Below are 72089 nucleotides of genomic sequence, written 5' to 3'. Positions count from 1 at the left end.
CTCAGAGAATGCTGAAAATCTATTAAGGGAAACCTGAAGTTTCAAGAGCCACTTTGGATCATGGAATTCAATAGCCTGTTTGACTGCAGTGTTCCTTGTACCTAACATTCCTGAAAGATGTCAATTCTTGCCTTGAGTTTCTCCATAGACAGAGATGTATAGACCAGCTTCTTACACCAGCCCTCTCTAGGCATTCAAAAGAGTGCACAAGGGCAAGAAGTGTGCAGGGGCAGTGGGCATATGTGCCTTCACACACACACCGCCCTGCCCCCAATATCCCTGTGTATGCTGGATGCAGCCACTCTACTCCCAAGCTGCACTGAGTGAGCAAGTTGGAAGGGGTGTCTAGGTGCACTCAGCCCTTTCCACTCAATATGGAAAGATCAGGGGTGGATTGAGTCGGGATGGGTATTGTAGGAGCTGGGATGGTGCACCTTTGCCCACTTTCCCTATGTACTTTATGCCCTCATGCATTTTTGAATGAAGGATAGGGCAATTCTATGTTCCCCATTTACTCTTTGATGGCAACATCAAGTGACAATTGGCACGTGTGAATGTTCCATCACAGCATCACCTAATAGCAACTCCAACACTGTGGGCTGAATGTTGTTGCAGTTAATTAAATTTGTATAATGCCCTATACCCATAGGTCTCAGGGCGGATCACACCACAGTGTTCAGGACCTATACTGATAAGAGTTCAAGTGATATATGTAAATCCATGTGTGAATCAACTCACAGACTGTATGTTGAGCTGCTCATTCAGTTTGAAATTTTCCTCTTTGAATCTTTAATTCAAAGATGCTTTCATGTAGTGTAAAAGTCCTTGTTGTGGAGACACTGAGAACAATTGGAACTTTGCTGTGTGTGTTTCCTGAAACACCCTGAGTCTGAATTCTGAGATCCAGGGGCATCAGCTCCCAAGACCCCTCCCTATAGCTTCCTTGGTTTGGTCACTTGAGGAAAAGGACGTAGCTCACAGAGCTCATGGCTTCTGGGCTCCACTTTTTGGCAATTCCAGGTAGGACTGGGGAGCCACTGCAAGTCACTGGAGTCAGTACTGAGCTAGAGGGACCAAGGGTCTGACTCAGTATACAGCAGATTCCTAGGTTCTCAGGAAAGCAGGGAGCACTGGCTGCTCCGAGAACCAACTGCAGGCTGAAGCAGATTCATAGTGTATCAACCTGGACTTCCTAGGGGAAACATATCAGAAATTGATGAGGGCTTGAGTTCCAGAATCAGATGACCATATCTTTAGGCACCAGGCAAAAACTTTCCTCTATAACCAGGCCTTTGGCCGTTAACTATTTGTTGCATTTTAGAGGTGGGATCAGGATGTTTTTAATTTATTCCCTCCACCTTGGTTTTAATGTATCTAGTGGTGGGTGGGTCTGGGTGGCATTGTTTTGTTGGTTGTAAGTTGCTTTGTGTTGCCTTGGGCAAGATAAAGCAACTAGTAAATTTAATAGATAATACAGTATGTAATAAAATTAAAATATATACCTTTTTAGGTCCCTTTCCAGCTTATAACCACACACTGTTTGTTATGCACTTGTTTTTATATTATATACAAATGTTCTATATTTTTCTATGTCTTCTGGTCTCCCAGGTTCTTCTCCCCGCTGCTCTCCTCTTTCAGGGAAGGGCCCACAGCTCAGCTTCAAAGCACATGCCTTGCATGTGAATGTTGCAGAGTCCATCCCCAGCGCTTCCATTTGAAAGACTGCTTGCTGCAGGCTTTGGAAAGAGATCCTAGCATACTGCATTGTGTCAGGGGACAAGCTGGGCTAGATGGGCTTGTGCTCTGACCCAGCATGCAGCAACATGGTTTGTACTTTTTAGTATGGAGACTGGGGGAAAAAACAAAATATATCAAGTGTGGTGTATCCATTGCCATTCCAAACCTTTCTCCCAAATATCAGTAAACTAAAAGCAACACACTGCCGTAAGCGCCTTTCTTTCTTTCTTTAGCCAAAAGGATTAGATTTGTCTCTTAGACAGGTCTGACATAAAGTATAGATTTCCAATGGGTTGAGTTTAGCCAGTCATATCTGTGATTTTGTGAGTGGTGGAACTGATGTCTGAAGACAAAGCCTGTCCCCTACTGGGGAAGAAGATATTTAAAAGATAAAAAAAAGGCAAGAGGGCAACATTTATAGGGCCATTTGTTGGTGGTGGAAGAGGAAAGGAATGTTTCAATTGATTATTCAACACCAAGAAATATTTTCCACAGTTGTTAATGGATTTATTCAGCAAAATCAGCATGCGTGGTACATGCAAGAAACAGAAGAACTGATGCTTGTGTGACTCCTGAACCAAGGAGATAAGTAACTATACAACCTAGAAGACATCTGAAGTGTTTGGGGGCACTTCAGGATTTGAACCAGAGCCCTTAAAGTCTCTACAGTATGCACCATCATACTGGTGCTAGGAAACCAAACTTCAGTCCTCCCAAGCCAACAGGGAGAAACCCCTCTGTAGAGTATTTCTGGCCAGGGAGTTAGCAGCACAGGAACAACCAATCTCTTCTCATTTCTTCTTAGTGTTGCTGCTCTTCAGATATGAAAATGAAGAGCAGGTTGCAGAATGAAGGGACTTATACTGATGTAGGGTAAACAGCAAGCAGCCTTTCCAGGGTATCTTTTCTACAGGATATATCTCCCCCACTTTTTCCGAGCTATGGTCTTACTGAGAAGAAGGAGATGTAGTAAACCTGTGCCTCAGGACTTGTTCCATCCCTAGTAAGCCCAGATCTGAGCAGTTTTGGGTTTGCCCCACCACTTTCCGCAGAAAAACCCATGCAGATCAAATGTCAATCTGTGGAAACCTCTATTGACATCTGCTCTGATTCAGCAGTGAAGATCATGTTTTCGTGGGGGAAAGTGGCAGGAAAATGTTTTTGTTGTTTTTGTCTGTGTATGCATGGGAACATTCAGTTATTTGAGCTTCACCTGCCATCTACAACAGTATAGTCCTGGTTATATGCTCCATTATAGGCCTGTTCCATCTCATCTTTTGCAGATTAAAATAAAAATTCACATGTAAATTTATGGATTTTGTACACATCTTATATACATTTTATGCCCATTCCCCCAAATACACATTTTAATATGTTTTGCAATGGAGTGCCCCTGAAATGTGCATTTTGGTACATCTTTTTGAACCAAAACTGCCTTGTAAAATCCAGAGGTGTGCATAATCTGGTAGCTGGATTCTGATCTGTCAGGGACTTTATTCATTATTCCAGTAAGTGTCTCTACCCTTTCACTGCCTTGACCTCTGACCTGCTAGCCTTTCACTATAGAGGTGTAAAAAATACTGAATTTTTGTCCACCTAATCAGATAAAACATCTAATATAATCTTGCTTAGAAGATGAAAACAAGAAAAGGACTGGAGACTAAAATTTCTCAAGTCAAGACTGAGACTTTGATAAAATTGAGAAAAGCTAAGATCTCATGTACAAATGCAACATTAAGTAGTATAAAGTGTGGTGTATCCATTGCCATTCCAAACCTTTCTCCCAAATATCAGTAAATAGAGAGAGATTGTGTTACAGAACTTCTTCACTCTTTGATAACAGCATTGGTAAGTATCAAGATGTATCCTAATTGTTCTTCTAAATATTCTCTGTGTGTTTTGTTCTGACTGTCTCTTTAGGAAAGTGTTAGGTTATCTGATTACTGTATATAATTGCATGCTATGCTTCTCGTGTAATATGTACTCCTCTGGAAGTAAAAGTAGTGTTTAAAAATATTTTCTTTCTAGAGACAACTTATTCAATGTTTATAATGCTAGCATAGTCCTTGGAGCCCACAGAAAACAGGATCACTTCTCTTACCACAACCTGGTAAACACATGAAACGTATGGTTTGCTTAAGCGTTAGGATATGAAAACTTACCTTACAGGGATCCATGCAGAGGATCTGCAGCTAAGTCCAGTTCTGGTCACCTCACCTCAAAATGCATATAGCAGAGCTGGAAAGGTTCAGACAAGGGCAACCAAAATGGTCAAGCGATGGAACAACTTTCCTATCAGGACTTAATTTAGAGAACAAGTGTGTAAGAGGCAGCATGACAAAAGTTTACAAAATTATCCCTGGCATAGAAAAGGTGGATAGAGAAAAGTCCCAACCCCCTTCATAACACCAGAACGCAGTGACATCCAGTGAAGCTGACTTGTGAAAGCTTCAGGACTGATAAAAGAAAGTACTTTTTACACAGCATACCCTCCAACATTTCCCCAATGAAAATAGGTATGTCCTAAGGAAAAGCAGGATGTTCTGGCATCAGATCAGAAACCAGGGGGATTCTTTAAATCTGGGGTCATCCCTGAAAAACAGAGACACTTGGAGGGTGACACAGCACCTAGTTAAACTATGGAACTCACTCCCACTGGAGGTAGTGATGGTCACCAGCTTAGATGACTTTAAAAGAGGAGCAGACAAATGAATGGAGAAGGTGTCAAGAAAGGCATGAGACTCTGCCTCCATGGTTGAAGGCAGTAGAGCTTCTGAACACTAGCTGCTGGAAATTCTTCATATGTCCCTATGTTCAGTGCCCAAAGTGAGGAGGAATGGGGTAGGGTGCCATCCCACATCTTTGCAGGCAGCTCTATAAATATCCAACTTCTTTTCAGAAGGCCAGAACTGATTCTGGCCCAAGTCTCCCATCCCCGCCCCCCAGTTAGATATGGGAGGTGCCCTTTATAGTCAATTTTCTCCTTGCAGGCCTCTTTTACACCTGTGCTTTGGAAGGACTTACCTCAGATTGCAAGAGATGTATTCTAGAAAGACTGAGTTGTTTACCTATGTGAAAGTTTGTATTGGCCTTTTTTGGAGGGGAAGGCGACAACTTTTTGCTGTATGTAAAACCAATTCCAGTCATTTTAACAAGTCTGGAAGGGAATAACATGAAGAGGAATTTAAAGCAGAAAATGTACAAACCTAGTACATACCTCTTCCTTAAGCTCCCTTGGAAGACTTGTTGTGTGTGGTTGCAGAGGAAAGAAATGTCTTTCCTCCAACTAGTGTAACTCTTCTGGGAGAATTCAAAACCCTTTTCTGTGCTAAGAAATGAACAATGGTGATGTCATCACCAAAGATGATATCCTAATCTAACAAAACTGAAAAGAAATGCACCAGGAATGCCAAGGATCAAGATGAAAAAATGAGGGTGTATTTCAAATCCTGTGGCCTTGGAGCAGAGGTTGAGTTTGGCAAAGAGGAGGTCGGCTCCTGGAGAACTCTTAAAAGGAGTTGTCAGAGGAATGGACCGAATCAATAAATCCCCTCAAGAGGGAAACAAAAGAAACGTCTATTAAACTGGGTAACGTTAACAAAACAGTGGATACAGCTCTATAATGGGGGACGAGACACTGTGTCGGGATCAAGGTCTGCAGGAAAATTACACTAGAGCTCCAGTTCTGCATGTTAGACTAGGAGGATAGAAACTGTCTCTGAATTCTGAGGATCCCAAGGTGTGTGTGTTCCTGAATCTTCAGGGAGCCAGGACTTACCCTGCCTTCCTGGTGAAGTGGCTTAAGGATATGTTCCTGGAAGAGACACACTGAGCACTTGCACCAGACCCTCCACAAGGCCCACGTCACAGGGGAAAATATTCTCTAGATAGCCTGTAAAAGAAGCAGCTATGCAAAGAGCAAGAGCATCACTGAATGAGGGAAAGTCTATTCCCGTTTTTCAGCACCACACTTACAGCAACCACACACCCAGAAGCATGCAAGCCCTTGACAAGCCTGGATTCACAACTGGTAGGGAGAATACAGCTACAGATGAATCCAGCATCAATGGAGGGAGAAATCAACCTGATGACCTGTGTGATTAGAGACAGTCTCTCCATCTTCAGCACGGGGAGAACTCAGTTGAAAAGCACAGTGAAATGTTCAGTACTTGAATATAATGGCTCTGCAACATTATGGGTTGAAATTACATATATCCAGGGTTAAGACAGCTACTGTTCATCCTAGCTCTGTCTTGAGTCTAGGCTGCAAGTGGAGCTGTCCTCTGCATACAGTAAAAAAAAAAATAGTGGTAAGGAAAGCAAGAAGTTATATGTTATAGGGGAGCAGGCATGCCAGGTTCTGCCCCACATTGTGGGTGCCTGAAATACTCAGGTACTTTATAGCTCTTGGTTCATCTTGTCATGAATTCTGCTCAATATTGAACCAGAGCAGACTCCAATGTATAGTTAGCAGAGTAAAAACATAAACACGTTGCAGGATTTCCAAAAAATAGAGGCAATTAGATTCATCTAGACTAGGACTTGCCAATCAGAAGGTCGGCGGTTCGAATCCCCGCAACGGGGTGAGCTCCCGTTGCTCAGTCCCTGCTCCTGCCAACCTAGCAGTTCAAAGTGCAAGAAGATAAATAGGTACCGCTCTGGCGGGAAGGTAAACGGCGTTTCCGTGTGCTGCTCTGGTTCGCCAGAAGCGGCTTAGTCATGCTGGCCACATGACCCGGAAGCTGTACTCCGGCTCCCTCAGCCAATAAAGTGAGATGAGCACCACAACCCCAGAGTCGGTCACGACTGGACCTAATGGTCAGGGGTCCCTTTACCTTTACCTAGCAGAGCTTTAGTACTACTGAAGGCAAATGAGCATATCGGTCACAACTCCAATACATTTTCAGGATTGGCACAGTCCATAAGAAATCCAGTTGCAGCAGAGTTAACTTAAACTTACAGTAGGACTAAAACCTTAACACCTAAACATACTATGTACAGAACACCACACCAGATGAAGAGAGAGACAGAAAGTGAAGCCCAGGCTCCTTCTGGCCTATTATTATAGACAGCATGACCTTGACAGAAAGAGATAACAGAACCTGTTTGAACCACCTGTTCAGTTTCTCTGAAAGAATAACCCAAACACCAGGGACCTTCTGCTTGTTTCCAGGCATAATAGAAGCTTGCTTGTTAGCTAGAAACTTCTAGCTTGTATCACACAGAGAGAAGCTTCCAGAACACTCTTGAATCAAATAGAATAGGAAAGATCTCTACATTTTAGATCAGGAGTCCTCAAACTACAGCCTGTGGGCCAGATCTGGTCTGCCGGGGTCCTGAACCCGGCCCACCCGGCAATTGCAGAACCCGCTGCTGTCTAAGGCGAAAGGAAGTATGGCGTTGCATGCGCAAGTGTGACCTTAAGCCTTATTGCAAGCAATATCAGCAACGTGGGAGCAGTTGCGAAGCATGAAGCAGCGGAGGTGGTGGGAGAGTGCAGAACTGTTAATTGTGTGCCTCGCCGGGCTGTGCAAAGGTGGACCCGGGGGTCTCCGATGACCCGGCTCCAATCGCAAGTATGGCAAAGGCTCGGGAGCCAAAGCAATCAGCCCATGCGGTGGCAACGACCTGCCCCAGCCTGGGGCTACACCCGCTTGCGTTCAGCTGCCCGTGGGAATCCGCTACCACTGCCACCCCTGCCGTGGGCAACTCTAGGAGCAAGGAGCGCCATCCCACCCTGCGGGTGAGGGGGCGGGAGTTTGTGGTGGTGGCAGCAGATTCCCTCCCAGCACCTATCTGTGGGCAGCTGCCCCCCCCCACCTAAATCAAGTAAATCAATCAAAATATTTAACTGAGGTCCTGCCCCCCCCCAACATGAAGCCTGCCCTCCCTTCCATAAATCCTGGCTATGCCCATGTAGCTATCCCTCCCTTGAAAAAACCATTTCCTCCTGTTCAGTCCATCCCTACAGCAATGATGTTCGTGATATAAAATATCATATGTGCAGTGTGCATAGGAATTCGTTCATATTTTTTTCAAACTATAGTCCGACCATCAACAGTGTCTGAGGGACTGTGAACTGGCCCCAAAAAATGCAACTGACACTTCTAAGGTGATAGGAGGCGGATAGTTCATTAAAGGAATAATTTGGGATGTCAGAATCACAAATGGTTCCTTGCATAGCTGAAACAAAGATGATTTCTTTCTTTTTCTTCTTTTTAATATGCAGTCCAGAGTCTGAAAGGTTTTGATGGGAGGATATGAACTGGGTCAGAGGCCCAAAGTTGAAGGACACATGACTGTGAAGGGTTAAGTTTGAGTGATATGCTACTAAAAGGAGAATTTGTTGATGCTTGGAAGGAAGCTAATCCAAAGGTGGGCTTTACATTTTTCTCCAGGATAACTATGTGCCAAGTTCTATTGTCTGGCTTGTAAATACTCATCCCTCATATATTGGTCTATTAAGGGTTCCATACCATGCCCCTGTCAATACAATACTAAAATTACAAAAGGCCTGATAAATTAATTACATGGAGATTAAACCCTATACTGTTACAAAGAATGTCCACAGTGGATAAAATTAAAGAGGAATCCCTAATTACTATTCCCGTCATGACTCAGATGAGCACTCCGAAGCCCTCACATGGGACACAGAGATGGCAGCAGTAAGGAGGGAGCTGGCAAAGTGTTATATGACGAGAAAGATAATGGTGGTTTGTCAGTACCAAATGTTAAAGTGCACTATATTGCTAGTTGTGTTAATTCTTTAACAGAAAGGATAGTAAAATATAATATGAAACAGATAGTTAAGAAACCATTACATAAGGTTCTTTGGTGGACCACAACTAATCAAACTAAGAATAATAAAGCTAAGAATAATTTTCTGGCATCTAATTGTTTACAAAAATAGGATTCTTATAAACTATTAGTAAGTCCAGAAGCCTCTCATCGTCATCTAGCCATAGATGAAATCCAGCAGGACTATGGTTTAAATATTGGGGGTGGGGGAGAGATTCATTCTGTTACAGAACTGATTAAAAATGGAACAATGATTCAATTTTCAGTGGTCAAAGAAGAATTGAGTAATGCTAAGATACATTGGTATGAATATTTACAAGTCCGAAATATAGTATTAAGGGAGAATGTGGTACTGATAGAACTAACAGAATTTGAAAACATACTCATGAAGAAAGATAAACACTAATTATTTCTGATCTATCACCTGTTGTTAAAGTATGATTGTGAACAGGAACAAATGAAAGATTATATGATAAGGTGGACTTGGGAAGAACATAAGCATGGAGGTGTGGGAGAAACTATGGAGAGAAGATCATAAATTTTCTCTGAATAAAAATGTAATAGAGAATTCTCTCAAGGTTATCTCTGAGAGGCTACTGAGGCAAGCAGAATTAGAAATACGCTGCACTAAATCAGAAATGCTTTGCATAAGAACATCCCATAACCTACAAGTCAACTAAAGCAAGGGCTAGGCTTCAAAACCTGCCCCAACTTCTTAAAGCATCTGGGAGTTATGGAACAGAAAAACTTTAAACTTTCAAAACTGCATTTTGGATGTCTACTTAAATCTCAAATAGGACCTACGAAACTGGACCAGATCCATTTGGCATGGCTTGGCACGATAGCAGCAGTAAAAACGTTGATTACTTCCAAATTCTCATTTTTATTTCAGGTGATGACTATGTAATTAAAGATTAAGTTAAAGATTAAAATCCTACAGAAATTGCAAAAAACCCACACCTTTTAAACAGCTATATCCACTGAGCAAACATCAAGGCTTAGAGCAGCCATCAAGAAGTGGTTCAAGGAGGGCTGGACCCAACTAACCTCAAGAGGTATCTTGATGCTCTGTGCTTGAAAAGCACATTGTTATTGATGCAGAATTCACCTCAAGGCCCCTGAGTATGGAATGTGATCCTTTTGAGAGAAGCAAGACACAAATCCTCTTTGACCCATCAAACCAAGGTGCTAGAGGGCCTTCTCGCAACCCATTTGCTCAAGCAAACCTGAGGGTAGGGAATGGCTCCCTGCTCCTGCTCCCTGCTGTTCGTGTTTCTGCACCACTCTTTTATTTTTATTTTTTTAAAGGACACATTGGATTTTGTAGTCTGGGAGCAGAAAGGTTGGTTTGTTTGTTTGTTTGTTTGTTTGTTTGTTTAGAGACTTGCATATAGGGGTTAAACCTATGATGGGGGTTCAGATAAACTGGGGACTGTTCTTCTTAATTAGCTACAACTTCATCAAGTAATAAATTTCACTTCAAATATGACAGGGAAGGGCCAGGCTGTCAGACCTTCCTGGTCCTAAGCATCACATATGCCTAAACAAACCAAAAACACAATCCTCTCAATGGTTTATAATCCTTTATACAAAGAAATGATGGGTAATTTGGAAGCACTGGGAAACTAATATTGGTTGTAAAATTAACCAGGAAGCATGGAAAAAGGTATGGATCAATTTGGGCTAAGATAAGGGAAAATAAAGATTCTTCATAGATGGTCTCTCACACCCCACATACGCCATAAAATTAATCTGCAAATAAGGTCCTAATGCTGGAGTGGGTGTGACCCAGGTGGTGCATTTTATCATATGTGGTGCGGTTCAGTGGTGTCCAAACTTTTTTCAAAGAGGGCCAGATTTGATGAAGTGAAGGGCCGTGAGGGCCAACCAAAGTTGACCTTTTTTTAGGATTTTACCCCAAAGTTGTTGAGCTTTCTTTAAAATTGAGGTTGTGGTTGTTGAGCTTTCTTTAGGATTAAACTTCCACAGGGGGGCTGGATTAAACCAACCAGCGGACCCCAAAACAGACTTGTGACATGCTTTTTTTGCATTTTTAGCATTCAATGGGGGGGGGGGGATAATCACAGAACAAACTGTTCCCTATAACCCTCAGCTGGCATTACAATATGTTCTAATTACTGAGTCCTTCTCCTTCAGTTAATGTTTTATTCAATAAATAAGGAACATAAATGGAATCCTCCAAAAACTCATAAAAATCTTGGGGGGCGGGGGAGATCCCTTGGGATAAGACGAGGCAGGGCAATCACTTTGAGTAGTGGGGATTTTATTCTTCTTTCTGTTTTGCTGGTACATTGAAGTTTACTTTGTATCCTCTGTTCCTTGTTTTCAAAGCTTAAATAAAACTGTTGTTGTTGTTGTTGTTGTTGTTGCCAGCCTTTCCAGAAGTAAATCAATGGCAAATTGTTTACATGAATGCAATTTGGGTAGATTTACATTTCAGTAACCTACAAACCAATTCAGAATTGCTTAAGCAAACAGCACTCTGCTGTTTCACTGTGTTTGAGCTTTTTCCATTTAATAAATATCACTTAGGAGAAAAATGCCATTCATGGATTATCATGTGAGTGACAAAGACATTAAACTGACAAGATCTGCTTGGGAGGCCCACAGTGAAATTGCATAACTCTTTTTGTTGTTGTTAGCTTTCTCACTCATAATTTTATGAAGCTTAGAGTAATTAACACAGTTCATGGGGTTTAGTTTGTTGTTTCTCTGTAAGAATGCAAATCTGAGACTGATATGTATCTCTACAGAAGACAGCACCAACTGTTCACTGAGTCTTAACTTGCACATTGCCTCCCTATTCTACAAAGAGGTGACAGACAAAGGGAATCTCTGATTTTATTAGGAGCTAAGCATATGCTTTGTAACCGTTTCATACAGTAAAACCTGATTTATAATTAAATTAACAAAAAGTAAAAAGTAAATTATAGAGCATACCAAACCCTAATCTGTGCTGCTAAGTGTGTGTGCGTGCATTTGGATGTGGTGGAGAACATATTGATGGTAGAAAAAAGTAAGTTGGTGAAGCCCCACTTCTCTCATTGAAGCTTTGGATATGAACAGTTCACAGAATCATAGAATTGTAGAGCTGAAAGGGTCTCAGAGGGTCATCTGGTCCAACCCCCTGCAATGCAGGAATCTCAACCAGATCTTCCATGACAGATGGCCATCCAACGTCTGCTTAAAAACCTCCAAGGAAGGAGAGTCCACCACCTTCCAAGGAAGTCTGTTCCACTGTTGAACAGCTCTTCCTGACAAAAAGTTTTTCCTGATGTTTAGTTAGAATCTCATCTCTTGTAACTTGAAGCCATTGGTTCAGGCCCTACCCTCCAGAGCAGGAGAAAACAAGCTTGCTCCAACTTCCATGTGACAGTCCTTTAGATATTTGAAACAGGCTATCATAACTCCTCTCAGTCTCCCATCATCCAGGCTAAACATACCCAACTCCCTTAACTGTTCCTCATAAGGCTTGTTTCCCAGACCCTTGATCATCTTGGTCACCCTCAGCTGCACACTTTCCTGCTTGTCAGAATCCTTCATAACTTGTGCATGCAGTGATACACTGAATATAAACTGGTTTTCAGGGAGTGAGCCTGAACCTGCTGCCGGTTGACTAACCTGTTGTGATGTCGCTGAAACTCAGAGGAGATGTGCAGGACTGGAACAAAGCTGTTGGGCAGATGACCTTTGTGATGCCTTCCAACTCTACAATTCTGTTATTCTGTGATTCTGTGAAAGGAAACTGTGGGGCTGAATGTCATTTTATGCTAGGGACCTGAGGGAAAATGGATAGAGAAGTTAGGGTTCAAAGATGGTTGGAGCATTCAGGGTCTTTAGAGGAAAGGGGTCTGGGGGCGAACAGGGTAAAAATCGTCATTGTCCCCCCTCAACACTGGGGCCCTGTTTCATACTATAGTTGTGTATAAAATTAATGTGGAGGAAAGGAATAGGATTGTGTCAGCAAATGTCTTCTTTAAACTCCGTATGTTCATTTGAAGGTATGCAAAGATTGAACCTTGGTTGTGCATGTGAGGGAGAATCTCTGTGCCACAGAGTCCATGGGAGTTCGAGCTCTGCTTTTTTAACCCAGTGTTATCTGAACAACCATTATGGTGTCATATAATGTGTCTGTGGGAAATTAAGAGCAGGGCCCGGACCCAGGAGAAGATGTGAGCTCTTGGGGAGTCAGTTGTGAAATACTAAGGAGGGCTGGATTTTATATGAATATTCTACAATAGAAAATTCTCTCCCATCACACTTTATATAACAATTGATTTTTCCTCTTTTCCTGATCTTTATTTGCTGTTTACTTTTTACTCTTAATCATTAATATTTAACTTTTAACTTTGATGGTTGATATTACTTCTGTAATAGACGCAGGACACGGGTGGCGCTGTGGGTAAAACCTCAGCGCCTAGGGCTTGCCGATCGCATGGTCGGCGGTTCAAATCCCCGCGGTGGGGTGAGCTCCCGTCTTTCGGTCCCAGCTCCTGCCCACCTAGCAGTTCGAAAGCACCCTTAAGTGCAAGTAGATAAATAGGTACCGCTTTATAGCGGGAAGGTAAACGGCGTCTCCGTGTGCTGCGCTGGTGCCGGCTCGCCAGAGCAGCTTCGTCACGCTGGCCACGTGACCCGGAAGTGTCTCCGAACAGCGCTGGCTCCCGGCCTCTTAAGTGAGATGGGCACACAACCCTAGAGTCGGACACGACTGGCCCGTATGGGCAGGGGTACCTTTACCTTTACCTATTACTTCTGTCTTTTATTTGGTTTTAGTTTTATTTTACTGTTTTTCTTATGTATTTTCATTCTTTTGTAAAACACTCTGAGGGTCTTGGGCTGGAGAGCAGCATAAACAGTAACAGTGACATAAGAGGAAGAACATAACAGCCCAGTGCTAGGGGTGATTAACTTATAAAGTGCCTGCAGGTTTTCCTTTTTTACAGATGTGTAGATGTGAAATTAAAATTTGCATCCTAGTCGAAAACACACTACAAAGCAGCATACAGATTACAAAATTAAATAACCACCAAAAGAAATTCAAAACACAATAAAAATCTTTTAAAATACCCAAACCTAAAAAAGAAAAACAAAAGGCCAGCATAAGGACATTTTGCAGTTTACATTCTAGATGAGCTTCTATTATTGTGGTTTTGAATAATTCCCAAGCATTCTGGAGAGATCTGACCCTCTTGACTTTGCATTTCAACTTCCTTTTTACCAGTCCCCTCATTATTGTGAAGCTTCCTCTTTTGAAGTCAAATGTGACTATGTTGGCAATTTCTTGGCAATTGCCCACTTACATATTTATGTTGAATTTGATAACACTATAATCAATGTAAGTGTTGTTCAACTGTTGGGGAACATCTCACAGCAGGCCCAGATGGCATCCATAGGAGAACTCAAATGGGAAATTGCTGATCTGCTCAGATTTCACACCTGAGAACTGGAAAGTGGCAACTGTAACACTAATATAATGTAATGTAATGTAATGTAATGTAATAATATAATATAATATAATATAATATAATATAATATAATAATTCCATGGAACATCCAGGAAATTACACAGCAGTTACCTTAATGTCTGTTCCTGGGAAACTGGCGGAAACCAAAGATGGGATTATCAAACATATGGAAGAACAAGACCTGCTGAAATAGAGCCAGCATGGCTTTGGCTCATTATCCTTTTACAGTTTCAACAAGCTTATGGGTGATCTAGTTAAAGCTATGTACTTGGATTTTCAAAAAGCATTTGGTAAAGTCCCTCACCAAAGATTCCTGAATAAGTGTAATCATGGATAAGAGTGGGTAAGTGTAGATCCATAACTGTTTGGGTTAGAGGATCTGCTTTGTTTATCTTTCTGGTGGCAGGCTAAGACTTTCCTACTGAGGCAGGATTTGAAAACCAGGTACAGTTTTTGTTGGCAACGGGGCTGCTCTCAGGGTATTTGGTATTTTAATGCTGACTCTACATTTATTGTATTTAAACTATTGTATTTAAATGGTTTTGTCAGGGAACTGCCATCAGTTCAGAGGCGAGAGGTGGAAGGGCAGTTGTGTTATAGGGAACCTCCGAAAATCTTGCGAAGCAGTTCCTCCTCCGGCGAGGAGGGAAGCCCCACCTCCAGTGGAAAGGAGGTGCAGGGACCAGGGGATGCTAGGGAGAACCTTGACACTGAGCCTGAGCAAACCAGAGAGGAGGGAAGTACCCCTTTGCCAGCGCCCATTCTGCGCAGTAGGTTTCGGCGCAGGGAGGGGAGGAGAAGGTTGGGAGTCAAGTGACTGTTATGCTGGGGGAGGTAGAAGGACCGACCACTCCCAGATTCTGCTAGTGATTGAGCCAGACATGAACTTACGACGCTCTTCACTGTAAATAGTTTGCACTAAGAAGAAAGCCTGGAAAAGACAGGTCGGAGTCTTGACTGTTTGCTCTCGAGCAACCACACCAGCACCTGACAGGTTTGGTTTTATTACTTTGTGTTTTATAATGATGTTCTCAAGATGCTGCAAGCTGCCTAGAATCCAAACTTGGGAGAAAGACAGGGTATTTATGCATATAATAATAATAATAATAATAATAATAATAATAATAATATTGGTGGTAGTAGCAGTGGTTGTACTATATCTCAGGTTTTGCACATTTGCTGATTCACTGCTGAAGGTGTAAGCTTCTCCTGTCAAAGTTGCATTTAAGGGGATTCTTCCATGATGTTTCATTCACACATGCAAGCACTAGTCAACAGGTGATTGACATGCGTCTTTGAACAAAGCTCTAATTCTTAATGTGCAATGCAAACATTGTGTTGCTTCTTGTGTATTGACCCCATGTACACCAAACTGGATAAAGCCATCCACTGAACTATGAGGATGATAATTCCTTGGAACTGCACTTTCATTTAGAATTATTTGTTCTGTCAATATCTGCAATTAAAAGATATCTCAGTTCTTCCTGGCCTTCCAAAATCTGCTCCTGAAGTGGCAGGCTGATAAATTTTCGTTTGCTCCATGCTTTCTGCTGCCTGTTGCCCCACTGAAAGGATGCTGCAAGTAAGCAGCATCTTAGATTTCTGAACCCTTTTAACTTGATGTCCTACTTCATCAGAACAAAAGTGTGTCTTCCTTTCTGGTTATATAAAGGAAGAATGCCAAAGCAGGTGCCTGGGTGGCTTGGGGGGGCTGCACAAAAAAGATGCTTTCCCCATTATTATAAATATTTGAGTGGTAGCCTTTTCCCACCAGATCTTTCCCACCCAGTCTGCATTTCCTTTGTTTCAAAGGTTGTTTGTTGAAATGTATTGCATTTGTTTTATTAAAGTGATGTTTGCACTGAGCAAATAATCTTTCTGATAAACATATCTGTGGCTCAGTTATACTTATGGGTAGCAATAGCATATCTCCTAATAAGAGTTGAGAGATTACATTGTCTCAGAAAATGCTGACATTGATTATGGTTATCATTTATTACTACAACTGTGACTACTATTGTCCACAACACAACACTTTATTATGGTTGTAGACCAGCATAAAGGAGGGAGGGGTACAATCTTTTAAAATCATTTAAAATCTAAAAACAACAACACTAAAAGGAGTTAAAACAGAATATATATATATATATATATATATATATCTCCATAAGAATCCAAAAGAAGCTAATAAAGCCTAAAAGAAGGGTTAGGAACATTAGACAAGAGTGAAAGCCTACTGTTATCCATTAACCTAAAGATTCTGGTTAGGTGAAATATAATATAGAGTTGTGTGTTAAACACGGCTGATCCACTTTTATAAGGGGGGAAAAACTGAGAAGTTCAATGGATAGAAATTGTTCCCAAATAAAGGCTTAGACTGTGTGAAGCTGCTATTTCTGTCACCCCTCCCTCCTAGCCCCTGCTCTTGCTTTTTCCTGGGTTAGTCAGTGAATGGGATGTTGCTGCAACACTTCCTAGCTAAATGAGGCTCTGTGGTCATATTGCTGAAAGTAATTAGGGCAATGCAAATGAATGTGAACATTTCCATATGGAATGCTAAGTCTGTCTGAAAATGGGAAGCATTTTTCTGCCTATTGAAAATACCCTGAAACAATCTAAATAGCTTCAGCTTAGCTATTCTCTAGGTTAATATGTAAAAATGACAGCATCACAAAAAAGTATATTGTGTACATGTAACTTTACTGATGTTTAATATGTGGGGACGGCTAAGATACACTGTGCGTGCCTCTTATTCTTGTAAGCAGCATGCACCCTTAATAAAGTATATTCTGGTCTGTTGCCCGTGAATGTAGCAGGAGGATTTCAAAGCAGGCTCTTGGGCTGGGGAGCAATGCGGCCTTGTCTTTTTGTATGATCTGAGGTGTGATGCCAGCATGAGATGTCCACACACAAATAAGATTCTCATTCTTCTTTGACAGTCTTTGGTTATCGTGTGCCAAACCTGAGACAATCCTGCTCAAAATGCTTGCAAATCTATGTTGGATAAAAGGAGCAGGGGAGTCTTTCCTCTGATGGCTAATTAAAAATGGAAGTCAGGGAAGAGCCAGCTGGGCCAGGGAGTTGATCAATGTCTCTTTACCAGACACAGCAGCCTTGGGGTGTGGTGAGATCACTTCTGAAGAAATCCTCTTTGGACCCAAAACAACATTCATTCAGTCATTCATTTATCTTGCCATGAGGTATCCCAATGCAATCTGCAAAGTGAAATAAAGTAACACATAAAAAACAATTGCTTATATATAAACAAAGTTAAAAAAGTCAAAACAGTCTAAAACAAGAACATCCAAGTACAGTGGTACCTCGGGTTAAGTACTTAATTCGTTCCGGAGGTCCGTACTTAACCTGAAACTGTTCTGAACCTGAAGCACCACTTTAGCTAATGGGGCCTCCTGCTGATGCCGCGCCGCCGGAGCACGATTTCTGTTCTCATCCTGAAGCAAAGTTCTTAACCTGAAGCACTCTTTCTGGGTTAGCGGAGTCTGTAACCTGAAGCGTCTGTAACCTGAGGTACCACTGTACATAAAATCAATTCAAATCCATGGCAGATACCAACTGGGATAATTTTTTTAAGAAGGCTTTTAGAAAGAGAAACATTTTTCACCTACACCAGAAAGACAGTCAAGAAGGTGCCTGTCTGGTATGCAATGGCAGCCAGTGCCAAAAGGTGAGGTGTCACCAGACTAAAGGCCCAATTCTGACATTGTGTGCGACAGAGCTCCTGATAACACAGTATCCGCAGGGTGCCCTCTCCTACAGAGCACAGTGATCAGCTGGGGATGTAGAAGATGAGGCAGCCTGTGAAATTATTTCAGCAGCAGCTTAATATTATGGCAACATTGCACCCCAGTGAGCAGTTGAGCTGCCACATTTTGCACGAGTTGCAGCTTCTGACTCGGCTCAGAGGTGGTTCTATGGTAGGACGACTGGTGGGGTTGCACTAGATGCCGCCCTGCAGGGAACACGAAAGCAATGTTGTAGAATGGAGCACAGGAGGTGGGGGTGAGGGAACCAAATGTTAGTGTTGCACAGGGTGCTGCTGAAATTTGAGAGCCCAAAGTCAGTCTCAAGGGCAGCTCCATGTAGACCACATTGCATTAATCCAATCTGGAGCTTACAAGTAGGTGAATGACAGTGGTCAACCTTTTCTACTCTAGAAATAGCTGTAGCTATTTTACCATCCAATGCACGTAAAAGGCACTCCTAGCCACTGAGATCACCTAGACCTCCAGCAACAGAGTTTCTTTGTTTCTTTGTTTGTTTTCTACATTGCCATTCATAGGGATCACAGGGCAGTTTACAAGATAAAAGCACATATACAATATAACATAGTAACAAACAAAAACAATACCTCCAGTTAAAAATGTGATAGATTGTTTAAGGCCAGAATCACCCCTGGACTTTGGAAGTCTTCAAACTATTGCTGTAAGTTCATGGCACAGCTCTTCAGCAATAATATCTTTGTTTCTGTTGCACACCAGTGGTTTCTCCAAATTCTTTCAGGCCTTAAGTACATCTTCAACAGATTTTATGTTAATACTGTATATACCGTATAGGAAGCCAAATAGGAAATTATATTGTAGCTGTTGGAATGTCTCTCTTCAGCAGATTGTATGGTCCTATCTAAGACAGTATAGTTTGAATACTTTAATTTCTGCTTTGGATCTTGTGGTATTTTTTCTTGGGCCTCATACTCAAACTGCCATTTCTTTCTCCCTTTTCTAACTTGTTATGTCTCAAAGTTTGGTAGTATTTCTAGCTCCTTTACAACCCCAGTAGCATCTATCAAAACTTGTTGAAAACACTCATCACACCTTCAACCCACAAAGTAATTCTTGGCCACTTGCAATTGACTTGTACCTAAATTTAAATCACCTTCCTTGTTTTGTAATAGCTTGCTTGTAAGCTTGACTTCCAAAAGGATGTTGTGCCATGTTACAAAAGATACCACAAACTAACATCAGCAATTCGGGAAGTATTTCCATATAAAGCTTTTAGACTTGTGTCATTAAAGAACTCTGTTAAAGCATCATATCTACTACCAAGATGATATCTCAGTGGTTTCAAAAGTGCTCCTCTCCGAAGTCAGTATTGCACCCCTTTGAAGACTGCACCCTAAGTAGCTGCCTCGTTGGCCTAATGATAGCCCCAGCACTGCTGACAAGCCAAATAAATGTCTCCACCATACCTTATCCTTTATTTCTCCTAAAGAGGCAATGGTATATGGCTTAGAATATTTGTAGCAAGAGCTACTGATCAGGGAGCTATTACAGTGGTGCCTCGCAAGACGAAATTAATTCGTTCTGCGAGTTTTGTCGTCTTGCGATTTTTTTCGTCTTGCGAAGCACGGTGTCGGGAAAGTTTTGGAAAAGCTTCAAAAATCACCAAAGTCTTTAAAAACCTCAAAAAAAGGCTACCACACCGCTTTCTATGAGTTGCTCCTCGAAGTCAAGTCGCAACTGTATTAACGGTGTTAAGAAAAAGGAAACAAACTTGCAAGACGTTTCCGTCTTGCGAAGCAAGCCCATAGGGAAAATCGTCTTGCGAAGCAGCTCAAAAAACAAAAAACCCTTTCGTCTAGCGAGTTTTTTGTCTTGCGAGGCATTCGTCTTGCGAGGTACCACTGTACACAGGATTTCATATGTGTGCTGTCAATATGGCACATGCCACCTCTACGTTATGTGCTTAACATAGTTGTTAATGCAGGGATGTTTTATTTTGAGTATTATGTGCTTTTCAAAGCATGGCTTTTATTATATCAAGAAAAGTCCTGGTTTAACTACAGTGGTGGTGACATCACGCTTACACAGTTTCCCAGATGTTTTAATTGCTGAAAGCATAAAGGCTCATTCAGTCATGCATGTTAATTGCTCATTATCTGTGACAACTTGCACATGTGTGAATCAGCCATCCAAGATTAATTATCATGCATAGAACATTTATGCCATCAAAACTCACTCTAACATGCTGTTTTTCAATTCTGATAGTTCACAATTTTGTCTGAAAGTTACCAAATACTGAGTAACCAAGTGATGAAAGATTAGTGAGTGATGAATGATGGGAAATTGGCATGTGTGGATCAGTCCTAAATTAGGTGTGCATCAAGGTTGTGCTGCTGCTGCTGCTGAAAAGGGCAAAATAATATATTTGTATATTCTCATTTACTATATAATTGCATTTTGAATAATATTCTCTTTGTACCGTCAGGATTGAGTTCACTTGTTCTTCTCAGTAACATAATTGTGGTCCTGTTTACTACATATTTTAATCTAGTGCAGAATATACCCCATTAACATGCCTTGCCACAGCACAGAGTTTTAATCTAATGTGAATGCATGATGAATTGTGTCAGATTGGCTCTAGGTATTTCAGTCTTGCTGACAATTTTCTTTGTATTAAACTTACATTTACTTTCTAATTAAAGCTGCACTTGCAACGCCTGCAGCGACGGCAGCTTTAACGTAGGTTTCATCAGGCAGGCAAACTAAGGTAAGTAATCGTTTCTCCAAGCATTTCTGTTTAACTCTAGTTAAAACTTGGCTAGCCTAGCTCATCAGCCTGAAAAGGAGTGGTAATTGCCTGATTACCAATGCCAGGTTTGTCATCACTGACTCTCGGTCCGCTTCTGCCAGGATGTTTCACACAAACAGAGCAAGGTTGTTTCACACGTGGCTTCACATTGATTGCTGTGTCATCTGGTCGCTGTTTCCCAGAAGAGCTCATCTCATGCTGTGATACAGGCAAGGACAGATGATTTAACAATTATTATTTGTGTAGCACACACATATCTATACACACATCCCTATAGGAATGTGGATGCTAGGATTGGAATCCATATTCCAAGAGAATTTAAAACCTTAAAGGAGGTGAGATCTAGTATGTCCTATCTAGGCTGAGCCGGGCAATTGTTCCAGCGTGAACTTTCCACATGAACCCAAGCAAGCATTATTATTGCAGGCTGTGCAGCTAAAGGGGCAGTGGAGGTACAGTTTTCTCACTGCCCCCAATATCATGCAGGCTCTTTTGGCTCTGCCCATGATGTCCTCATGTTAGATAGCGGAGCCAAGGAAGTTTACTTGCATGAAATGCTATATGCCTTGGCTTCTACAGATTGGAGCAGATTGGGGAGCGGGGAATAAATAACAATCCAGATTTATTTCATTGTTCATCACTTGCTTTTTTTTGCAGTGGAGATCCTTGGATTGCAATCATACAACAGTACTTCAGGAAGTATCCTATCATTAGAAGCAAAGACCTTGAAGTCTATATACACATTGTATATAAACATTGGCAAAACACAAAGTATGTGGGGATGGCTGTTACAATGCAGGGAAGAAGATCATCTAGAGAAGATGGCTAACTGACCCCTTATCTCTACCCCCAATCCCCCATGACTCATAGCTAGTATACAGTATGTAGGCTGGCCTTTAGCTGCTGGGCATGTCTGCTTGCTAGTGGCAAGAGGGGAGAGAATTTACATTTGGTTTGTTATTTTTAGCCAAGTCTTCTGTCTGGATGAGGGCAGGAGGAGCAGATGACCTGCAGTTCATTTGTTCTCAAATTATTCCACCTTGGGGGCAGAGGCAGGTGGTAGAGAATCACCCCCCCCCCCAAAAAAGCAACTGTGTTCAGCAAATGCAACCTCCCAGGAGTGCTGATGAACATTTATGGCTTATGGCTGGGTTAGGTTATCTCTGGTTCTGCCTTATTTCTAGCAAGGGAATAAAAATAACTGAAGCCTTGCCACAGGGTTCAATTCTTTTCTGATCTATCCAGAACTCCTTCCCTTCTTGCACCCATGAATAAAGCAAGTTGGTTCCTACCATCATGAAACCACTTTGCTACTGCTGAAAGACCACCAAACCCCAAGAACAACCAATGCTGAGTTGAGTGTGCTCATGAGAAAGCTGGCCAGCCTACAATGAAGTCTGGCAGCAGTGAGAGAAAACAAGCATCAATTTTTGCAAGTTTCTACTCTATAGAAAAATGGGGGGGGGGGGGTTAGCAGATTCTAACAAAACTATTGAGGATGTTTCATAACCCTGCACTTTCTTTGATCCATGTGGATACGTATGGTTTGGGGGTTTTTTTGTTTTTTAAAAATAAATGTTTTATTACATGGCATCGGTCCACCCCCCTCATCTAAGGCTACAGCAGGCAAGCAGGAGTCAGGAGATTGCAAAAGGATGCACAGGCTACACATATATATTGAAAAATTCCTGCATTGAGAATATGGGCATTGTAATGCAGTGCAGTACAATCAAATATAGTTAGAAAAACCCACTGCTACTTCACCACAGCACACCTGATGCACACTGGCATGTCTCCTAATTAGCTCAAAATGTGTCTAAGAAGGACATCTTGCAAAAAGAAGAAGAACTATTTTCTAAGGTAGTTATAGCCACAAAAAGATGACAGTGCCACCTTTCTCTTGCTGAGTAAAATATCCATCATTTAAGTCACCTAAGATATTGAAAGGTTTCTTTTGTGTGTGGTTGATTGGGGGGTATTTTAAAGTGAAGGGTCTCTTTCTATTAGTCTCTCTTTGTTTCATTTAGTTTTCCCCAAAAGATCAAGTGAAACACATATGGAACACAAATAAAAACAGAGGAATGTGCATACTCTAGCCAATTTTTTCTTCCATTGATTTCCGTAAAGGAAGATTTGTCCATATGGAAGTATGTGTACAACATATAGCTGCCAGGTGCCGTACAGAAAGAACAGCCCTAGTTCAGTGGCAGAATATAGGACTTGCACATGAGATTCTAGTCAGGTTTCTTCCATCCCTAGCTTCTTTCCAGCCAAAGACTTCCAAGCAGCAGATCAGAGAAGATTAAGTGATCTGATCCCACATAAAACAAGTTTCATATCTTTAGGAAAGATCCATCTGCCATTTAACTCTGCGTCATTATACTTTCATTGGGAACTCATTGAATTTCTCCATTGATGCACATCCCATCTCATTCACTGCTCATAACTAGAACCATCAAATATTCCTCTTCCTCATAAATAGACAGTCTTGAAGGGAAGTAGAAGTTGAGTTAGGAATGATCAATGAATTCCCTCTCACCAATTATTTTTCAACTTGTGTGATGCAAAGTGTTTTGATTGTTTCCAGTAATGGGTAAAGTGGGTAATGCCAGCCTCTTTCAAGTGTTCTAATGAAAGTTCCTGGAAGGGAAGTGAGAGCACAATCGTAGTGGAAAATTTTGCCCCAGCCTCTATGCATTCATGGGAACAGCCTTCACGAATCAGGTCCCCAGATCTAGCCAGGATGGCCAATGGTCAGGGATGATGGAAGCTGTGCAGTTCAAAACATCTGGAGGTCACCAGGGTGGGAAAGTCTGCATTTGAACATCTGTAGAGAGGCAGCATGGATACTGTTGCTTTGGAACTCCGGAACGATAGGGATTCCGATGAGAGGGAGCGAGAAAGCCTTTCCTACATGCAGGGGGATCTAGTGAAGCCCTTCTGTTAGCACAAGCATTTTCACCTGAACAATGGGACTTCCTCTCCCTCTCCTCATGTGCCCCCAGTCTGTTTTGGGGTCTCCCTCAACCCCCTAGAGCAGATTTGTGGGTGCATTGGAGACATGTAGGAGAGTGAAAGGAGTACCATTGTCCAAGAAGATGTCCTTGAGCAAACAGGACAGCTTTGTTGGGTATAACCCAAAGAATGGGAAGAATTTTTGTATTATTGAAATTGTTCTCTCCCTGCACCACAAGATACCTTGGTGAAAGTGTACGGATGGGATGGTCAGTAATAGAGACAAAACCATCATTCCCTAATATTTATATATCTGCCAGCATTCCACTTTTGCCATTCAAATTATGAATGCAAAATTCTGATTTTCTTAAGTGTCACTGCATATTAACAATCAGAAACTGTCAAAATACTGAATACCATTGTATGTCCTCTGTTATACACTTTCATTTGCTAAATACAATTGCATTTCAATTTTTGATTACTTTCAGGTATCATGCTAGGTACCAATAGCAAATAGTCAAAAATCAAAATTCACAGAAGAGGATTGAGAAGAGTGAAGTCCGTATTTCACTCTGATTAGCTTATAAAAAATGCAGAGTGTCTTTGCTGAATTTTGTTAGATGAATCTATTGCACACAGTGAGTGGTATTCAACTAATTTTTACTCAGAATGGACTCATTGAAATGAATGAGCGCTCCATTAATGAATAAGAATGTATGAGCCTGACTAAGAAAGGTCCATTAATTAGTAGACCTGTTCAGAGCAAAACTTTGTTGACTACCACCCAATAGTCATAACAGTTTATTCTGTTCCAAAAGAAAGAAAGTGATAATTCTGGATGCAGTCACCTGGAAAACAAACATTGGGAGTGTGTACCTTGCTGCCTGCCAAGCTGGAGGCAATCAATCGGCCAATGTGGGCAAGGAAGTACACCAAAGGTTCAATAAACTTCATGGTTTTGCTGTCGGCCTAACACTATAAAACAACTGTGTGGTTGTGCATGAGGGGTGGAGCTGCAAACACTTCCATGATCTGCATTTGGTTTAGTAGTGCACAGACTATGGAGGCTTGCCTATTCCACTGCAACAACCAACGTCTTAATCAGAGGGGTGGGGATGAAATTCCACACTAGGGGGGAAATCATGTTCCCTTCCTTCTTCCAACTGAATGCTGAACCATTAAGAATTGATATTTTGTCCTTTTTGAGTTCAAATTTATTTTGCCTGCTGGGTATGCATCTTAGAGCTGTTGCGGCTAATCATCACTTCTTCGTTTTCCTGTGAGAATGTCATGCTGAACTGCATCAAATACTTTATTAAAATCAAGACATTGTATGTCCACTGCATATCCTTTATACGCTAAGCTTGTTATCTGATCAGAACAAGAAATTAAGTTCGTTCAGCTTGATTTGTTTTTGATGAACTCATGTCGCTTACTTATTTACTGCTAGGCACTAGCCAATGTCTGCTTTATTAATTACTGTAGCCATATATCAAGTACTGAAGTGAAACATAGCACTCCCTAAGTCTTTGTCAAACAATGGAAAGGCAAATATGATTATTATTTTAATGCTAACTAAAAAAAATTACAACCAGAAGCAAATGAATTATCTTTTTATCTAAACTGCAGCTGCTGATAATGTTAAACTTCTGTAATAATAAATTCATTAAGAAAACACACAGAGAGACACACCAAAACAGGCTGTTTCCTGCAATACTACTATAAATTATTATGTGTAATTATGTCCTAGTGAAATTGATTTACAACATATAGTAGTGGATCATCCAAATATTGTGCCTACATATAAAATACTGAGGTACTTAAAAAGCCCTGCTGGAAACAATAGCCAATCTATGGGTTGTATCTTCTCTGGGGGGTCCTCCAACCCCCCAGAACTGATTTTGAGGACATGTGGGGGGCTGGAGAGGAGGGGGAGCTCCATGGCTCACACAGAAGTTTGTTGTGCCATCAAAGCTGCAACACTGGATAAGGCCCCATATCTTCAAGAGAGAGAGGAGGCCTAGATGTTCTGCTACACTGAAACTCCAAAGGGTTGCTATTTCTAAGCACTACAGTCTTCATGGGTGGGGGGTCACACCTCCCTGCTAAAGCTCATGCTTGGCATGTAGAAATTCCTAGGTTCTAGTCATATGATCTCTGGGAAGAGGGCTGGGAAGATCCTCTGCTGCTTGAGATTCAGGAGAGCTGCTACCACCAAAGAACATGTGTACCTATCTATCTGTCAGAAGAGCATGCCAACTTTCTACAAATATGAAAAAAGGTCTGGAAACCAAGCTTTATGAGGTTGAGGGAGTTAGAATCATAGAACGGTAGAGTTGGAAGGGTCCTGAGGGTCATTTAGACCAACCCCCTGCAATGCAGGAATATCAGCTAAAGCAACCATGACAGATAGCCACACAATTCCTGCTTAAAAACCTCTAAGGAAGAAAAGTCCACAACCTCTCATGGGAGTCTGTTTCACTGTTGAACAGAAAATTCTTGCTGATGTTTAGCCGGACGCCCCTTTTCTATAACTTGACTCCATTGGCTCAGGTAATACCCTTTAGAGTAGGAGAAAATTTGGAGGAGAAAACAAGCTTGCTCCATCTTCCAGGTGACAGCCCTTGAGATATCTGAAGATAGCTATCATTACTCCTCTCAGTCTCCTCTTATCCAGGCTAAACGTATCTAACTCCCTCAACCATTCAGCATAAGGCTTGGTTTCCAGACCCTTGATCATCTTGGTTTCCTCCTCTGCAAACTTTCCAGTTTGTTAATCTCCTTCTTAAATTGTGGTGCCCAGAACTGGACACAGGACTCCAGGTGTGGTCTGATCAAGGCAGAAGAGAGCAGGGCTATCACTTCACTTGACTGGGAGACGAGTGTTGCTGCGGCCTAGAGCAGCATTGCCTTTAAAATATGCTAATATACTAGGAACCTTTAGAATTATTTCACAACTAGATGGGCTGGAGGGAGATGGGAATTACGTTATTCACTTTGATTGATTGCTTTGTCAATGCCTGCTGCTTGTTAATCCATATGCAAATCATATTCAATTGCTAATCATTTAATCAATTTTTACCTATTTTGTATCAATTCCCATATATTCAATTTTCTGTTTTCCCTTTTTCTACATGCATTCTCATTTTATTTCATATCATCAACATTTTTCATTCCTATTAAGCTTTGTATATCAATAAACTGAGTAATTCATTTCAGTTACGTTCAGCAGTCTTTGGGGTTTTTTCTCGATGTGTGTGAGATTCACTCCCTGTTCCACTAGGTTGCTACTGGGCAAAACAGAACCTCAGCTGGGATCCAGTGAGTGTTATTGCATGCACCAGGATTTGGCATGGTATATGCTGATGTTGTCTAGATCACCAGATTAACAAGCATGACATGTTGCTGCAGACACCCACAACTTCTGAGTTCTTTCTAGCTCTGCTCGTCTTTTGATACAAGAAGAAGTGCATAGTGGAAGGTAGTCAGATGGCTGCGGGGACAGAAAGTCCCACTTGTGCATTTTTTGTTGCTTGCCTAACAGCTGTCACAGATAGATCCATTGAGAAGAGGACCTGAACCTGAACTCTGGCTAAAAGAGGGAGTGACCCCACATGCTCCTCTGAAGTAAGGAGTGAGCTACTAAGGGTTCCTCAGAGAAATGGAAGTGGGAGAAAAATAGAAGTGATTTCCACTAGCTGCGATACCCTCTTTTAAAAAATTAAAATTAGAGGCAGTCTTATATCCAGAGCAGTTTATTTTTAGTTTTCTTCCCAGGAAGGAGCCCTGTGTCACATTCTGGGCATGCCTCCTAATCAAAACAAGGCAGAGCAGTGACTCATTTAGAAACAACAAATGTCTCATCCCAGGGCAGGCCATTTAGCTGCATCTCTGCATGGGAGTGCTTAATTTGCCCCCAGTTGAGGCTGATTGGCGGGAAGCAGAGCCAGAGCAGCAAATCATGCAGAGATGCATAGAGCAGTCTCGGTTGGGTGTGTACTTTTGGCTCATGGGAACCCTTACATTATTTAATTAATGTATTTCTTGTGGCACACTGGCCGTTCTCTCATGTTAAACTGACATGCTCTGGCAGCGAATATGCTCTAGTTCGTCAAGGTATTTTGTGGTTCCCTATGACGTTTGGCAATGTTAATCTGGTATCTGTTCTTTCATCCTCATGTGATTCCAAGACATTATGGCTCCAGATGTGCAGTTACAAAGTATAATAATTGGTGTCTACTGAACTATTGTTGCTGCAAAGCCACAATTATTTGAGAACACTGAAAGCTCCCACCTACTACCAGAGCTGGCAGATGTTACATGGACCCCTGAGGGGGTCTTTCACGTGTCAAAGTAGGGTTTGGGGGGGTTGTACACCTGTAAACTTAGGAATTTGTTGTTGTTGTTCATCAAAAGGGCTGAACTGTGTCCCCACAGCTCAGATGATTCTGTTTTTCAGCCAAATTTCAGCACAGTGAAACTTGCACATTGTGAATGTAATTGAAAATCAGCATTCTCCAAAGGTTCTCTGAATGGATAAAAATCTATGAAAATTAATCATAAACATGTCTGACTTGCATATTGTGGAGAAACAGAGGTGCATCTCAGCATACTGGTGTCACTTTGCCTTAAAATTCCTTTGATCCCAATGTTAGAATCCTAAGTTACTTAGAGTTTCTACATGTTGGGGATCTTAGAAATTCTGCTTCACAACTAGGTGGACTGGAGGAAGTTAGAAGGCTATATTGATTGCTTCAGTTATTATGACAATTTCAAGCTATGTTATGCTATATATTTTTTGTATTTTTTTTCTATATTTTCCTTATATTTTCCTTTGGTTTCTTCAAAATTCATGTCCTCATTTTCTCCTGTATTATAATATATGTCTTAAATGAAACATTGCTCACCAATTGATTTGTTTCAGTCATAATCTTGAGTTTGTGGTCTTCTATCACTGGTCATACTTTATTCCCTGTCCCACTGGCTTGCTAATGAGCAAATCTGAATCCTGATTACAAGACCCAAATGATTCTTAATCGCGGGGACCATATGTTAAGGCATCAACCTTAGTTTTCAATTTCCTGATTTTATAGTTCTTGAGCCAACACAAGCCTTTACTCTGATCAGGCAGGGTTTTTTATCATTGAATTCCCCTGATTTTTTTAAAGGGAGGAATATCAGGTTCAATTAAACATGAAGGTAGCTGTTTTGTGACTATTAATTTTTGAATATAATTGGTATTCTCAATTATATGTGCACTTCTGCTCACACTTCAAAATCTACACTGCATGGAATCTGTTGCAAAGGTTGTACGCCACAGACTGAAATGCCGTTAAACTAGTAACTTCAGGGCATCTCCTTTTTGATAGAAAGAAAGAAGACTTTAAATTCCATTACTTTCACTTGGCAAGCACAGATAAATCTGGATGAGCTCTTGGAGCCACCTCAGAAAGCTAGGAACCCAGGTCAGTCAAAGTAGGGCTTACTTCTGAGTAACCTGAATATGATTATAGTTTAAAGCAGCTGCAGTTCCACATCATGTCTTCTTATAGTGACACTTTCACTGCTACCTCTACTCACATAGTAAAACCTCCCTGGCTAACTTTAGGATGGGCAAGGATCGAGAGTGTGTGTGGATGGATGCCTATCAGAAGAAACACTGTCCGTGTCCTTGAGCTGCCTCAGCTGAAACTGATCCATAAAACTTGCCTCGATGGGGTTTTGGATGCCACATCAGGATTCTCTGTAATAGTATCAAGATAATAGAGCAGTTAAGTTGTTTTACCCTCAAAGCTCCTTGCAAACAAATCATGACTGGCAACTGATGGATCTAGTTGCTCCATTAACTGAGGCTCATAGACCTCACTGAGTGGAGTTTTGTAAAGGTTGTCCAGTGTGTTTTGACATCTGCCTCAGTTGAGGATGGCAGTGAAAATATACATTCTTAGCTATCCATGCAGACATGCAGTAGGCACAAGTAGAGCATCAACAGGATCACCAGCTCTGTATGGTAGAAAATGCCCCACAGCGTTTAGAAATCCATTGGATTCCATTTATTTTCCTAGACAGACCATTTAGATTGGTCACCCAGTTCTGGAGGGAGGTCTAGGAGCTGTAATTCTAAACTCAGCTGGAAGTGGTTGGACCGTGAAAACAGGCAAATATTTCCCCTGCCCCAATATCCAGACCTTCCTCCTCCGTACATGGGACAATGCCCTGCTTTAAACTGCCCCATGAAGACCATGAGGTCCTAAGCTGACCTATCACAGTGGACTCAGCATGAATGTTGAAAACACCCAGGACTACAGTCTTCTGCTCCTCTAACGCTGCACCTAAGAACCCCTTAGCTGGGTGGTTAGTGGGCAGGACGCCAAAGGCAAGTCAATCCAGCACTAGACCTGTTTTTTAAAATTCCAAATTGGACATGGGGGATGGTCCAGCAATCACTAGTAATTAGCAACAGAAAGATTTGCCTGCGAATATGACCTTGTCATAGTACACATTTATAGTAACAAAATAATAAAAATGTGGAACTTAACAATGCAGAAAAGCACGTTTGCCCCCAAAGAATGCATCATAAACACTTTTAATGAACACATGTCACGCTTACCATATTGATGCTGCATATGTTTCCTAAGCCTCCCTTGTCACCTTGAATAGGGAAAAATCGCTTGGGGTGGAGATCTCTTTTCTGCTTAATGCAGCCAGAGAAAAAAGATGCTGCTTTTGCTCTAAGATGTTGTGGCAGAGACAGATGCTATTTCAGAGAGAAAATAACTCCATGAGTCGTTATTCAAAATAAATCCCCGTTGGCTTCCGTGGAACCTTGTACAAATGATAGACTGTGGGTCTTGATCCACAGAGAGGGGAAGGCATCCATCGGTATGTAATCGGAAGCTATAAAGGTACCAAGAACAGCAAAGTGAATATGAGAGTGAAAAACTTAAGTGGCCTTTGAAGTTACTCCCAAGACATTTCTTTGTGTGATTACTTTATCAATGAAGAATAAAACTTGTATCTATGAGTGTTTATATTACATGATTACCTCTCTGGCTTCCATTGGACAGTTGCTTCTTTTTTTCCACCAAAGGGAAATGCTTTATTACAATTTGATGAAAATTCTGCTGCCAAAAATAGTCATTTTAAAAACTGCAACCCACAAGTAGGCATGTTGGATGCCCTGCTCAGAAAGAGGGAAGTCCCTGTAGTCATTTTGCAACATTATGGCAGTATTTTTCACTGCAAAATGCCCATTTGAGTATTTGTTAATGCTCTAATAAGCATTCCCCACTGGAAGTGGAGCTCTTAAAGCTTACTAAAACATTAATGGAAGGTTCTTATACAGAGGCCCAGAGTTCTGACTTCAGCTCAAGGGACTGTATGCCTTATTTTTGATTTACACTAAATTCAATAAACAGGGAGCCTAAAATGAAATGTTTTTGCTCACATGGGGTTGTTACCAAAACAGCAGCCCAAGTATGTTTTACTCAAAAGTAAGTCCTATTAAGTTCAATGAGGCTTACTGCTCTGGCCTTCTGCATGAGCAATGAAGTAAAAATAATGCCTCTAATACATTCTCTAATATTTACAACAGTGCACACCCTTTTCTGCCCCCCTTCCATTACCAGTTCAGTGATTTTATCTTTTGCTGAATTAGAAATATTTTATATTAGTTTGAATGTTGAAAATCTTCTTCACTTACTAATTCAATATGCTTCACTTTTAGGAAGCAGTTTTTTTAAAAAGGAGAAGTCAATGATAATTAAATGCTTATTTCCGTTTAGCATTTTTACAGATATTATGTGTTTTGTATTTCTAAATAATATGCAAAAGTAGGCAGATTATTCTGATTTTCTGTTCCAACACAGCATGGTAAACTAAGAATTTTGTTAGGTCAAAATTAAATCTGGTTGAAAAGTCTGATATGCCATTTGCCTCTGTTTAGACTCCTGCTCGTCCTCTAAATATCGTATTTGCTTAGAATACCAACTTTACTGTAAAAATGCTAATTTTATTTTATTGTTAAATGAAATACCTGAAGAACTCGGGGAAATACAGCTTTTAACAGATTAAGTTCCAGGGGAGGTGGGGGTAGGCTTTTTAGGTAATCCTATCAAAGAAGAAAAGGCTAAATTGAAGAAGAATGAATGTTCTTTGTTTAGATATCTAAACAAATGAAGGCAAATGAAGGATCTTGTGGGGAGGTTCTTGGTTTGAGGTGAAATGAACTGTTGGGTGAGGAATGTAAATGATACTGTAGAATATCAAATTGCGAGGAGGGGGAATGGCAAAGCAATACTACTTATTTTGTGGAGGGGGCATCAACAGACATAAAGGGGCTACACAGATTCAATCTACAATCTAGAAAGAAGTTTTTTTAAAAAAACGATTCATTGTTTCATTCTTTGTCTCTTAGAGGTAGATGATTTGCATCTGAGTCGACATCAGTCATGGCATTTGTGAGCCATCTGTGACAGCAGAGGCAAGTTCACTCTTGATTCATCTACAAGTCTGTACTGCGAAAGTGGACTAAGTATTGGCATAAACCAAGCCAGTATGATTGGAACCACAAGCACAGGCAAGCAGTGAGTTCCTTCCCTCATGTTTACCCACAAGTAAGTCCCACTTGTTGTGTTTAGTGGAGCTCCCAGGTAGGTCTATATAGGGCTGCAGCATAAAAGAATTCCTCCTAATTCATGCAGATGGAAGGGTGAATCTGCCTGCCATTGTATATGCCTGAATCATATTGTTTCACTATGTAAGTCACATTGCTTTCTCCTGCTCTGGAGGGTAGGACTCGAACCTATGGCTTCAAGTTACAAGAAAGGAGATTCCAATGAAACACCAGGAAAAGCTTTCCAACAGTAAGAGCTGTTCAACAGTGGGACTCCCTCAGGAGGTGGTGAACTCTCCTTCCTTGGAGATTTTTAAGACAAAGATTGGATGGCCATCTGTCATGGATGCTTTGGTGATATTCCTGCATTGCAGGGGGTTGGACTAGATGACCCTTGGAGTCCCTTCCAAAAACATAGAGAAAGTCTATCTATGTTTACTGTATTTTTTGCTCTATAAGACTCACTTTTTCCCTCCAAAAAAGTAAGGGGAAATGTGTGTGCGTCTTATGGAGTGAATACAGGCTGCGCAGCTATCCCAGAAGCCAGAACAGCAAGAGGGATCGCTGCTTTCGCTGCGCAGCGATCCCTTTTGCTGTTCTGGCTTCTGAGATTCAGAATATTTTTTTCTTGTTTTCCTCCTCCAAAAACTAGGTGCGTCTTGTGGTCTGCTGCGTCTTATAGAGCGAAAAATACAGTAATTTTTTGCCAGAATCAGAGACAAATTGTAGGCATGGTCTGCCTTTCTGAGGGGATGATGCCTGCTGAATTTCAGAATGATAGCTGAGATGGTTTTCCCAAGAAGGAAGACTTTACCATTTTGGGTGGGTGCAATAGGAATCAGAGGGCGTATGAGGGAGAGACAATGCATTCCCAATGAAGACTGGAATGGGTAGCAAGAGCTACCATACACACTCCAAGATATGGGGCCAACAGCTAGTGAACTACCCTTATGAATTCAAATAACTCATTATATTAAGAAGTACTTTGGATTCATTCCTTGTCCTCTGAAATTCACAATTTTTGCATTTTTACTAAAAAGATAGCCTGGATAGAAGCCAGGGGGGTTGGGTTAACTGCCTTTCTTCTCTCTGGCAGTGCACAGAAGTTCATAGCACTGGATACCAGGAAAGCATTTCTGGCAAGAGCAGATTTAGCACCCAACTTGCCCAGCTTGGTTTCATTATAGGGGAGGTGAGGTTCAGCTAAACCAATCCTCTCATTAGGTGAAGTGGCTCTTTTTTAACTCTTCCCATTATGTATGTAGTACTTGCAAATATATGAAATTCATTACGAAGAGTGTGCCAAGCCCTTAGAGACAAAGCGATAGGTTCCAGACCCCCACCATTTATCCCAAAGGAGTCCGAGGTGGCCACACAACATCTGAATTTAAAACAATATAAAACAAATTTCACAACAGTCCCCGAAAGAACATTTTCAAAGCTGATAAAAACCATTATATTTCAGTCACCAAATGCCTGGGTGAACAGAAACTTTGTTCTGATTTTTTCTGAATGATAGAAATGAGAGAGACGAATGTACAGCACTAGGAAGGAAGTCCTATAATCAGGAGACCACCACTGATAAAGCCTTGCCTTGGGTCACTGCCCCTTACAGAATGTCCCACAGTAGCACCAGTGGCAGCAGGACTTCATCTAGACTTCATGGTTAATACCAACTTCCTAAATTGGGCCCATTAGCGCACTGGTGCAGTGCATCTAGGACCAGCGAGACATAGTCCCATTACCATGCTCCGTGCATGAGGCAGCTTCTGAACCATCTTCAAGAGCATTGCAATAGTTCAGACAGCAGGCCACTAGAGCACGGACTACGGATGCCAGGCTATCTCAATCCAGGAACAGCTGCAGCTGGTGAGCTAGCTGGAGTTGAGCATAAGCACTGCTTGCTACAGAGGTTTGGCCTGCAGTAATAGTTGGAATCAAGGTGCACTCCCAGAAAGTGCAGCTGCTCCATCAGGGAAAGTGCAACATCTGCACTGAATTCCAGACCACCCATCCAAAGCTCCTCCATCTTATTAGCCTCAGTTTCTTGGGTCTCATAGTGAAATTATCCCCTGCAGGGATGGCAACCAATTACAGTCACCCATCCTTGGAGACTGATAGAATCTGAGGGATTTTCTAGCTGATAGAGCAGGTGATCCTGTCAAAGTTCTAGTCTTGGTATGGAATGTGCTATCGACACAATTGCTGCTGAGGGCCCCCTCCAGAGCTGTGGAGTCCATTTTGCTCCTTGGTACACCAAGGTTGATGACATGGGTTGAGCAAGGAGCATAAGCCACATAAGTGGCATAATTCTTTTGGAGACAACACAAAAACCTACTATGCTGCCTCCATCAGTTAGTGGTAGCATGTTCAGGTATGTGTTGGCAGGAAGTTGGGCAAAGGTTTCCTGCATTGCAGAGGGTTGGAGTAGATGACCCTAGGGGTCCCTTCCAACTCTACAATTCTATTATATGATCACATCCTCAAACAGTCTCCCATTGCTTCTTCAAAGAGTAATTCTGTGTGGTCCAGGGGTTGGTTAATGACTATGTGGTAGACCTCTGGAGCACACACTGTCTAGCTGCAATCAGTTCGCAAGACACACTGAAGATACAGTTGTTCATTTTTGCAGCGTATTGTAGCAGTGCCAGCTGATCAGACCCAGTGTTATGGGATCCATTTTAGTTAATGTGGCATGATGATGTGGACAGGAAACTTGCAGTGATGTGTCCAGACAAGCGCTTGTTATATCATTGTCCATCCTGGCTTACTAATACTAGCCAGAGTGGGTAACTGGATGGGTCTACTAAATAAAATATCATGCAATGAAGTGTTACCAGCTGTCCTTAGTGTGGTACATCCACCTTGATCAGAGGCAATTGAAGGGTGGCCCAACCGGTGAAGCCGCAGTGGGCACCATGCTGCAGGAGGCACTCCAACAATGCTGTGGTGCAAGAGGCAAGGGGTGCCAAATTTTAGTGTCACACAGGGTGCTGCTGAAATTTGATATCCCAAATTTATTTTATAAATAAATCCCATCTTTATTGAGAGAGAGATGGGAGAAGCGCAATCTCAGCCATGTTTGATACCCCACACCTGCCTGCCCCTGTCCCCCTGAAACAGCACTTCTGTCTTGTCAGGACTCAACCTCAAGCTGTTGACCTCAACCCAGGATGTTCACTGTGGGGAATATATAGGATAGAATTCATAGCCTCTTCCAGTAGTTGCATCTGCCCAAGCTTTTCAGCTTGCCAGATAGAGAGAACCCTGCTCCTCCTCCCCTGGGTGCTCTTCTGAGGGTTCTTCTGACCTCCTCATGCCCATTTTGGGATGTGCACATGCGGAGGGAGAGGGAAGGGAGGAAGCCCTCTTATGAAAGTAGAAATCCTTACACAGGGCTGCCATGGAAAGGGCTCCTTCAGTGAATTCTGCCCATAAGGTTTAATTCTAATTCACTTGCCACCTAGATCATTGTTTTGCAGATGGAACTTTTCTTTCAATGGTTTCTGAAGCTGTATTTATGGATCCCCCCCCCCCAATATGTGCAGGAAAGAGCTGACAGCACCACACGTTTTTTTACAGCATAAGACTACAGAAATGCATTTCCCTGAAGAGAAACATCTCTCTAAATATAATTAAGATCACAGTCATAAATAGAGCAGATTTATTAAGAAACAAAAAACAAACAATTTCTTCCCATCCGAGTATGACAGGAACTGGAACAGACGGAGTTGTGATGATGCAGGAGTTTTTGTATAATCTCAAAGATATGTTACAGAAGAAAGCAAAGATATAAAATATCTTAAGAGAGCCAGCTAAAGATTGTATTTCAGACCTCATTCAAAGCAAAATAGCTGCCAGACAAGCCCAGATAAACCTAGTAATTTGGGTTTAAACTGATGTAGACTTCTTGACTTCAGGCAGCAAAATGTCTTGGGCTAGCACTGGGAGAGAGAAAGTCCAATAACCTGGTCTTCACATGCGGCAGAATAAGATGGTTGGGTTTAAGTGGGTTGCATCATTCTAGACTTCAGGTGATGGTGTCTTTCAAACGTTTTCCCATATTAAGACAACTGAAAGAAAATATATACACAAGTGATTCAAGCCCAGCAACTCCTCCACACCAACAGTCTGAAATGATATCTATTCTACCAACTCAGGACCATTCTCCATAATTTCCTACTTCAGTTTGTTTTTAGATCCAGCCTGAGCTGACATTATTTGGTTGGAATGGAATGTCTCTTGCCCTGGCTCAGTATATAGTCACATCACATAGCTAAGCATCTAGCCATTAAAAAGAACAGCATTGCATAACGATGGATCAAAGAACTCACTCTTTAGTGGTATTAACTAAAGAGTCTAAGATTATGGAAGAAATAAAAATAGTTAAAAGGAAGAAGAAAAAGAAATAAAATACGTTTCATCAATAGCCTTTTCATTAGAAAAAAATCAAGCAAGCTCTGGGATTTAAAGAGTATAGCTACAAACAGAAATTGCTTAGCACATTAAAGATAATTTGAAAAGCTATACACCACAAGATATTTTCTACATGCCACTGCTTATTACCAATTTTGTCTTTTTATATTACATTTACTGTTGCTTTCCCCCCTTCCCACAGCTATCGAGCTGATGTGTCACACACAAAATAATGATCTTTTCAGATTCTCCCCTCTTTCTCCCTCCTTTTCTTGCTAGTGATTTTCAATTTGATTCTTACCCCCACCCCCGTTTTCTGCCTCTTCCTTAGTGTCCTTGGTGACACACCATCAATTAGGTTTAATTTTTTCCTCCTTAAACAAGCAATACATTGATTACTCAATCCTTTAGGAAAATTATACTCGTAATATAGAACAAAGTATCTCTATTGAACAGATTTCTATGGAGGAATCACTTAAGACAAATGAGTTTGGCTACACATCCTAATAATAGATCATCTTTTCCCTTACAGAACAATAGAGATATTGAAGTGCATGTAGAAATGGTCCTCTTTGAAACTGCAATGTCTATTTAAAGGAGGATAGCAACTCTACAACAACATAAGCCTATTGTGCACCCTGTCTTCCAGAGTGATTCTTATGCTCCCTTCCATCTATGGAAGAATATAACATCTTCTCCTTTTATTGGTAGCATTTTCTCTTCCTGATGTTTGTGGAAATTGAATCAGGCTCAGGGTGGGAGGGGGTGGGAGCAACTCATTTACATATATCTACTTTAAGGGGAGGGACTACAACTGAATAAGAGTAAGTGGTGGTAGCAATAATTAACATTAGAATGCACGTAGTGAATTCCATGCATTTAAACTGCCTTGCACATATCATTTCAGTCATCCACACATGCCTCCACTGTATTGTTGACCTGGAACCTGGCTTGGCAGTGGAGGGGCAGCCAGTGCAGCTGTTTCAACAATGGGATCACATGTTTTGACCAGATGAACTTGGGCCTCTCAATGACAAAGATGTGTCCAGGAGAACCCCCAAGCTATGCACTTGCTCCTTGCACGAGGTGCGCCCTGCAACCCTGCACCTTCCATGCTCATAATCCCCTCCTCCTCTTGAGGCCAGAACAATTCTCCCCCACCTCTGTGCTCCCTCTCACCGCTGAGCCCCAGAGACAGAGGGAGGGGAGAAGTGCAGACTCCTCCCCCTGAGAGTCTAGGCAATAACTTCAACTCCTGCCAGGCTGAACCTTGCAAGTTGCATGAACTGTCATCTTATTTTTTTTAATAAAAAAATTAAGGTGTTCCAGCCCACCTTAAAAAATTAAGGTGTTCCAGGAGAATTAAAGTCCTCCACCTGCCATTTGGAGGGAACAGGCAAACTTGGGGACTCCATGTCAGCCTTGGAGGTCTGGCAACCTTACACCTAAACAAACAAGGTTTGCTTATGCATAGTCAAGGTGAGTCAACTGCTGGTTCTCCCATGTGTTCACATCACTTGATTGCTCTATGTTTGTACATTTGGGACTGGTTTTCCATATTCATGTCCAGTGTTGGCATTACGGGTCAACATTATAGGGTACCCATTGAGGTCCACACTCCTCCCTGCTGACTCCCAGTATTCCATAAATATGTTGTTCTTGCCTACTCACTTTCTGTCTCCAAGCCTGCAAATAGTGACAAGATCAGGTAGCTTCTATTTGCTCTTTCCTTTGGTTAGCAGTATGGCATTAGGCTTAGACAATGAGATGAACTGCAAATCAGTGGTGGACTTTGTACTCTCAAATTTCAGTGGCACCCTGTGCAACACTAACATTTGGCAACACTAACATCTCTTGGACTTAGTTCTACAGCTTTTTGTGGTGCCTCCTGCAGTGTGGTGCCCACTGTGTCCAAACCTGTTGCACTACCCTAAAACTGCTTCTGTTGAGAAAAAAATCTAGAGACTAAACCAATCTTGACAAATGGAAAATTTTGGCTAAAAGCCATTAAATGGCAATGGAAAGAACAAGTGCAGCAAACATTCCATTTAAGTAAGGAAACAATCACCACCAGATATGAACAAGTATATTATAAGATTGACTAGCATAATGGGTTTAGGGGGTGTAGTAGATGAGTAACTGGATATATGTCAAGGTGACATCATTACACAAATGCATCTTTTGCCTGGATCCATAGAGGCTAATGGATCTAAACATCAGGGAATAATTAACACTGCAATCCAGCCCCTAGGAACTCATGCCCATCATATCACTTGCTGTTCTCATTACTTTCCATTTCCCCACCAGGAAAGAAAAGTTGCAGAGGAATCTTCCATATATATGTGAACATAACTACCCAAAGCACAGACATACTGTATATTTAAACATTCTAAATGAACAATACCATTGCAAATTTAATTATGCAAGAAACCCATACAACCCCTAGCCATCATGCTCTAAAAAAAATTCTCTACCATTCCCTAGTTCATATTTCAGGTTGGTCCAAAAAACTCTTTGAAATACAGACTTTTTGTGATTGTTGTGGCCTCATCTTTAAGTGGTATGCAGAATAAGGGAGCAATTCAACACCCAAGAAGCCATCATAAAGCTCTAAGTTAACATGGTGTAAAGGGACCCCAGATCCTAACAACATTTAGCAGCAGGGCTACTGCTGGTCCCATCCCCACTGCACCCCTTTTTCAGGGCTTACACCTGCTTAAGATCCACCAGGCTTAGCTCAGCCAGCTGGTTTTTGGTGGAGGTAAACCGGCTGGTGGAGGTAAACCAGCATATTACCTGCTGAACTGGGAATGAGGGAGTTAAGCCAGGGCAGCCTGGTTGTACTGGGCACCTCCCAGCTCAGCTGGAGATCCCTAGACCCTAACCCACTCATCACAGCAGATCTTGCTTATAGGATTGCTCCCATAGTGTTACATATATTGTAGAGATTTATTGTTATACGCAGGAATTGGCTCTCAAGTAGAAAAATAATTCCGAAAAAAAAATAATTCAAAAATAAATGCATGTTTCAAGAAAAGTTTAATGAAAACAAAGCAGTTCTGAAAACAAATTGCAGCTCTAATGAACAGCAAGTTCAATGCTACAGTTTATATTGTTTTACTCAAACATGAAGTTTGAATGGACTTGTATTGATTGTCAGTTATCCAGTCATTCCTAGTAATGCAGATACTTCAGTAGGAGAAAAAAAAGTAAAGAAGAACATCTGTAACATTTACTTCAAGTGGCATGGATGCATTCTTTTGGCAAAAGGGAATGTCAGTGATAGACTTCTGAGAGGTCAAAGAATGCTTTCCTTGTTTAGTGGAGAAAGCCTTTCAGCAGTCTCTCCCCCCCCCCCCCACCAGCAAGTCAGCATCCATGCTACACTAACTGTGTCATTTTTAAAAGAACGCTTGGTGCTCACCACTTTTTTATTTTATTTTTGGATAAAAATCAGCCTAAATGTATGCCTTCAAAACAGAGTTTGATATCTTTGGTTGTGTAGTTGTGAGCATGGGAAAATGTATGCGGGTGAAATAAATTGTTAATGCAGCCAAGTGGAGTTGGACCTCTGCTATAGCAAAAGCAAGTGTCATCCATAAGTCTTCACATTTTGGAGATAAATGGGACAACAGATTGAAAGAAGAGTGAACACTCAGCACATTATATTGTGCACAAACCCCTCCGATGATGCCAATAGAATTAAAAAACAAATAAACCAAGAAACAACACCCCCCCCCACAGCTTTATGAGTCTTAAGAAAGATGTTTCAAGCTTTTAAATGGTTCCATATGGTAACAGAGATGGGGAATAATATGCAGCAACTCAGAGGTAAATCAGATTTTGTGCATGACATATACAGCTTTAATGCAAAGTGGGCAATTCACTCTTGTCACATAACTTAATTCAACCAATGGAGGCCACGATGCTGCTACTAAAGAGTGTCTCTCGGATCAATGCAAACAGACTTTAGCTGAGTGGGGGCACAATGGCTTCACCTGCTCTGGTTCTTCCAGAGCCTCAGGCAAAGGTCTTCTTTCCCTGCTCTGCTGCTTGAGAGCCGTTCACAGCCTAGAAATGGCAGAGACTGAACCTGGGGCTTTTCAGCACTTGAACAATGGACAGCCAAATGCCCCTTGGAGGGGCTCTCACAGGTACTGTGTGCAGGGCTGAGAATTGCCTAAAGAGCCCTATAGACGTCTATAGCCATGATTGCCACCAACAATTCATGAGCAAGGAAGTAATGATCTAATTGTTTCATTACACACACACACACACACACACACACACACACACACATCCCACCCTTTCCCCCAACGGCACTCTATGGGGTCACATTTTCATGCTTACAGAGGGGGTGGAGGTAGGGAATAGCAGGGTGAGGAGCAGACTCTTTCAGTAATATCACATTTTCCTTTGGCTGCTCATTGCCTATGTCATTATTCATCTCTTTTTAAGGACACGGCTGATTCTGTATGAGTGAATAGTTTATATGGCCTACAAGAGAGTCACTGAGGCCAAATTGATTTTTCTTTACTGAATATATATCATGTGCCCTTGGGCAGTTACAGAGGTTAGAGATGTAATGCAAGTGATTATGAAAATAGCATGCTTAAAATGCAGGTCTGCATAATACGTGCTAAAAATAAGAATTTAAAAGTATATTATGATGAGACCAGGCAAAATTCCCTTACCCATAATATTCAAATGAATGCACAACAGAGTTATGCACAATATATTGATAATTATACACCTGTTTACTGAACCACAGTTGTAGGCCCCTTGCAATTCATAGCAATATGAATTGTAAGATTTTCTATTACCTGGTTGTAATCCTGAGAGAAAGTAAATAGTCATTTCAGATAAATGAGTGGGGTAGGAAGTATCTTGTTTCTGATATTAAATTGGGATTTGATAAATGATGGAAGCAACTGAGGAAGCAGTCTTCTGCTGCGTGTGAGCTCCAAAAGCACAACCGCCAGATTGTGAGAGGGTAGCTAATCCAAGAAATCCACATATTCTTCCTTCTCCTCCACTTTAAATAACTACTGCTTGAAGGGATTAGCAAGCAAGAGATTGAACTATCAAGTGCTGGAACCAATTTCAATTGAAACAATCAAATATTATGCTTGAAAATAAATCCCAATTTGACCTTTTCTGGCCCCATCAGTGGCCGGGGGGGGGGGGGTATCAAGTGTAAAATCCCAAAAGACAAAAGAATCATAGCAGGCTCAATTATTGCTGTGACATGTAGACTTCAGCTAATTTTCTGAATGTGTTTGGTGCAGCGTGAGTGTCTTTCAGGGTTGCATGTGTACAGGGCCAATCCTACAGCAAGATCTGCTGCAATAAGCAGGCTTAGGCTCCAGCTGCACCAGTTTAACTCCCTCATCCCGGGCTTAGCCAGAGATACAAAGGTGTGTCTTCCCATCCTGACTTACCTGGGATCCAGCTAGCTGAGCAGAGCCCAGCAGATCACAAGCTATCCTAAAGCCTGAAGAGGGGGTTTTGGGGGGTATGGTGGGGACGGGACCAGTGGAAGTATTTGGGATGGATCCTGAGCCCATTCAGCTCAGTCATGTGAACTGGCAACCTGGAGTAAGTTAAATGGGCAAAAAGGGTGCTGTACCCCGAAACCTCTTTTAAAGGCTTGCTTTTCCTCTGCCAGCTCAGCCAGCAGGAGCTCCACTGCTGAATGGAGTTTGAATCTGGTGAAACTTGACACTAGCTCAGTTTACACTCGTGTGCTTTAGGCCAGCTTCCTGTGTATTGGACTGATCCCAATATGTGATTGTGCAATATTTTTTATTTGATACTAAAATGCTAATGAAGTTTTGCATCCTGGTATCCTGTGTGTGTAGGGGGGGTGTCCAATTAGGGGTGGGAGAGAAATCAATTATGTTTTCAAAATTTGTGCTTTTCTGAATTTTCTGATTAACTTCTCCAACCAATAATATGCACAGAAATTCATATATTTGGGGAAAGTGTGCATAAAATGAATATATTTGTGAAACTAACATACAAAATGCATCATATTAGTGAAAATTGTTTTAAAGATGTGTACATTGGCCAAAACTGCAAAAAAACAGAGGGCTTATTAGAATAAATTCACACTGAAATGCTGATGAATTTTTATGAGTTTTCTTCACACTTAAATTGCTACAGATATGTGGAGAACTTGTTTTAAGGCTGGAAAATGAGAAACTAGGGGAAATGAAATTGACTGATTCATCCATTTCTACTTCCAGTGCTCCAAGACTATGTCCCCCCCCCCTCTTCCCATAAGAAGGTAACATGCCTTCAATTTTAATCAGAAAACAAATGTGCCTCAGGTATTAGACGTTTGGGAAGTAATAATTTAATCAATGATTTAATAAGCAGCAATAAAGTAAGACAAACAATAAACATAATTAAGAGGCTGATGCTATGCATGCTTAATCCAAAATAAGTTTTCTGAGTTCAGTGGGACTCTGATACATACTCTTTCTTTGGAACAGACTCAAGTAAACATGCCTAAGCATGGCTTACAGCATTGTTATGCTATGTACACTTACTTGTAAGTCCCATTAATACCTGAGGTTTGCCAGTTATGTGCCCGCACTGCTACAGGATCAGTCCACTTCTAGAACATGTGTGTGTGTGTGTGTAATTTGATTCATTTTTATTCCACTTTTCACAATATGATAACAGTAAAAGGGATATTAAAATACCAGGAGCCCAGGAAGGTCTGGGCAAACAAATCTTTTGTAATTAGCAAAATTACAACACACAGTTGGTACCTTCCAGATCTCTGACAGGAGAACCATTGCACAAAATGGCACCACCAATATTATATCCAAATATCCCTCCCCACCCTTTAGTGAGCCTGTTGCTAGGTGAACAAACCTGAACCTGAAGTAGCTGCAGCCTCTCGGGCAATGAAGCAGTTGAGCCTCAAGGGTGTGAGCGATGCATTTTTATACTTTAAGCCAAAAATTACCTCAGAACATTTGGAATGTGCAAAAGCCAGTAGATGATTGAAGGGATGTTCATGGTAGTGGCTTTAAGCACAGCAAGGCTAGTCACACTTCTCTGAAGTCTCTCAGCCTCACTCACCTCACAGAGTGTTTGTTGTGGGGGAGGAAGGGAAAGGAGAATGTTAGCCGCTTTGAGATTCCTTAAGGGGAGTGAAAAGGGATGCGGGTGGCGCTGTGGTCTAAACCACTGAGCCTAGGGCTTGCCGATCAAAAAAAGGTCAGCGGTTCGAATCCCCGTGACGGGGTGAGCTCCCGTTGTTCGGTCCCTGCTCCTGCCAACCTAACAGTTTGAAAGCACATAAAAAGTGCAAGTAGACTAATAGGTACCACTCTGGTGGGAAGGTAAATGGCATTTCCGTGTGCTGCTCTGGTGTCGGTGTTCCATTGCACCAGAAGTGGCTTAGTCATGCTGGCCACATGACCCGGAAAAATTGTCTGTGGAGTGGACAAATGTGGGCTCCCTCAGCCTGTAAAGCAAGATGAGCACCACAACTCCAGAGTCATTTGCGACTGGACTTAACTGTCAGGGATCCCTTTACCTTTCCCTCTAAGGGGAGTGAAAAGCGGGATACCAAGTCCAAACTCTTCTTCTTCTTCTTCCCCCGCTAAATTTAAGCTGCATGTTCACAGTGTTCTTCATATCAGATAGGGGTGTAGAGATGTCTTCACCTGATACACATGACATTGTGGGTTTCTTTCCTCTGCAATGCCTCAACCCCCAAAGTCCTGTTTATTAAGCTGTGATTTGTGCAAGAGTGCTCATCTGTGCATCCACAATGGCTATTAAGGTATATTCACATTGCCATTTACTCCACATCTAGTTTTTTAGTTGAATTGAAGCTGGTTTGGGGTGGGGGAGGGAAGCATCAGCAGTATGACCCTACATGACTGACATGGAATTGTAGCTAACCTTGTGTGAATGCAGATTCAAAAACTAGCAGTGGGGCAACTTTGGATGCAGAGTAAGTGGCAATGTGAGCACACCCTAAGAGTGTGTTTTGCACATTTGCCTGGAAGACTTGGCTTGTTTCTGTCAGAGCCATCAAATAATGCATTCTCAAGTGTCCTTAAAGGTAAAGGGACCCCTGACCATTAGGTCCAGTCACGGACGACTCTGGGGTTGCGGCGCTCATCTCGCTTTACTGGCCGAGGGAGCCAGTGTACACCTTCCGGGTCATGTGGCCAGCATGACTAAGCCACTTCTGGTGAACCAGAGCAGCCCACGGAAATGCCGTTTACCTTCCCACCGGAGTGGTACCTATTTACCTACTTGCACTTGACGTGCTTTCGAACTGCTAGGTGGGCAGGAGCAGGGACCAAGCAACAGGAGCTCACCCAGATTCAAACCACCGACCTTCTGATCGGCAAGCCCTACACTCTGTGGTTTAACTCACAGCACCACCCATGTCCTCAAGTGTCCTTAAATGAGCTCTATCATGAAATTTGGGTCTTTATTCTTTCAATGTGCACATGAATGAATATTCTGGGCAGGAAGAGCTTCTGCTAGGCTACATCCATAATGCTTCTTTTGCTGACAGGTAAAGTTTTTCCTGTTTTTAAAGAGCTTTCATTCACTGTCGATGGTAGCAGTTGTGTTTTTAGCTCCAAGCTTTAAAGCATTTTGATTGATTTTTATGTTTTTTAATTGCTCTGTAATTTTTATTATATGATTATTAGGTAATTTGGAATCTTTGCAATGAGACAACGGACAAATTCATATATGAGAAGGCGCAGAAAAATGTAAAAGACAGTTACAAACAGATTCTGAAGTATTTTCCTTCAGCATACAAATGCTGAAGTATTTTCCTTCAGCACTACTGACTTTTCTAGCTATGTTATTCCCTTTTAATATCCGGGGGGGGGGGGGGGGACAGGACATTCTGTTGTTGTTCTATTACGAGTGAACAGCAGCCATTTTGGTTGCCATGATCTCAAGCAATTTCATAGCGCAATTCCCTCTCCTCCCCAATTTTTTTTCCAGGGCTGTGATCTCATGTGGTGCCCCAAAGTGTGAATTTTTAGGTGCTGTGCCCAAAAAGACCACCGGGGTTGGGGGCACGGCTCAGCAACCAAAATGGCTCTTGTGAATAAAAATGGGAATTTGGCATTCAGGACGATGCAGTCCCAGATTTTGGCTTCAAAGTGTGGGAGGGTATGGGTGGCGGGAAGCACTCAGTTTAAAATAATAGGGTGGTACACTAGATCCCAGAGCAAATTGGGCTGATTTGGGTCAACCCAAATTTGGCAACCCCCCATCGTCCCAGGTCTGATCAGGTCCGTTTCAATGTAATTGGGATTTAAGCCATAATTAAATGCTGTGCAAGGTACTGAATTGATTTGGGCCCTGGACCTAGGTTAGAATGGCAGCCATGTTGTATTGAGGCGCGGAGGGTGAACAGAGCCTGCTGGGCCAGCCTAGCAACCAGATACTGTGCAAATTAGTCTTACCAAAAGAATTTCTTAGCATAAAATCCCAGGGAAGGTGGTTTGCCACAGACTCTTAAGGACCTGTAGACACCAGCAACCCACAATTCTTAGATGCAGTTGCTCTGAAAAGATTTGGTTGTAGGGCTTCCACGCCTAATGAAAGTCCAATAAGAAGCCCTCAAATGTGTGTGGGGGGTGTATATATATTATAAGGCCATTGCAAGGAAGGCTGGGAATAATGGAAGGAAAGCAGTGAAGCATTTGCGAATGAGTCTGGCAAGAACAGACAACCATTCTCCAAAAAAGCTTGGACTGAGGTGATTGGCGTTTGTCCATCCCTGATTTGAAACTGGGACAATAGCAATTGTACCAATATATTAGGAGATGTCTACTCCCTAACAATCTATTCCAGCACCTGATTTTCTCTTACAAGAGGACTGGAATAGGGTGGGGATCCCAGAATATGAATATGTATGTATGTGTATGTGTATGTGTATGTGTATATGTATATTGTATTGATAAAGTGAATGAAATTCATTCTTTTAGGTCAATCAGGCTTCTTTAACTGCAGCCCAAGTTTAGACACTTTTCTTTTGGTCTCATATTCATTAATATAGTTTCCTGTCTAAGGAGAGTTAGTCCATCACAGGTTCATTGCTTCCACTCACCATCACAGAGAAGATGAGCTTACACTTTGCTGCATGGGTGAGAGATGCACTCAATTTTGCCTCCAGTGCACCTCCATCAATTTTAAAAATAGCAACATTGAAAACAACCTATTTTGCAAAACAGGCCAATGTTTCAAGGTATTATTTTTTTATAAAAAAAGAGATAGGTCTTTGAAATTCAGCATCCCTGTTCAACTTGATGAAGAAGTCTGTTTACTCATCTGGGAGGACATCTTTAAAAGACAATTCTGTGGTAAGCCTGAGGTCCTAGAATGACTCATTTGGGACTAGCTGGTAGTGCAAGATAAAGATTTATGTGTGTTGAAAATTCAAGATTACTTAGGGTGATATGTGTGAAGTTACAAAAGGCTAGGAACTTAAGTCAGTATTAAGTGCAGGTGAGGTAACATAAGGGAGAGAAAAAATAACAAGGTGGACTGTGCTGGGAGAAAGGGAGTGAGTGTGCCACGGATTCAGGTCCCTGTCCTTCCCAAGCAAGTGATGTCCAGCACCGATTGCCCAGCCAGGCAGATAATGTGCAGCAGCAGTATGCAGGCAACTTGCTGTAGCTGAATGTTTTAATTTGGACCCATTTTAAACATGTGAATATATAATTATAAATATATACATTGTCCTGATGCTATAGCAGTGTTTCTCAGATGTATTGCAGGGAAACTTCTGTCTTGAAGCTAAAATATTTACATTTGATGTGTGAAATAATTAGAATGACACTCTCATGAAAGCCTTCCACTCTCCTTGGTTTTTATGTATAAATCATAGATCCAATCATTCCTCCTGGTTGCATGGAGGAAAGTCCAGAGCAGCAGTTCACGTGGGGACGAACAGACAGCTTCCTCTGAAATTGGGCAATTTTGCCATGTCTCCATATGAGGAGTGACTGAAGGATCCACTCACACCAAAATGCAGAGAGATGACGCAGAATTATCAACCCCCATGATGACTGATTGGAAAGATCACGAAGCCTGTATCATCACGCAGAGATACAGTGGGATACCTCTGCTATGGGAGGAAACGTGGGATTAATTTCCTATTCAGTCACGAGTTTATTGAGTATGTTTGGGCCGGTCTTTATTTCTCAGTCTAATGTACCACCAAGATAGTTGTGAGGATAAAACGGAGCAGGGAGCAGAGAACCACATATATAGCCCTGAGCTCCTTAGAATAATGTGGAAGGGGGAATACACAAACAAAATATATATTCTGTTGCTACAAAGAAGGGTCAGAAAAGTAAAATTAAAATAATATGTAGATAGGTTAAAAATCCTATGCTAATCAGTAATCCATTTTAAAAAATGTATCTGGAGGACAATACTATTATCTGTTTTCTGTGTATTAATGTCTCATGAGCGTACAAATGAATAAAATTCATGCAATCTTTGAGGCAGCAACACCTTCAAACCAGAAGCCAAATAGAGATATCATGAAATATCAATCTATCCTGTGCTTAGCAACTTGACTGTGAAAATCTTTTTTTTAAACTGTACATCAGTGAAGCTTTAAAGGGCAATAGCTAAAATAATGTGGGGAAGTTTTACAAAGGTGCATTGGCTGCTAGTCTTTCGAAGTAATTTTGTCACATAATCCTCTGTGCCATATTGATATAGCTTGATCATGAGGTTGCCTTTGGCTAGGATTTGCGGGTGCACACACAGGCATCACTGCCACCACCAAAGGTGATAAGGTGTAACAGTTACATATGCTAGACTAATGGCAAATGAGCTTTGCAAGGTTTAAACTATTACTATCTGTTTACAGTGGTACCTCGGGTTAAGTACTTAATTCGTTCTGGAGGTCCGTTCTTAACCTGAAACTGTTCTTAACCTGAAGCACCACTTTAACTAATGGGGCCTCCTGCTGCCACTGCACTGCCACTGCACGATTTCTGTTCTCATCCTAAAGCAAAGTTCTTAACCCGAGGTAATATTTCTGGGTTAGTGGAGTCTAAAAGCGTATGTAACCTGAAGCGTATGTAACCCGAGGTACCACTGTATTTATTTCCTGGTATCATAGGGTAGGCTGACCTTTCTGGACTGTCATCTAAATGAGACTTTAGCATTGCTTGATATCCTGTTAGAGAAGGCAAGGCAGAACTCAGCGGCCAGGTTGCTCACTGGAACAAGATGGTTTGAGCATCTTTCAACGATCCTGGTCCAACTGCACTGGCTACCGATTAGTTTCCAGGCCCAATTCAAAGTGCTGGTTTTGACCCATAAAGCCTTTAACAGCTCGGGACTGCAATAGCTTAAGGACCGCCATTCCCATATGAACCTACCCGGACCCTGAGATCATCTTCTGAGGCCCTTCTTCGTGTGCCTCCACCTCGAGACTTCCAGAGGGTGGCAACACGAGAACAGGGCCTTCTCTGCAGTGGCTCTCCATTTGTGGAATGCTCTCCCCAGGGAAGTTCACCTGGCGCCTTCATTATACACCTTTGGGCACCAGGCAAAAACATTCCTCTTCAACCAGGCCTGACATCCTATACCCTTTTTTAAATGCTGGCTCTTTTCGGGGCGGGGGGGGGGGGATCTGGTTTTTGTTTTGCTTTTATGTAAGTGATTTTTAATGTGAACCACCCTGAGACCTTCAGGTATAGGGTGGTATAGAAATAAAACAACAAGAATAACAATTTATGTATTAGATAAGAAAGAAAAAACACATTTTATTACAAGTTAATCCTCCCTGCCAATGCAAGTAAGCATGAGTTCCAATTTATAATATGTCACAATTTATAATAAGTCCTGTGATGCAGATACCACTCCTGTGTGCTTGAGATTCCAGTGCCCAGAGCTCTCCCCACCTTGAAGAAAGAAGATTGGCGTAGAACTCCCCCACCCGCTGTGCCTGTTCTGGCTGTGATTTGAACTCTCTCAGCTATGAACTTGCCATACTTTTGTCTTGGCATGGTGATGTGCCAGGTTAAACAGGCCCCCATCACTCCTTGAGTTGAGCTGAAGGCATAGGAGAACACCAAGCAGAAAAATATGCAGTTGGGGTGAGAACGCAGCCCTGCTTCACACCGCTCTCTGTAGGGTAGGCGTCCGAGGATGAACCATGTGCATGATCTTGTGGAAGGGCACAGTCATCTTGTGGCACTTAGGTGGGCATCCTATCTTGTTGGCTTGTTGAAGAGTCCTTTTTGGCTGATGAGGTCAAAGGCCTTCATCAGGTCTATGAAGGCAACAGGCAAGGGGTGTCTCTGCTCTTAGCATTTGTTCTGCAGCTGGTGCAATGAGAAAATCATGTCAACTGTTGAGCTCTGAGCTCTAAAACTGCACTGTGACCTTGGATAGACCCTGTCAGTGTGTGACTGTAATCTGTTGAGAACTACATGGGCAAAGGCTTTCCCCACAGGACTCAGCAGAGAGATTGCTTGATGGTTGTTACAATCATGCCTTCCTCTGCCCCACCTGCAGTAAAAGAGGCCTCTCCCATATCTGTCTCTACAGCCACAGCAGGTGCTGTAACTCTCCAACAGTTTGACTTAACCCCCACAAGGGTAATGGAGTATGCTCCTGCAGGGGCAGAAAGAGCCAGCACTTGTGGGACTAATAATAAGGAAGGTTATTGTTGGGCTTGCATTTGATGTGAGGTAGAGTAAAATGAAAGAGTCTGTGGTATATTATAACTGCATATTCTGTCTGTCTGAATGTATGTATCTGTCATTGTTGATCCATACAGGAAAAGAATTCAGATAAATTTATGTTCTACTGTCCTAAGCTGACCAACTCACAGTATGGGTTCTCTCTCTATGGAAGAACAAACTCATACAGACTTCCAGAGCCACTGAGTTTTATTTAGAGGGTTATATAGTGGAATAATACAACATACACTTTTCCTTGTTTCTAACACGTTTATAGTTCTATTTTGATTTGGATTACGTTTGTCAGGTTTTAGCTTGTATATTTTAATTACAAACACAAGCTTGTAAGAAACAACAATCATCTTGAAAAACAATGCTCAGCAAATACTCTGGTTTATACAGATACATTACCTTTAATTTTAATTTTTTAAATTAGGACTTCCGGGAGAGGCGTCATGGCTGACTAACTGCTTTCTGCCAGCATGCTGTTGACAGAGATAATTATGTGGTGATTAATTATAGCTAGGCTATAAATCCTAGCTATTGAATTATCTCTGAGGGACAGAGAGAACAGGGATTAACTTTCAATATTCTGAAAGCACTGATCCCATGTTGCGGGATCAAGAAATCTGCGGAGGACCCGGATGGACAGGCTGAGTGATGGGAAGGATTGTAACTGTGCTCAACACTGCATAATAGCCCTAGACATAAGTCCTTAGGGCAAAGGTCAGATTAACCTCCCTTTCTTCAATTATCTTCAAAACCCTTATAAATCACGATCAAAACTATCTCTCTGACAGTTAAAATGTTTGCATGAAATATGTCCCAACTGCTGGCTTAAGAAAAGATGCTATTCAGGGGCTGAAATCAAAATAAACAAAAAGCGTGCAACGAAAAAGATTTTAAACAGAGATTTTCCATTGCTGATAAGTTTTTAATTTGCTTTGTTCTGCTTTTAATCCTCTGCTTCATTGATGAATCTGCCGATTGTAATGAGAAACTACATGGCTGCGTGCTGTGAGAGTAAATAAAGATTGTGTGGAACCGAGCAATAGGAGTCAGCACAGTTGAAATTATGGGAAACATCTCACTGATTGTTGGGGGAATGTGGCGGCTCTTGGACTTAGAGCAGAACTGTGTGGAATGCACAAGAATGGACTGGATAAAGCTGAGTCTGAAGAAGTTAATTTGGAAGGACTCTTGGGGGGGGGGATACTGATGGAGTATTCCCAGAACAGAACAATGACAGAACTTTCACAAGAGTGCTGGGAGGAGTGGAACTAGAGGAAGTGAAACAGTCAGTGGACTTATGGTGTGGGAAACCATGGTTAACAAGAAATGAGATTAGAAAATTTGATGGGAAGTTCTGCTTCTGCACATGAGTCCTTATCCACCCTAGAATGTTCAGTTCACATTGAGTTCATGAAACATCATACCCTGACCTGTTCTTAATGCATGGTTGACCACGTCTACGGAATGCGATGGTTATGTTCTTTTAAGTCATGCAATATCAATCACTAGTAATAGTTTATTAAGTCATGCAATATCAATCACTAGTAATAGTTTAATAAGGAGGTTTTCATACCTGTCTAACCATGTGTTCCCTTTCCCAACCTTTAATTTATTGATGATTAATGCCCTTGCATTGTATTTGTGTTAACCAATCAGCAACAAGCACATATGTGGCAATGCTGTAATATTCAATAAAAGGGACTCTCCGAGACATGCTTGGGAGATGCCTCCCATATGACACTTGTCATTCGTCTGTCGTTTATTTCAACCTAACAAAAATTTGAGTAAGTGTGTGAACTAATGAATAAATAATAATCAATGATTGTGGATTATGGTCTCAATATATGATCACAGTGAAGAGACGCCTGAAGGAATGATTGAGGATGTCTTGTTGCTCAGGACCAGAGGTAAAGCTGGTATGCTGAACTGGAGGAAGACTATTGTTGACATTTATCAATAAAAGGATTTGGAGAGCATCTTTTGGACTTTTTGTTTTGAAGGAAAATGAACTTGGGATGCCTAGAACTGAAGATGGAAAAACACAGTCTAGCAGATGGAAGAACAACTGATATTATTTGGGATTGAACATTGTAAGTATTTTGAAGAAATCTTGTATATACCACTGACAGACAGACAGCTGAATATTGTTTTTATTTTTGTTTCTTTCCAACTAGTTCTATTTATTTTTTATTATCTTCTTATCTTTTTCTGATTCTTATGTTACCTGTTCTTTTTCTTTTTTGGTTTGTTTTTGTTTTGATCGGTCTTTTGTTGCTATTGTCCTATACTCTGGGTTAAAGAGAGAACTGTACGCAGATGAAGGTTATGATCACTTGGTGAAGGATACTGTGTGAGACAAAGAGATGGGGAGATCTTCCAGGGTGAGAGGCTGGAGGATGCTCCCAGGTGAGGAGGGCTCACCTTTTTCCTGCTTGGAACATAAGTTGAGATATAACTTTAAGAGAAAACTTTACATTCTTCTATATTTTTTCCTTTTTTCATTCTTTATTTTCTTGGTTTTTGCATGTTGTTTTTATTATTTTTGTTCTTAGATTAGTTTGTTTTTTATTGTATTATGAAAAGTCTTAATAGATTTTTTAATTTTAATTTTTAAATTAAACCACTGTTCAAAAGTTGAGAAGCCTTTTCCCTACTGGAGCAACTTCTTTGTTAGTTTTGCCCCCTCCCCCCAAAACGTCTCAGTTTATCAGCATGTATTCTCTCCACGTATAGCACCTTTTTAAATAACAGCTAGAGTATTCTGTCTTTGGTAGAAATAAGGCCTTATCTACTTGATGCAACCTGCAGCTTGAAGCACCACTTTGTTTATAGCAATATGTACACTTGCAAAAACAAAAAAACAAAAACCTGTCACCTTCTTATAAGGCTGTGGACTTGTGGATTTAGGTCAGGATGAAGTTAGGAGGTGACAGGTTTAGTTGAGATTCCTGCATTGCATGCGGTCGGACTTGATGGCCCTCAGGCCCCTTCCAACTTTACAATTCTATGATTCTATGAATTGTTCAATATCAAATAAAATATTGATATGTGTCAAAGAGGTATAAATTCAGATCTGCACTCTGCAGTAAACACATGCAATGAATCTTCGAATGCTGCAGGAACCAAGAGATGAATATGCATGTGCGACCCAGTCCTTAATAACAGAGGTTGTTAAAAGTGAAATCACTGTTCCTGTAAATTTGCACAGGCGATTCAGGGATGTTAACTGGTTTATGGGTTCCAGCAAATATTCATCACACCTCTGTTGCTGCCATGAAAATGACAGAAGGACAGCAGAAAATGTGAGTGTCATCCATTTAATGGTACTGGCTTCCAACACATGATGGGGGGAAGATGTCTGGATAACTGACATTGATATGACCATGATGCTCGGTTGCAATGTCTGTTAATCTGGTATTTGATGGCACTTTGAAGATTTAAAAATAATAATGAGGCAGTCTCCATGCTCACATTGACTGAAAAATTAAATACACCCCCCCTATTCTATGGAAATGGTCTTAATTTCACAACTTAATTTATTCATTATAAGAGAAGCTGGGAAGGTCATTTTATTGAAATAAATGTTGGGCCAGTTTACATTGGATATAACTATGAGCCGGGGGGTGGGCACACAACACAATGATATTATGAAGCACATTTTCATCTACTACATGGTACAACAACAGCACCAAGATTATTGCCAAATCTACTTTTGCCCGCAGCGGAACACTGCACCAAATTTTATGAGGTTGTTTTACTGCAACAGTTGCCATTTCAGGAACATAAACATTTTCAGACAAAACCTTGCCTTCCACTATTTCATTCCTGTTCAAAACCAATGACACCCCCCCCCCCCATCTACTGCTGAGGCACCAGAGTCAACAGTCCCCAGATTTTGTGGGGTATGTTGACTGCTAGGCATGAGAAAAGGCTTTGAGATAAGCATGAGGATTGCTGTAAAGCCTGATGACGACCCAAAGACAATAGCCACATTCAGGTGTTCACAGAATGCAGAAGGGAAATGAGCAATGTACGAACCATGTGCATTAGACCTGCCCCCCCACCCCTGACCTTGCTGCTTCCACCCCAGACTTACATCTGAGAGGGAATTATTCATGTGTTTAGAACATGCTTGGAATCTTCCCCAGCTAGGAAGCTTGCAAACCCACAAAGAATTCCCCTTCAGACTTTCCTGCTCATGTATGGGAAGCTCAGGAGTGGGCGTGGGGCCTTTGGAGGTGGTGTGCGAGCATCCAAGTCTACCCAGCTGCTTAGAAATTTGAGGTATTTTTAATCTGTTATAGTATTGTAACTTTTGTATGTTTTAAGGTAGAGTTGTGTTTTCCCCCCTTGATGTTACTGTTTTATCTTTTGCAAACCACTTTGAGAGGTTGTTTTTTTTTACAATTAGGTTCTAGAAGGAAGAGCTATTTGGGGACTCCTCTGCAGGTTAACTGTTCGGGTTCTTGAAAAAACAGTGGTCCCCTCTTTCACAGCTTTCAGGTGATAGCCTTTCTGCTGATACCATGCAAGTGGTTCAGGTGCAAAAGGCCAACAACCTGGTGCATGGCACATTAGAACTGGTGCAACAACTCTTTGACAGTATTACATGTGAATGGGCCCCTAAGATTTAAAGTTTTGGGCCAGCATGTGCCAGCCCATGGATTTGTAGATAAAAATATGACCAGAAATTTGCATAATCTTAATCATCCTTGAAATTCCTTTTATCTAAATCTTTTTATCCTATGAATCAGAAATTCTACATGAATATAGTTTCTGCATTTTTAGTATACACATTATTATGCAAACTTTGTACTAAGTAGGATAAATATTTACATGTAAAGGGTTGCTCAGTGACTTGTGGTAGCTTTGACTATATTATATAAACTGCAGATTGCATGAGATTTGAGAAAGAGGAAGAAAAGGAGAGGCATGGTGCCACTGAACCTTAAGGCATTGTGGATTTAAAAGCAAATCAGGCTGAGCAAACAAGTTCTCATCGTACAAAATTTTATTATTATTATTATTATTATTATTATTATTAATTATTATTATAAAAAATTAGCCATTTAATATTTTTAGAAGTCTTTAAGGTAGCTTATGAAGACAAAACAATACAATAGGAAATATATTAAAACAAAAAAGTACAGTGGTCCCCCGCAAGACGAATGCCTCGCAAGACGAAAAACTCGCTAGACGAAAGGGTTTTTCGTTTTTTGAGGTGCTTCGCAAGACGAATTTCCCTATGGGCTTGCTTCGCAAGACGAAAATGTCTTGCAAGTTTGTTTCCTTTTTCGTAAAACCGTTAATACCCAGGGTGCATTGCTTGAAGAGGTGCAGTTGCGACTTGACTTCGAGGAGCAACTCATAGCACGCGGTGTGGTAGCCTTTTTTGAGGTTTTCGAAGATATTGGTGATTTTTGAAGCTTTTCCAAAACTTCTTTTGCAGCCATTTGGTAAGTTAAACTTTTAAAACTTTTTTGGGGGGTTTTGGATTTTGGGTTGGGGTGTTTGGAATTCAAGGACTTGGTGTTGGGGAGGGGTTTGCAAGAATCTGGAAGCTTGTGGTTTTTTTCCTGCATTTTTATGATTTTCTGTGACCATTGGGCCACTCTGCTGTTTTTTTAAAAAAAAATTCTGGGTTTGAATTTCTGTGTGGTGGGTGGCTGGGGGAACAGTTGGGGAGGGGTTTGCAACAGTTGGGGAGGGGTTTGCAATTTCTGTGTGGTGGGTGGCTGGGGGAATAGTTGAGGTTTTTGAAGACTTTGGTGATTTTTGAAGCTTTTCCAAAACTTCTTTTGCAGCCATTCGGTAAGTTACACTTTTAAAACTTTTTTGGGGTTTTTTTGGATTTTGGGTTGGGGTGTTTGGAATTCAAGGACTTGGTTCTGGGTTTGAATTTCTGTGTGGTGGGTGGCTGGGTGCTTTTGAATTTTTTGGATGTGAAGCACTGATTTTTTTGGGGGGGGGGTTGCGAAGGTAGGAGCTGTGCTGCCATGGGACCCAAGAAGACTGCTGCTGCAGAGGCCGGCGAGGGGAAGAAGGAGAAGGTTATGCTGGAAATGAAGAAGGAGATCATCCGGAAGCACGACGGTGGAATGCGTGTGACAGACCTCGCCAGGGAGTATGGGAGGAATCCATCGACCATCGGGACCATCCTGAAGATGAGGGAGAAGATCCTTGCGACTGATGCAGCCAAGGGAGTCACTAGGATCGTGAAGAACCGCCCAGCTGTTCTGGAGGAGGTGGAGAAGTTGCTGCTCATCTGGTTAGAAGAGAAGCAGCGTGCAGGGGACACAGTGACTGAGGCCGTCATTTGTGAGAAGGCCAAGGCCTTGCACGCAGACCTCGTCCGGGAACAGCCAGGAACCTCAGGCGAGCCAGAAGTCTTCAAGGCAAGCAGAGGCTGGTTTGACCGGTTCAAGACAAGATCTGGAATCCACAGCGTGGTCAGGCATGGAGAGGCTGCCAGTTCTGATGTTTCTGTGGCTGAAGACTTTGCAGCGGAGTTCCTGGAGGTTGTGAAGACGGAGGGCTACGTTCCACAGCAGGTCTTCAACTGCGACGAGACCGGGCTGTTTTGGAAGAGGATGCCCAAAAGGACTTTCATCACACAGGAGGAGGCCAAGTTGCCTGGCCACAAGCCCATGAAGGACCGTCTGACCCTGCTCTTCTGTGCCAACGCAAGCGGTGACCTGAAGATCAAGCCCCTGCTGGTGTACCACTCGGAGAACCCACGGGCCTTCAAGAAACACAAGGTCGACAAGGAGCAGCTGAGTGTCATGTGGCGATCCAACAGTAAGGCTTGGGTCACACGTGTGCTGTTTGTGGACTGAGTCAATCTTGCTTTTGGCCCTGCTGTCAAACAGTACCTGCTGGACAACGACCTGCTGCTGAAGGCTTTGCTTCTGATGGACAATGCTCCTGCTCATCCTAAAGGCCTTGAGGAGGACTTGTTGGAGGAGTTCAGCTTCATCAGCATCATGTTCCTGCCGCCTAACACCATGCCACTGCTCCAGCTGATGGATCAGCAGGTCATCACCAATTTCAAAAAACTCTACACCAAGGAGCTTTTCAGGCGATGCACGAACATCACCCTGCGGGAATTCTGGAAGGACCACTTCAACATCGTCACCTGCTTGAAGATGATCACCACGGCCTGGAACGGGATCAGCCAGAGAAATTTGAATTGCGCTTGGTGCAGCCTGTGGCCGGACTGTGTGGCACCAAGTGACTCTGATGCACCAGAGTCAACAGTGGTGCAGGACATTGTTGCCTTGGGGAGGACCATGGGCCTGGAGGTCACAGAGGAGGACATCAGCGAGCTGGTGGAGGAGCACGACCACAAACTGACCACCCAGGAGCTGGTTGAACTGCAGGCAGAGGCTGCGCAGGAGCAGGCCTCGCTGGAAGAGGAGGAAGCAACTGAGGAACGGCTGTCCTCCAAAGAACTGAGGGACATTTGCCTGAAGTGGAAGGATGTGCAGGCTTTTGCACAGCGGCACCACCCTGACAAGCACATGGCACATGACCTTGTGAACACTTTTAATACGAGGGTCATGTCGCCTTTCAGGGAGGTGCTGAAAAGGCAGATGAAGCAGCAGACCATGGACAGGTTCTTCAGCAAGAAGCAAAGAGTGGAAGAGGAACCTTCTTTGAGTTGTCCCCCAGAGTCTTAGAAAATGTACTGTACACTTTGTTGATTTTTAAATGTTTTTCTGTCATGTTTAGAAACTTAATTTATTGTTCCTTCAATTTTTGAAATGCTCTTTACAGTATGTGTGACTTTAAAGAGCACTTAATAAACTCTTGTTGTACCAAATTTGGCTTTGTTTGGACTTTTTTTGACCATAGGAACGCATTAATTGAATTTCAATGCATTCCTATGGGATTTTGTGCTTCGCAAGACGAAAAATTCGCTAGATGAAAAAACTCGCGGAACGAATTAATTTCGTCTTGCGAGGCACCACTGTATATGTAAACAGAAGTACAGCAGAATTTGCAGCTTTGGCAAATGAAAGAGACTTGAGAAGCTGTAATAATATAGCCCGGATATTACCAGTCTCTGGAACAGTCACCGCTTTTCAGGAGGAGGCACAGCTGGGGGTATCCACTAAATGCTATAGATGCCATTTCTGTGACCAACAGCAAAACTTAAGGAAGTACAAGCCCATCCAATACAGGCCAACTACTATTCTCATGGGTGTTGACTCATCTAACCACCACACTCGTCTCTTGTCTGGACAGGGTTAAGCATTCATTTATTATCCTTTATGTAGAACACTGCAGACTACAAATCCCTATTCTGGACATGCATAGCTACTTTTGGATAAGATTAAAAATAGTTTTAGTGATTGGTATTGTCCGCGTATTGACGGTACTTCCCCTTAGTAGATGGCCTCTCCTAGTGGTTTCATGTAGCATGGTGGAATAAAACCAGATGGAATCCCATAAGATAAATGCCACAGAGTCAATGAATAGTCATCCAGCTCTACCTGCTGGAATCTGCCTGTCAAGTCAGGTGAAGCCACTGCAACACAGTGTCTCCTATTTGCATTCCAGATAGCCAAAGCAGGAGGATACCATGACTGATGGAATGGTGTAAAAGCTGCTGAGAACAAGTTACTCAAGTATCTCATCCTAGTGTAGATTGCCCACAAAGGTTTCAGTTCCCAAAACTGCCAGAAATGGGTTCAGAAATGCCATCCAGAAATGTCTGGTGTTACCTGCCATCACACAAAAAGCTTTCCCAATAACAGGAGTTTTGCTACCAAGTCCATTGATGTTTCTGCAGGAGCAGTCTCACTTTCCTCCTCTTGGATCCACCTGGACACATCCTTGCTGCTAGTGATCAGCCATGATGAGGAAAGGTCAGGCATAGGGATTGTTGACTGTACTCCTCAAGTGTCTTATGCACATCTACTGGCTGCTGTAGTGGAAACTCATACAAGAAACTGAGGCGAAGGAAACACCACACATCAGTTATTTGTCCCACTATTAGGGGAAGAAATATTTTCCTAAGAGAAAATCATGCCAGCAGAAAGTTAGTGTGATGACCCCACTGTCCATGAATGGGTTACCCAAAATAATTTATAGTTTTGGTACAGCCAACCCATATTTAAAATTCTTATATAAGAAAACAACAAAATAATAATCTGTTTGATAAAATCAACCTGAAATGCAATATTACTAGCATTAGTTTCCATTTCAAGTTGAAAAAACAATGTCTATCACAATGGCAAACACACATATAAAAAGAGATGAAGGCCCCGATCCAGGATGGGGCACCTGCATTAACAGCTTCTGGGTGCAAAGCTAATACCATGCATGTGTATCCAGCATTCAAATGGCTGGGTGCATCTTTTCCTGCAGGGTGGGATGCCCTTGTTTTGTCCACAGCAAATTATTTCCCATGACCAGACCTGGATTAGGGCCTGGATCTGCTGGTTTGAGATTGATAGCCACTTGTTAATTTCATACAAACACTTGCAACTTTTTCAAATATCTGTTTGATCTTTGTTATCAAGGTGAAGGACAACCCAAAGACATCTAGCCAAAATCACAGCATGAGAGCAGCATTTCCTATAACTATTCCTGACAGCTGTTTATCCCATCTATTTTTAAAACTTCCAGTGAAAGAGATTCTGCAGCTTCCCTTGTGAATTCTTGTCATTGCTCACCTTTTCTGAAAGTTTTTTTCTAATTAGAATAAATTTAAGCCAGCAACTAAAACGGACTGGTCCCTATCCATAGAAAGTTACAACCTATTGAGCCCTATTAATTTCAGAGGACTTATTCATGATGAACTATTTCATGAGCAAGACTATAGAGCTGAAACGAAAATGTTCCATATGTATGGGCTTCTCATTCTTTTCTATAAGGTACCACTGATGATGTTTCAGGGAGTGCTCAAGTGTAATAGTGCAGTTAGTACTGCAGCATCAGGACCAGTGTGTTGTAATAAATCTACATGAAGCCTGTAATTGCTAAGTAATACTTAATTTTGTCTCTTACCTCTGAAGAGCCTAGACCTGCTTAGATATAGTTCCTAAAAGGAACTCAGCCAATGAGTCGCCAGGGGGAGCAAGGTCCCACAAGGCTTGGCGGAATCTATCAGGGTCCATCAGCCTCCATGAACGAGCCCAAACTGGCTCGCTACCTAAGCAGGGTGGGGGTGGAAAGTCAATCCTGGCTTTCAGGGCATAGTGATCAGACCATGGTACCTTCATCGAGGGGGAAATGATCACATCTATGCCTGCACCAAAGATCAAATCCAGCATGTGGACTGCTTGATGTGGGGGGCCCGAAACAAACTGGGAGAGCCCTAGTGTCGCCATGGAAGACACCAGGTCCAGAGTCTGTGCGGAGGGAGTGGCATCAGCATGGATGTTGAAGTCCCCCAATACCAATAGGTTAGGGAACTCCAGGGTCCAGCCGGCCACCGCCTCCAATAGGCCTGACAGGGTGGCTGCTGGTGCACTAGGTGGCTGGTACACCAGACAGACAGCCAAGCTCTCCTCGGAACCCCACACTAGACCAACACATTCAATGCCAAGGATCGATGGTGATGGCAGAGCCCTGAAAGAACTACCTTCCCAGGCAAAGTAGGCCAGAACCTTTTCCTTTTCAAACACTGACAGGTTATGGGCCCAGTGTTTCTGAGCGTGTGCAGAGTGCAAAACAACTGACAACATCTCAGCAGGAAGCTGGTGAGTCCTGGTGGTGTATGGAGCCAATGGCTGTGCGTTGAAGCAGTTGGGGACAAGCTGTAACAGTCTGCAGCGACACTGGAGCAGCTAGAATCTAGAAGATTTTAGAACACAGAAATAAAGAAAATCATCAAATCTAGCATGTGGGGGGCCACTTTAGCAAATTATATAATTCGCTATTTGAATGATTGGAATTGTGTTATAAATTGGTATTGTTATAACAAGGCTATTATTGAACTGTAATTGAAAACTAATAAACATTTATTACCAAAAAGAAGAAGAAGAAGAAGAAGCTGCAGAAGGGAAGATTTGCAGGAGGATGGTGCTGCTGTGTGGCGGGTTGGGGGTCAGGAGTGGGCATGGCTGATGAAAGGTGAACCTCTGGGAATTCAAGAAAGGCATTGATTGAAGCAGTGCCTTCTTGCTCAGCCCCCAGAAGCACACGAAGCAGCAAAATAGAGGGGAATAATTGGGAGCGTGATTGACAGGATGGTCCTGGTGGGCTGGACATTGCCAACCAGTGGGGAACCACATTTGTGCATCCAAATCACATGTCAAATGATAATTTGATCAATAATGTCAATCTGAATATCAGTTTTGGGTAGAAAGGAAACTGGTAGTTTTTGGTGGGGTGGGAACAATGCATTTTAGCCTCTGAGGCCAAACAAAATGCACCCCCCCCCCACACACACTAATGGGGGAGTGAAGATCTTCATCAGGAACAAGAGGGTGTGGGATATGCTTTCCCTGTAGATCTTGCTGCCAGAGGCAGTTGCCTCAGCTTCCCTGAAGGGTGGGCCGGCCTTGGGTAGAAATCTGGCTGCAGCTGCTTCAGTGCCTCCCCATCCGGCTGCTGACTCTTCTGTTTGGATTAGCCACATTGACAATCTCACCCAGTCAGGGATCGCACATGAAATGAAATTTCATCCCTCTTAGGTAAAGGTAAAGGGACCCCTGACAGTTAAGTCCAGTCGTGGCCGACTCTGGGGTTGCAGCACTCATCTCGCTTTATTGGCAGAGGGAGCCGGCGTACAGCTTCCAGGTCATGTGGCCAGCATGACTAAGCCGCTTCTGGCAAAACCAGAGCAGCGCACGGAAACGCCGTTTACCCTCCCGCCGGAGCGGTACCTATTTATCTACTTGCACTTTGACGTGCTTTCAAACTGCTAGGTGGGCAGGAGCAGGGACCGAGCAATGGAAGCTCACCCCGTTGCGGGGATTCGAACTGCTGACCTTTTGACTGGCAAGCCCAAGGCTCTGTGGTTTAGACCACAGCGCCACCGCATCCCTCTCATCCCTCTTAATTAGGCTTTAATTGGGGGTGGGCAGTGTACAGGAAGTGTTATGTATAGTATGCATACGCCTTCGTGTGACACATTGTGTGTTTTTGTGTGTGTATTCTCAGTGTGGCCCACAGTTCTCAGCCAATAAACTATTTTGTCAAAAACTTAGCAAAAATTGGTGTTATATTCATTTAGACATAGGGGGAACAACACTTGAATACTGTTTGCAAATACCATCTATAAACAGACTATTGAATTGATGTGTGAATTGCTCCTTAGATCTGTCTTTCAACAAACTCCTCTTAATATTTAATGCACTCTCTGTAACAATGCTGTCTTTTTTGTTTACATAACATTATGATATCGCCATTAGAATGACAACTGGGAAACAGAAAGGAAATCAAGCATTATGGCAGCAAAGTTCATACTGAGTTCATTGTGAGATACAGTGTATATTTGAGGACTGGAACCAGAAAGCGCTTGCTTTGATTCTGAAGTTTGTGTCCTGCTCTTCCTCCATAAAGCCCAGGATTCAAATTTATCACAACAACCCTCTGAGGAAGGTCAGGCTGAGACTCAGCAAATGGCCCAAAGTCCCCAAGGAGGTTTCACGGCCAAAGGGGCTTTTGAACTTGCATCTTCCAGTGCACTAGCGCCTCACTTAGATCCGTAGCAGTTCTGGACTCCTGTGAAAAATGCTAAGAATGCTTCTTGTGGAGCTTATCCACCAGATTACCAAAAGATTACACTTTAACCTATATTTCTTCTAAACTAAACAGGTCTCTGTTGTGAAAAACAGCATTGCGAAATTCAATTCCTTTGCTTTCAAGAGAAGGGCGGAGGTGAAATGGGGAGGGGGAATATTATGTGTTGCCCAAGCAAAGCCAGCTTGTTTCCTTTGGGGTTAACATTGGCAGAGTGAATTTGTAACTTATCCCTTCACAGAAAGGAGACTATACTTTATACAATTTTCCTCCACAGACATCCATAATAGTACGTGTGTGAGGTGAGACAAAAGGTACAGAGGGATAAATCACAGTAGGAGGACATGTTCCTTTTATGAAGCATTTCAGACTTGGAAAATTTAAAATCTGCCTGTATGCTTAATGCGTGTGTGTGTGTAAAATGCAACTTGTCATTCTATCTTTTTCAATTAATGTTCTTTTTATTGGCCTTCTTTTAGGCCAGTAACTTTACAATCCCTTTTAAACTCATCTTTAATAAGCATTCACAGTTGACTAGACTTGGCTGATATCCTGTTTATTACTTTCAGACTTCATCAGGGTTTAGGCAGTTTTAGCCTCGTTTCCTTATGTGCTATATTATGATGAAGTGGCAAATAAAAGACTTTACCATGACAGGGTTTTTTCTCCCAATTATGTGCATGAGTCACTTCACTTGTGTACATGACAAATGCCATCTTTAATTTGACTAGAATATCATTTAGGAATTACTTGAAGTAACATGTTGTTTATTAAAAGCTGTGGGGGGTTGCCTAGCTATAGGTATCATGCAGGGGAGGCCACTGCCAATGTTAACACAAAGCATTAAAATTTCAGTTTTAATATCTACTCATTTTAAATACCTTGGAGTATTTTTAATACCTCAATTGCTGCATGTTTTTTTAATAAACAGCCATGCAATGTTACAACTTTAGCTAAGCATATTTTCAGCCATTCCTAGTTAAAAAACAATAAGAAATAGTCACTTTAAGACATTTGCTAAAGTAAAAATATAAGCATTAATTTCTAATATAAATTCTCAGGATTCTAAATAAATTCCAGGAACTTTAGCCAAATAATGGGTTGCTTATTGCAAGTAGTTATCCTGGAATAGCAAAACTGAAAGGGAAAAAATGAGTTTCTAGATAACTGAAGATGTACATATATAATAAGTGAAGTGATACCTTTTAAAAAGTACCATGAGCAACCTTTCAAAAACTGTGCATAGCTATATGTGATGAAGAAAAAAAGTGAAATGGGGACCCCATTTCAGTCCTCTCTTTTCCTTCCCTTGTGTTTACTGCAAATAAAGTGAATCTATTACCTTATGTTCCACCTCGATTGCTGGGGGTCTTCTGATGAGGAAGTTTGGGTGATCCCACAAGGCCACATACCTCTGGAAAGAGCATTCCCCAGCTGGAGTGCCACCACCAAAATGGCCTGCTCCCTAACTGTCACCCACCTAACTTCACTAGATGGGCTAGCCAGAGAAAGACCCCTGAAGATGTTGTCAAAGACTGTGCAAGTATTTATGACAGAAAACCATATTTCAGGTTACAAGTTGCGAAGAGCTTTAAAGGTCAAAACCAGCACTTGGAACTGGGGCCAGAAACAGATTGAATGCTGCTGCAGATGATGAAGAACTGACAAAATATGTTCAGACTGTCCAGTTCCAGTTGGCAGTCAGTCAGGTGTTTATTGTTTTAGCCAGTTACCATTACAATGCAATTAACCATCATGCAGCCCTGTTTTGGACTAACTGAAGTTTTCAGCATAATTCAGCATAATTTTTTTAAGGCAGTCCCATGTACAGCACATTTAAATAATCCAAACAGGAAATATGGGTAACTGAAGCCAGGTTATCTCTCTTCAGGTATGGCTGCAGCTGATATTTCAGCCAAAGCTAAAAAGTGGCTGTTTGTGGCTCTAGTGACAATTAATGAGCGCTACCAAACTGCACATGACATCCTTTAGGGGATTGCAACCCCTTCCAGAGTAGGGTGAACAACACTCACCTGGGCAGGCAATGGAGCACCAGCAGTACCCCCATCTTGTCTGGATGAAGCCCATGTTTATTGACCCTCATTCAGTGCAGCACCATGGCTAGGCACTAATTTAACATCCACACTGTCTCACTTGGATTAAGATGAAAAATAGAGAGAGAGCACTGGCTGTCACCTGCATACTGGTGGCACTTCAGTCCAGCTGTCCAGGTGTGCTCACTCAGATGTTTCATGTAGACGTTGAACATCATAGGTGATAGAATGGAGTCCAGGGCTGGAGGGTGGGGCAAGAAAGGTGGAAGAAGGCCTTGCCTGATGAAGTCTCCATATTGTTTGGCGAACTGTGAGTTAGAACGTTTCATATGATAATGAAAACTGAACAGAATTTCTCTCCTATCCCTATGCATTCAACACACAACTTGGAGAATCCTTCAGGAAGGATATCATGGTTTGATATCAGATGGCCCTGAGAGATCCAAGAAAATCAAGAGGATCACAATCTATCTTTGTTTTTTTTCATGGCCAACAATGTTTGTTGCCTTGGACTGAAGCCACCTTCATCAGCTCAGGCAGAGACTTCAGCATCCTTCAGCAATAAATAAAAACTACACTAAAAGTATGTAATAAAAAATACAACAGCAAATAAATGCATCATGGAACCAATTCTGGAAAGAATAAAATTAATTAAGAACCTCGGGAACACTTACCAGAAAGAGCATTTCATAGCTATGGTATCAATGTTAGGAAGACTCTCTTTCACATGGCCACTTCCATTAGTTCAGGGGTCAGTTGAACATGGATGGAGATCTTTGACAAAGATATCACTATATAGTTTGGCTGATACGGAGGCAGTCAGTCTTTTAGCTACCTATAGCCCATGACATGCAGGACTTTGAAGATAAGCAGCAACACACTGAACAGTGCCAGAAAAAGACAGTGAAGCAATGCATCTGTTCCAGCTGTGGCAAAATGTGATCCCAAAACCCAGTTCCAGTAGCTGTATTCTAAACTTACAACATTTTCCGTACAGTCTCCAAAGGTAGCTCCATGAACACTGCCTTGCTGTAATCTATCCTGGAGATTAGCAACACATGAGTTACTATGGACAGGCTGTCCGTGATTTAAGATGGTGTGCTAGTCTCTGTATGCCATGTAAGACACTTTGTGCATTCAGTGAAAGAGCTACAGCAGCCTGCAGTCCTGTCCATTCAGGTGGAAGATCCCAGGTGGAACTAGCTTGTGCACCTAATGTCTCTATCCGGCCTTGACTGAGCTTCATCTTGTTGGCCGTTATGTAGCCTATGACCAAGTCCAGGCAGGGGTTCAGTTCTTCCACCGTAAAAGAGAGATAGAACTGGGTGCTGCCACCATACCGATGGCACCAAGCTCCAAGGCCGCTGTTTTGATGTAGGCTTTGAAAAAACAATTGGGGGTGGTTGGGAAGAGACACCCTTGTAGGGCTCCATAGCTTAAATGCCAAGAAACCCGAGAGTAGTCCTTCTGCAATAAGCCATCCAAATATAAACATAAATGTCATCATTCAGTTTCACTGAAATTTATTTTAGACCACCTAACCAGGAAGACACTTGTGGTTAAGGTTCTGAGGGGTGCTAAGATGTTGAAGAGAATCAACAGGAAATTCCAAGTTACTCAGAAATGAAACAGATGATCCAACAGGAAAACATCTCTCTGCATCTGGCTCATCCGCCTTCCCTTCCTGCCTACTAGTTTGCCTGCTCCAACTCTGCCATTCCAGCACATTCAGCAGAGGCAGACCATCCAAAATTACTAATGTGCATGGCATCCATGATCAGTTACTGACTGATCTGACTGCATTATATTGGGTGACAAAGGCTGTAAAAGCTTCGCCTGCTAATCCTTAGCTGCTTTTAAGGAGCAGCTACAGAGGCTAACTGACAAGATGGTAAAACCTAGCTGCAGAAAAGAGGTAATTTTTAATTTTATTTTGTATTTTACATAGAAACCAAAAGTCAATAAAACACATGGGCTGGTCATAAATTTGTTGATGTTATGAGCACCACAAAAATGAATTCAAGATCCTGCCAGGGTAGGCCTGATCTGCTTTCCAAAAGGGGCCACTGCTGATAAATTAATGCTGCAGTAAAGGTAGTATTAACATGTAAAGTGGGACAACTCCTTACTGTAGTGACAAAGCAACTCCCAATGCTTGTTAAGTGAGTTCCACAGGATCAAGTTTGTTAATGAATTCCAACTAGGTATTTTTATTCTGGTGTCTCCATTTAAACCTTTTCATGGAAGAATGGTAATTTTAAGGTGAGGGACAATGTCCTTGGAGATTTGCAATGCTCTCAATCTGGTTTCTGAAGGTTGCTATTTAAAAATCTGCTATGTGGAGTTAGCACACTTTCAGCACCACTTTAGGAATGCAGGAGGATCCCAGGGTTCATTCTGTGAAGTGCATTGCACTAAGGACTGTTGCTTAATATGGCAGATTGAGAAGCCATTTCATCCATTGGCAAGTAGGTTATGTATAAGTGATGGACATCCTGCTTGTAGCAAACAACATGCTTGATGTGCCTAATTTCTGATTGCTAAAGAGGGAAGGTGTCAGAGCTGCTTCCAGATCCTAGCTCACAGAGGATCACGCTAGCCAGCGATCATTAAATAAAAGTCTTTATTGAGTTACAGTTTCCATTCTCAAGCTGCTGCGTGCAACCCTACGTCTAATGGTTAGATCGGCGAAGCTCCATCTGAGTCTCCGCCCCTTGTACACCAACTTAATATCCTAGCCTTGCTCCACCTTTTCCGCCTGACTGTTCTTCTCTGGGTCCCTCTGCCCCCCGGGGTCTCTTCCTTCCGGGATTCCTCTGACGCTGACGCTGACCCCCCTGACTCTTCTCCCTCCTTTCGGCGGGCTTTAGGACCTGGCTCCCTTTCCGGGCTGCCTACTGCGCCACCTTCCTGTGCATTTGAACTTGGCACGCGCGCCCAACCTTCCACCTTCCGTCTGACCGTTTCTTCGCTCCCCGATGGAGGTGTGGCCACTCCTGACTCGTGCCCTCCCCCCTGTTGTGAGCTGCCAGCGCTTGATCCCTGGCGCCCTTCCTCTTCCCTGCTCTCTGGCGGTGACGCTGGTCCTGATTTCCAACTGCTCCCCTCTGAGTCCCCTCTGGCTCTATCTTCCTGGGGTGTCCCCCTAGGCTCCCCCCTTGCCCTGGCCACTGGTGCTCCTTTCTGTGAATCTTCTGATTCACTGGAAAGACTCGGAGATCTCGGGTCGTCGTCATCACTCATCTTTTCTTCTGCCTCCTCTCCCTCGCTCTCTGTTTCCTCCCTTGCCCTTGCCTCTGCTCCTGAACCCCTGACATCCATCCCCCCCTCGAAGCCCCCTCTTCCCCCCTCCCCTCCTTCCGGTGCGGGATCTGGGTGCTGCCGTGTCAGGGGGACGAATGTCGGATACAGTTCGCTTCCCGTGGCGGGCCGCCATCCGAAGTCTTCCAGTTCTTCCTCCCTGCTCTCGTTGACGACGGTCACCTCCGCTTCCATCTCTGTGCCGCCGTGCTCGAAACCCGGGTCGTCCCCGAAAACGTCCATGTCCGTCTCTCCCTCGTTGCCTTCTGGAGACGTTGCTCGTCCTGGACCCTCCAGCCACCTTCTGCGGAACTGCTCCTCTGGTCGATCATCCCACCAATACGAGGGTTCTGAAGCAGATCCCGAGGGTGACCCCTCCGGGGAACGGGCGTCTCGTGTCGGTTCCTCGTCCGAGTCGAACCCCCGGAACGTGCTGGCTGAAAGCGTGGGCGTGAAAAGCCAGTCGTCGAAAAAGTCTGCTGGCATTGGCCTATGTGGGAAGAGGGCATGAAACTCTTCTTTGAGCAGAGGTTCGTCTAAAGCGTAGCCCGGCACCCAGCTGTTGGCACTGGCCGGGGTGCCCTCCTTGGCGAGAAGGTATTCTACCCCCTCTTCCCCCCATCTGGAGTCCAAAATCTCCGTGACTTCGTTGATGCGCTCCTCCTGTGCCACTCCCCCTTGCCCGGTTCTCTCTCGGAGCGGACCCGGTGCCGTTCCTGGTTCCTGAAACCTGTGAGGTGCCTTGTAGGGAGTGAGCACCGATCTGTGGAACACCGGATGCATTCTGGAACCCTCCGGAAGAGCCAGCCTGAAAGCCACCGGGTTGACCTGTTCGTCGACTTGGTAGGGCCCCAGTTGTTTATGCCCTAGTTTCTTCTTCGCCAACGACCTGGCCGGCACTGCGTGGGCTGCTAACCAGACCCAGTCTCCCACATGGATCTCTTCGCCAACCCTTCTGTGTTTGTCCGCTTGTACCTTGTATGCGTGTTTAGCCAGCTCCAGGTGCCGCCGCAGCTGATCGTGGACCTCCTGCAACTCCGACGCGAACGCATCTGCTGTCTGCGGCTCCCCCTCCCCCATTCTTTCCAGTCCCGGGAAGGTTCTAGGGTGCCTCCCGTTGTTGGCGAAGAACGGCGTGACCCCCGTGGACACGTGCTTCGTGTTGTTGTAGGCGAACTCGGCGAGAGGCAGGTAATCCACCCACGTCGCAGGCTGTTGATTCGCATAACATCTCAGGTACTGCTGCATGATGGCATTGACCCGCTCCGCTTGCCCGTTGGTCTGCGGGTGTCTAGCCGACGCCAGGTTGATCTTGACGTTCAGGAAGCCCATCAGCCTCTGCCAGAAGTTTGAGATGAACTGTCGCCCTCGGTCGGACAGAATAGACCGCGGCAGACCGTGAACCTTGAACACGTGGTCTATGAACAGTTTGGCGGTTTGTTCCGCCGTGGCCACCTTCGCACACGGAATGAAATGTGCCATCTTGGAGAACAAATCCACCACCACCAGCACAGCCGTCTTGCCCCTCGAGCTGGGCAGATCCGTGACAAAGTCCAGGGCCACTCTCTCCCATGGCTCGAACGGAGTTTGCAGCGGTTCCAGCAGTCCGGCCGGCGGTCTGTGCACTGGTTTGGACCTCTGGCAGGTGTCACACCTCGCCACGTAGTCCGCGACTTCCCCTCTCATTCCGGGCCACCAGAAGTCTCTGGCTACTAATTCCACCGTCTTCTCCTTGCCAAAGTGCCCGGCAGTGGGCGCGTTGTGCAGCTGCTGCAGTACCTTGGCGCGAAGTTCGTCTCCCGGCACGTAGATGGCCCCTTTACGGATGAGCAAACCATCTCGCAGCTGGAACTCGTCGGTCGCTGCCGTGCCCCTGTGCACCTCTGCCATCTTTGCTTGCGCGAAGGAGTCATCCTGCAACGCTCGTCGCACCGCATCCAGGTCAACTGTCGCCGCCGCGCACGCCCACACTGTCGGTGCGAAGATGTGCATGGCGGCCGCTGGCGTTGCCTCCTCCAGATACTGTGGCTTACGGGAGAGAGCATCCGCCATGATGTTGGTGTCCCCCGGGACATACTCTATTCGGAAGTCGAAATTCGCAAAGAACTCAGCCCAACGTATCTGCCTCTGGTTCAGGAACCGTGCCGTGCGCCAGTGCTCTAGATTCTTGTGGTCCGTGCAGACCTGCACCGTGTGCTTGGCGCCGATCAGGAAGTGCCTCCACGCTTTGAACGCTGCATGAATGGCCAGCAACTCCCTGTCCCAGATGGTGTAGTTCTGTTCGGACTTGCTGAGCTTCCTTGAGTAAAACGCTCCCGGCCTCCAAACCCCCTGCGGGTCTTTCTGCAGCAGGACTGCTCCCACGGCTCTGTCCGAAGCGTCTGTCTCCACCCTCATCGGCCTGCTGGGGTTGACATGAAGCAGCTGCTCTTCCGACGCGAAGAGACGCTTGAGTGCCTGAAAGGACTGCTCCGCCTGCTCTGTCCAGATGAACTTCTTTTTCTTGGAGCTGAGCGTGTCCGTGATGGCCGCTGTCTGCATCGCAAAGCCTTTGATAAACTTGCGATAGAAGTTCGCGAAGCCGACAAACCGTTGGACCTCCTTCCGGTTGCGTGGGCTTTTCCAATCCAACACTGCTCGGACCTTGGCGCTGTCCATGGCGAGCCCTTTATCAGACAACTTGTAGCCCAGGAAATCCACCTCGGTCACGTCGAATTGGCACTTCTCCAGCTTGGCGTAAAGCCTATGTTGCTGTAGCCTGCTCAGCACTTCCTTGACGTGTCTGTCATGCTCCTGCTGCGATTCCGAAAAGATCAGGATGTCATCCAAGAAACAGACGCACGTCTTGTAGAGGAGCCCCGCCAACACGTGATGCATGAAAGCTTGAAAAACGTGGGAGCCATTTTGCAATCCAAAAGGCATAACTCTATATTCGTAGGTGCCCAGGGGCGTGAACATGGCTGTCTTCCACTCATCTCCCTCCCGCATGCGAATGAGGTTGTATGCCCCTCGCAGGTCCAACTTGGTGAACACTCTGCCCTTCCGTACCTTTGCGAGGAGGTCGTCGATTCGGGGCATGGGGAAGTCCGATGGCTTGGTCACACTGTTCAAGATGCGAAAGTCCACTACAAGTCTTTTTTGGGGCGTGTCCCGCTTCTTAACAAAGAATACCGGACTGCCCCCCGCTGCCTTGGACTCTCGGATGAAACCGCGCTCCAAATTATGATCTATGAACTCTTTGAGTTCCTGCAGTTCGTCCTCAGACATGGAATACAGCTTCCCTTTGGGCAGCGCCGCCCCCGGCAGCAGGTCAATTTTGCAGTCATATGGTCTGTGGGGGGGTAGCCTGTCTGCCTCTTTCTCGCAGAAAACCTCCAAAAATTCTGCGTACTTGTGGGGAACCGCTTGCAGCGTGCCTAGCTGCAGCTGTGACTCCTCTTCCTCCCCTTCCTGCCTGGGCACGATGCAGTGTTCAGCGCAAAAGGAAGAGCCGAAGGTCAGCTGCCTCTGGTACCAAGCCAGCGTCGGGCTGTGCTTGTCCAGCCAACTCATGCCCAATACAATGGGCGTGTCCGATAGTTGAGTGACATTGAAGCTGATGATTTCCCTGTGATTCCCAAGTCGCATCACCATTGGTGGCGTCTGCTTCACCACTTGCCCCCCTAGCAGCTCCCTGCCATCCACCGTGACAACCTGCAGGGGCAGCGTGGCAGGCAGCAACTGTATAGCGTGCCGGTCGACAAAGTCCTGCCCTATA

The 72089-nt window shown here is 43.0% G+C and overlaps 1 long non-coding RNA gene across 1 annotated transcript; it reads right to left on the bottom strand.

Moving 5' to 3' along the window:
- Positions 1–16707: 16707 nt before the first annotated feature.
- On the bottom strand, positions 16708–30347 carry LOC308475676. Its single transcript, XR_013985365.1, has 3 exons — positions 30139–30347; positions 20630–20771; positions 16708–17239 (listed from the first exon to the last, which is right to left on the bottom strand). It is a non-coding gene; the product is annotated as an uncharacterized lncRNA (long non-coding RNA).
- Positions 30348–72089: the final 41742 nt, after the last annotated feature.

This window comes from Podarcis pityusensis (genome assembly GCF_964106645.2).
Source record: "Podarcis pityusensis genome assembly, chromosome: 4".
Taxonomy (NCBI): domain Eukaryota; kingdom Metazoa; phylum Chordata; class Lepidosauria; order Squamata; family Lacertidae; genus Podarcis; species Podarcis pityusensis.
The sequence above is the reverse complement of the archived record's forward strand: the minus strand, read 5'-3'. Positions and strand labels throughout refer to the sequence as shown.